The sequence below is a fragment of the Nannobrachium achirus genome (assembly GCF_963921795.1).
Source record: "Nannobrachium achirus genome assembly, chromosome: 15".
NCBI lineage: Eukaryota > Metazoa > Chordata > Actinopteri > Myctophiformes > Myctophidae > Nannobrachium > Nannobrachium achirus.
The window spans coordinates 61,510,698-61,582,786 of NC_137822.1; the positions used below are offsets into that span (position 1 = coordinate 61,510,698).

General features: G+C 42.1%; 1 protein-coding gene across 1 annotated transcript; it reads right to left on the reverse strand.

The window, feature by feature from the left end:
* Positions 1 to 27,652: 27,652 nt before the first annotated feature.
* LOC308300004 (myosin heavy chain, fast skeletal muscle-like) lies at positions 27,653 to 46,119 on the reverse strand (the record flags this gene model as incomplete). The annotated part of the gene is made up of 39 exons (XM_080743773.1): positions 27,653 to 27,673; positions 27,782 to 27,910; positions 28,928 to 29,023; positions 29,122 to 29,226; positions 29,315 to 29,485; positions 29,590 to 29,715; positions 29,886 to 30,089; positions 30,217 to 30,525; positions 30,653 to 30,777; positions 30,959 to 31,124; positions 31,554 to 31,737; positions 31,818 to 32,014; positions 32,117 to 32,235; positions 32,412 to 32,538; positions 32,649 to 33,038; positions 33,126 to 33,216; positions 33,757 to 33,902; positions 33,995 to 34,171; positions 34,297 to 34,539; positions 34,954 to 35,209; positions 36,149 to 36,285; positions 36,523 to 36,646; positions 36,769 to 36,886; positions 37,853 to 37,940; positions 38,308 to 38,372; positions 40,115 to 40,418; positions 40,846 to 41,016; positions 41,105 to 41,254; positions 41,560 to 41,678; positions 42,186 to 42,324; positions 42,440 to 42,543; positions 44,261 to 44,359; positions 44,441 to 44,504; positions 44,594 to 44,686; positions 44,794 to 44,893; positions 44,991 to 45,018; positions 45,114 to 45,270; positions 45,453 to 45,593; positions 45,910 to 46,119. The coding sequence occupies 39 exons, from the start codon at positions 46,117 to 46,119 to the stop codon at positions 27,653 to 27,655; spliced, it is 5,793 nt and encodes a 1,930-aa protein (XP_080599899.1).
* Positions 46,120 to 72,089: the final 25,970 nt, after the last annotated feature.

The window sequence follows — 72,089 nt, forward strand, 5'->3', positions numbered from 1 at the left end:
AAATAGTGTGTGTTTTTAATGAAGTTTGAAGTTACAATGGGTGTGTATGTGGAGAGGCCCTGAGCCTGGGGGGAAAGATAACATTTACATCAAATATATAAATATTAAAAACTGTTCAGGGTGTTCATAAAAGCCTGATTAGATGATAAAGTGACCAAAATGATCTGTAGGCTTGAACTTAATTAGCATTTTTACCCAAGGGTAAAAATGGTGCCTGGGTGCCTGCCTACTCCTGTATGTCGGAGTTAACTTAAACTCATATGTACTGTACATGATGTCATGGTCATGATGTGGTCATGTGATACTGTATATAGGAGCTACGCTGATCAGCATACATGACTGTGCAGAGCTGCTACCAGTGGTGCTTTGGGGTTTTCTTTTCAGGGCGGACGGTCATTTATTGACGTCACATGCACGAGCGCCTTTAGATGTGTGCGTGCTAACTAAAAGTTTGCTTTGAACAAATCTCATCTATCACAGTAATGGAGCCAGGTAGCCTGAGACACGCACAATGCACATACAGTCACCGCTGGAAACCTACAGTAGGTGTTAAAGTAGCCTATCCATATGAATAGAGGGGTATGTGCAAGCCCACCACTCACTGCCTGCCTGGTAAACCTGTTATGCGAATAGCCATTTGATTACCATGGTCATCACTTGTATAGCTACACATTTTTAAAGTGACAGTTTAAGTACTTTCTAATACCTCTAGAGTGACAGTTTAAATTAAACATTGGCCAAATTGACAAATATTATGCAGAAATTGTGAAAATAGCCAATCTACATCCTCGTGAGCATGTAGATCTGCTATTATTATTAATTTAGGGGGTTGTGTCCTGAAAAGGTTGAGAACCACTGCATTAATCCATTTAGGCCTGGGGCCGATTCTAAAAATGCCTTTTAAATCCGGCCAAGATTTTCATTAAGAAAACAAATGCAATTCATTAATAAAAAATAGAAACATGTAAGAACCACAAAATGTACAGTCAATTGGATGAGTGGTTTGTAAAATATGCATAGCCTCCTTGGAGTGAGCTAAAATGTTGGCAAACTTGGAAAATGGACATTAATATAAACGTGATTTTTTGGGACGTTTTGATTAATTATTACACAAAATAACAATACAACAATTGCAATATCTGGTTAAATTTGTATAATTAAGAAACATTGTCTGTATGTTATGCAAATCATGTTGCAGGCCCATGGTGTGGCAAACCACCAACATGGTAGACCCCTGAACAGTGTTTATGCCAAGTTTAGTGTGGATTGGAGCAACGGTGTGCCTGTGGCAGCCAGGGGCCCCTGGGAGCCACATTGGGCCCCTTGTGTTGCTATTATAATGGCCGACCCCTGAACGGTGTTTGTTCAATCAAGTTTAGTGTGGATCGGAGCAATGGTATGCCTGTGGCAGCCAGGGGCCCCTGGGGGCCACATTGGGCCCCTTGTGTTGCTATTATAATGGCCGACCCCTGAACGGTGTTTGTGCAATCAAGTTTAGTGCGGATCGGAGCAACGGTGTGCCTGTGTCAGCCAGGGGCACCCGGGGGCCACATTGGGCCCCTTGTGTTGCTATTATAATGGTAGACCCCTGAACGGTGTTTGTGCCAAGTTTAGTGTGGATCGGAGCAACGGTATGCCTGTGGCAGCCAGGGGCCCCTGGGGGCCACGTGGGGCCTGTGGTGTTGCTATTATAATGGCAGACCCCCAGAACGGTGTTTGTACAATCACGTTTAGTGTGGATCAGAGCAACGGTGTGCCTGTGGCAGCCAGGGGCCCCTGGGGGCCACATGGGGCCCTTGGTGTTGCTATTATAATGGCAGACCCCTGAACGGTGTGTGTGCCAAGTTTAGTGTGGATCGGAGCAACGGTGTGCTTATGGCAGCCAGGGGCCCCTGGGGGCCACATGGGGCCTGTGGTGTTGCTATTATAATGGCAGACCCCTGAAGAGTGTTTATGACTAACGTTATTCACCCAAAATGCTATGTCATTGAAATGTTCATAAAAACATGTATGTGCATTAACAGGACTCTGACACCCAGCCAATCAGGTGCTTCAAAACATACACTGTGTGTGAATATTCATGAGCTTGTGTATGAACATGCAGTAGCATTACACAACCTATGGGGGCGCTGTTCAGACACAAAAAAGTCAGGTGTATGTGTATTAACAGGACATCAAAAAAAAAAGTGGATTTGGGCTCTCTAGACCAATAGAAACACTTCTGCTATTTCAGAATTGTCCATGAATTAGCAGGACACCAGTCCTGTCCTGCTAATCCAAAATGTCCTGTTAGTGTGGTGTGTATTCAGGCCAATTGTCCCGTTAAACCACATTTACCAACACACACACACACACACACACACACACACACACACACACACACACGCGCGCACACGTACTCACACACGCACACGCACACACACACACACACACACACACACACACACACACACACACAGAAATTTCACCAGCCCTTTAGAGAGTTGGATTAGACCATTTTAAGGTATTTGCACTTTACTTCAGTATTTCCAATAGTTTTACTTCTACTACATACTGTATACCTCAACCCCTGCATATAGCCTACCTCAAGGTGCGCAGGCCTCCCCCGCTCAGTTCACACGGTTGTGTTTTTACAAATTAGATAACATCCTTACTGCAGTCTAGACACCTCAAACCACTCTTAAAAATATCCTTTTGACTCGGAGGCCGTCGTCACACCTTGGTTGATGGCACTGGTATGACATGATCCATGATTTATATACTGACCATGATACTGATACTATGAACAGAAGAGGAAGTCCGCACACTGTATGCAAGCTCCAGCGACAACTCCATTTAAGATAACAACGTTTCAACCCTAGTGGGTCTTCTTCAGGTACCTGAAGAAGAGTGTGCAGACTTGTGTGCGGACTTCCTCTTCTGTTCATGGTGCGTATTTTTGGTCCAGCACCTGTAGATATTTTGGAGATGTGCGTGCTTCCTCCTCTGCCATGATACTAATACTGTCTGACATTTTTCTTAAAAAAGAAAAAAAAAAACATTTCACCCAACTATTCCTATCAATTTTACATAGTTCCTCTACATCTCAGAGGAAAATATTCTATTATATATTAATTTAAAGGAGCTATAGTCAACTTTTTCTTGAAAAACGGTTGCTAAAATAAAAATAATGTTTCAAAAATATTTTATAAAAACACAAGCTTCATATATGTGTTTCTATTCAAAAATGACCACAAAAAGCGTAAAGTAATGATAAAATAATAATTTTGGCCATTGTCAGACCGACACTTTGTTTACATTCTATTTTATAGACTAGGATGTAAACAAAGTGTCGGCCCTACAATGAAAAAGTTGACTATTGCTCCTTTAATATTTTACTACAATCATATGAAAACTTTAGTTATTCGGTTAGTTTGTATGTATGTATGTATGTATGAATGTATGTATGTATGTATATATATATATATATATATATATATATATATATATATCGATGGCCAAAACGCAAAACCTCCTATCTGCAAAAAATGATTTTTTTTTTTCATGAAATGAGTACTACAGGCTATGCTTCACATGGTCAGCCTGTCTGCATGATTGTCCTGCCCCTCATTTTGTCAGAAATGTCATGTGAGTAAAACCTCCTATCTACTGCAGTTCCAGTCAGTGAGAAATCTCACAAGCGCAAAACCTCCTAACTGCAGCAGAGTTGAAGCAGAGCTTAAACTTGGAACGTATATGGTATGTAGACCGTCTAAATGTCTTTCAGTCTTGTAGTAATTAATTGTTTTATAAATAAAAAGTGTCTTCCACCACTATAGTGAAGTATTATTATTGGTACTCTGTAAGTTAATAGCATTTCCCTTGTTGATTGCTAATGATTAGCATGATTAGCACCAGGTGGTGACAGCTTTCACAAAACAAGAGAGTGAGTTGATAACTAAGTAACTAAGTGCATTTACCTAAATACTGTAACTTATTGACTGCCTTGACAAGTTATATAAGTGACCATGCTGCCTATGACGAGAATGACAACGTTTTTTGGGCCGAATTTGCGTTTTTTTATTATTATATTATTATTATTATTAAGTCGATTTTTTTCTTTGGGACTTCCTTCTATCTACTAGGCATGATCATGATCGCGAAATTGCATGTTTGACCCCCATACCAACCCCTTTTTCAAACATGGCATCTATGTGTTTACATTGGAAAAACATAATGGCTGCTATCTCATGAATGCCTGAATGGATTTCCAAGCAGTTTTTGTTTGAAAGCTGTGAACAACGTGCACACACGTGGTGCATGATCTGTGCATGGGCGTGCATGATCTGTGCACTATAGATTACATGGAAGTCTATGGAGAATTACAGAAAGTACACTTTTGAAGTATTTGTACTTTACTTTAGTATTTCCAATTTCCAATAACTTCTACTCTACCAAATCTCAGATCCAAATATTGTACTTTTACTCCACTTTAAGTTCATTTTGATGTCAATACTTTCATACTTTTACTCAATTACATATTGAATTCCAGATGGTTTGTGTTTCTAGTACAAACTTGACTACACTGATTCTGAGTTCCTTCCCTTGCCAAATAGGATCAAAGAAAACACTGGTTCGATTAGGAGGAAGTATGCCGAAAAACCCAAAATTAAGAAGTCAAAATATCCTAGCAGGGGTGCAACAGGGAGACACTCTTGCCCCCTTCCTCTTTATCATAGCTCTGGACTACGCGCTAAGGAAAGCCATCAACGGGCGGGAGCAGGAGCTTGGCTTCACAATTACACCAAGGACATCTAGTAGAAACCCTGCTGTAGCTCTGGCAGACCTAGACTACGCAGATGACATCTACCTGGTGTCTGACCGTGTGGAGCAAGCGCAGGAACTCCTGAACAGAGTGGAGGTGGAATGTGCTAAGGTTGGCCTCAGACTGAATGCAAAGAAGACTGAGGTAATCACCTATAACATCCACACGGACCATCCGCCGATTACAACATCAGATGGCAACGCTCTGCGAGAGGTCAATGACTTCAAATACTTGGGTTCCTGGATGAACTCCACAGAACAGGACCTTAAGGTCAGGAAGGCACTAGCGTGGAGGGCCCTGAACGGTATGTCAAGAGTGTGGTGCTCGAATCTCCCCCGACACATAAAGCTGAGCCTATTCCACGCCACTGTGGAGTCTGTCCTCCTGTATGGCTGCGAAAGCTGGACCCTGACACCCACCCTGCAGAAGTCCCTGGATGGGTGCTACACCAGAATGCTACGAGCTGTTCTGAATGTGGACCAGAACATCCACATTACCAACAAGGACCTGTACAGGCAACTGCCGAGGCTCAGCAAGAAGGTAGCAGCTAGGAGGATGAAGTTGGCCGGCCACTGCCACAGACATCGGGAGCTCCCGGCCAGCAGGCTGGTCCTGTGGAAATCAACGCACGGGCATCGATCGAGAGGACGTTCCGCGTTAACGTATGTGGATGTCCTGAAGAAGGATGCGGGAGCTGAAAGCTCTTCGGAGCTGGCCGGGTGTATGGAGAACCAGAACGATCGGAGACTCCGAGGGGAGCTCGTCTGAGGACGACCGAGAGATAACACTGCTGACTTAATAAGAGTCTAACTGGAATACAGCAATGGGTGGGGTTTGGGGGGAATATTTCCGGTGGTGGAGTTGGGGGGGTATGCAACTGTTTGTAGCCCCAAAAAAGTTATGTTTTATGTATTTATAGTATTACTATTATTTAGCAATCAATTTTATTGTGTAAACACTTAATTTAAGTAATGATTTATGTATTTAAGTATTATTTGTACCATTATTTATTGTGTAAACACTTTTATGCAAGTATTTCCCTGCAAACTGTTTTGTTTTGAAATAAAACTAGAAAATAAAATCTCTAAGAAATTGTAAGTGTGCCTGCAGCTCGCTAAAGGGGAGCACACACTGGACGCGAACGGCTGCGCAGCCAAACAGTACATCCATTTCCCCGGTGGGGAGAACCATGGGAGAACATGTTCAACGCGCGGCAACGCTGGAAGAATAGAACAGTGGTGTATCGGCGCGAGCCGCGACTGCGCGCGTCTGACGCCGCCGGTGTGGGTTAGTTCATTGAAAATAACGGGGCTGTATGTTTTGACGCGGCGCCTCCGCGCCGCCTCCGCGTCCAGTGTGTCCTTGGTGTAGCGGTTGGTGTTAGCATTAGCATTATTAGCATTATTAGCATTAACATTAACTCATACCCTGCCAAAAAATATGTTTCTATGATAAAAACGTCTTTAAAACGTCTTTTTCACTATGGACCTCCCTGCCAGACGTCTTCTGAACGTCTTTTTTTTAAAAATAATAAAAAAAAAAATTGAAAAAAAAATTTTTGAAAAAAAATTTTTTGGACCTCCAACAGTGTACTAGGCATGATCGCGATCGCGAAATTGCATGTTTAACCCCCATACCAACCCCATCTTTCAAACATGGCAGCCATGTTTGTTTACATTTGAAGAAAACATAAGGGCTCCTTTCTCCTGAATGCCTGAACGGATTTCCAAGCGGATTTTTTTGTTTGAAAGCTGTGAAAAGCATGCACATGCATAGTGCATGATCTGTGCACGAATGTGTGCACCAGCGTGCACACTATTTTTTTAACCCTTTGTTGGCGAACCGGCAATATAAGAGGTCATCCCACTTTAAATATGGCACCGACTGAGTTAACATCAGCATTAGCATTAGAATTTTTTACATTAGCATTTTTAGCATTAGCTTTTTTTATTAGCATTAGCTTTAACATTCTTAGCATTAGCATTTTTAACATTAGCATTAGCATGTTGGGAAGTGGAGTTATGGATGTTTAAAGCCCAGCCAATAGGAAGGCAGAGGGGACAGGGCTTAAACAATTACAGATCATTCCTATTGGCTATGTAAGTACACCCACCAAATTCCAAGACAGTACAATGCTGCAAACTAGAGTTATGGGTGTTTAAAGCTCAGCCAATCGGAAGACAGGAGCAGGGCTTCAGCAATTACAGCTCATTCATATTGGCTGTCTAAGTACACACAGCGAGTTTCGAGATGGTACCATGCTGCAAACTGGAGATATAGCTGTTTGAAGCTCAGCCAATAGGAAGATAGGGGCGGGGCTTATAAGGGGCGGGGCTTAAGTAATACGTCCCTATTGGCCATTTAAGTTCAGACACCAAGTTTGAAGACAGTACCATGCTGCAAACTGGAGATATCGCTGTTTGAAGCTCAGCCAATAGGAATATAGGGGCGGGGCTTATAAAGGGGCGGGGCTTAAGTAATACGTCCCTATTGGCCATTTAAGTTCAGACACCAAGTTTGAAGACAGTACCATGCTGCAAACTGGAGATATCGCTGTTTGAAGCTCAGCCAATAGGAATTTAGGGGCGGGGCTTATAAAGGGGCGGGGCTTAAGTAATACGTCCCTATTGGCCATTTAAGTTCAGACACCAAGTTTGAAGACAGTACCATGCTGTGTACTGGACAGTACTATGTGTAATTATTTAGTTACCGGTATGCAACAATGAACACTTAAGTGCAAAACCTCCTATCTGCAGAATTATCCAGGAAAAGTGCGTAAAAACCTCCTATCTGCATTTGCAATATGAAATTAGAGTAGTTAATACATAATATTGTAATATAGTCCAGAAATCCAAAAATGGTGTATTATGTGATGGGTATCATTAACAAATAGCATTGTGCAAGAAAAACACACAGCTTTTTAGTTTTCTTTTTCATTTTCCCAACAAAGTGATTTTCGCAGATAGGAGGTTTTGCGCTTTGGCCATCGATATTAGTGCTGTCCGAGTTAACTAAATTAATCGCAATTAACTCACCGTTATGTTAATCGCGATTCATTATTTTAATCGCAATTAATCGCATATTTACAAACATTGGCTACAATATCGGCTATATTGGCTACAAGGTCCATCCCTGTTGATGTAACAAAAAATACAATGTATAATTAAAGCATAAAGGTGGACACAACAGTAATCATTTAGCAGATCCTTATACCCATCAGCTGCAGTCTGTTTAATGCAATACCATTATGATTTATTCAGGTTTTTAATTGATTTCGAATAAAAGCAGACACATTAACATACTTTCGCATAAATCCAGCAAATATTTCCACTCCCAAGTTAATAGGGCCACAAAAGACTTGAAAGATATCCCTCTAAGTTACATTGTGACCTGATAAAAGATGATGACTTATTTGCGATTAATCGCGCGATTAACTACATAAATCATGCGATTAATCGCGATTAAAATATTTAATCGTTGGACACCACTAATATATATATATATATATATATATATATATATATATATATGGGCCATTTGAAAATAGCAGATCTACAAGCTCATAATGCCTCGAGCTTGTAGTCAGTATTGATTGAAGACTTTATTAGGAGTTTGCATAGAAAAAGGTACAGTTTCGTGACAGCACAGTTCACTGGTACAAGGTCAACTAAAAGGAGGTACTAGTAAGCCTTTCTGCTTATTAACACAGGAAACCATTTAAGTATCTCGTATAATATTGAATGACAGACGGATAGAACACAGTACTATGCAGTAGATAATAAAAAAAAACATATAAAAAAGAATATATATATATATATATATATATATATATATATATATATATATATATATATATATATATATATATATATATACACACACAGTAGATTTACAATAGAAGGGTCAGGGGGAGGGTAAGGCTGGGCTAGGTTTGTTTTTACCAGTTACGAGCGGCTGCCGCCTGTAAGTGGTTTTTCACAGCACTCCTTTAAATGGGGCCCACCATGCTTTTCAAAATATATATTTTATATAAATCTTGGTCCATAATATGGTTTTATACAGGTTTTAGCCTAAACAACCACTTGGATATTTAAATGTCATGTTCTGTCTGTCTCTAATTCCAAGCCATTTCAGATGCAATACCAAACTTCCCTTTGTTGGCAACATGGCGCTGTCTTAGGGCTAAAATTGGAACGATACAGAGAAGAGTAGCATGGTACCAAGTTTGACCTTATGCTCTTATGGACCTCAAGGCCTGCAGGCTATTACACACACACACACGCACGCACGCACGCACGCACGCACACACGCGCACACACACACACACACACACACAAACACACACACGCGCGCGCGCACGCGCACGCGCACACACACACACACGATAGATCTCATACAGCCGCCAGTGCTTATCAATCATTATCTCTGACTTATTTTTTCTGACATTATATCTGACTTATCTCTGACCTTGACTTATTTTTGTCGGCTTCCGCTTGTTCAACACACACAGACACACGCGTGCGTGCGCTCACACACACACACACACACGCTCACACACACACACACACACACACACACACACACACACACACACACACACGCTCACACACACACACACACACACACACACACACACACACACACACACACACACACACACACACACACACACACACACACACACACACACACACACACACACTATAATGTGTGGTCGGTCAATAACAGATGTTTAGGAAGGCCAGTTATATTATTTCCATTCAAGCTTCATGCAATACCTCTTGTGAACCACTAGGTGTCCTACCTGACCATGGGGTCAGTAATAATACTCTGTCTACAATACAGATGTACAAGCTATATTGTATTAACATACTCTACTATACCACTTAATCAAGCTAATGTTTTATTAATTAAAATACGTTTCGAAATGCAGCTGTAATTTAAGGTGAGACAGGTGAATAGGGTAAAAAAATAACTAATAGCTACCACAATGAAACTTTTCCAGTTGATTACGTGCATCAAGACTATGAAATTACAATTTTTCTGAAATTATACGTTTAGATATGCAAATTAGGCATTATATGCGCTAATGATGCCCAATTTGCATACTTTTCAGGTACATAAATCTGAAGATTGGATAATGCCAGGTTCAAAACTATTGTTTTCTTTTCTTGAAATATTAGTGCCAAAAGAAATTAAAGAGGGGATTTTAGATATTTCTTTTTATCACTCCATAAATCATAAAATAGTGTCAACACTCAACAGGCATAAAAAAACTATTTTCACCATGTTTTTAGGAATAAAATGTGATGTAAATCAGGCTATGAATGATATATCAACAAATGTTGATATATCGAAGGTTTGGTGTATGTGGGTGCAACTGAAGTGGAGATTTATGTACCTAAGCATGAGGAAAAACACGTTTTGAGAAAACGGCACACCCCCATCCTAAACCAATTGTAACTTCAAACTCTATTTTAATCATGTTAGAGTCATCAAAAACACCTGTCCTCGGTTATGAAAACAAATGCTGTTAACTCGGCACCTTCACGTATGAAATTAACATCTATATGTGTATTTTGAACGTTTATTTTGCATTAGTTTGAAAGAAGACATGTTTAGGAAGCAAAATAGTAAAAAAATCTCAATTTTCTAAATTTAGAGTTTTTACATGTTTTCACCTGCCATGTCTCCCCTTAACCCTGACGGTGAACAAATGTACCCTTGCGGAGTTGAATGTGTACACTGGCAGTTACAAATGGATTAAACAAAGACATATATTTACTGTATAATACAGGAGCAGCTGTGAGCAGGGGGAGGAGAACGTGGGCTCTCCAGAGAAGATGCAGGAGGAGCTGGGGGCGTCGCTGCCCTCCCTGTGCCTGAAGCAGGTCTACCCCAAGTACACCAAGCAGTTCAACGACCTGCGCACCGTGGAGCGCATCGCCGCCATCTTCCTGCGCTTCCTGGGCGTCAAGGGCAACATGCGCCTGGGGCCCACCGCCTTCCGCACCTTCATCAGGTGAGCACAGAGCTGCGAACGTTTGACGTCATTTACACATCCTACCTGGTCTCCCCCCCATTCTGAATTCCCATAGACTTTTTTCATATCGCGTCATAGACTATGTTCCAAACTAGGGATCGACCGATTATCGAAACGGACGATAATCGAAGTCGATATTCATAACATTTATTAATATCGCAAAATATCGATATCGGAAAAAAAAGTTGAAAAAAAAGTTGATATATTTTTTTATTATTTATTTATGTTATGCATCTTGGTTACTGATTTTCACAGATTTCCTGCTGCGGAATACGTTTTTAATGCTATTCTAGTATGTGGTGACTAGATGTGAGCCTCTAGACATTTATGATGGGAAAAATATATGAATTAATTAACCACTATTTCAAATTGGGGGATACATTTTTTTCTTTTTTTTACTTAAAATGCATATCGGTTCATAATATCGGTTATCGGCCTCTTTGATCACGACTTATCGATATCTAAATCGAACATGAAAATCCCATATTGGTCGACCCCTATTCCAAACATACACATGCTCTGACGAAGGCTCTTAGCGTTTCTTTTTGGTGTGTGCCAATATATAAGTGGAAATGTGTGTACTTTGTCCTCCTGATTAAAAAATTGGGGATGTGCTACCTTTTTGGAATTCAATTCCTATTTTTTATGTAAATTTGACTTTAGGTCTAGCACTCCACTGAGAAAACCATTGCTGATGCGCACCTTCTTTTTCTTATATACACAAATGATCTCAGCAATTTGACTTGCTGAATTAGTTACATTTTCACCAGAAACAGACTGTATCAAATATGAGTGACTGACTCATAAACCATACAGAGACACCTCCCCGACAATATCACAGAGACCACTTGTTTAGTTTTGGACGGGACGTAAGCAGAACTTGGTCCCGAAGAAACGCCACAGGTTCTTAAAAGTTCTTGGTTCTGGAAAGTTCTGGTTGTAGTTCTGGGTCAGTCCTACCAGGGACGTGCTGGGCCACTGATTCAGCCTGGCAAAAAGAGTTGGAGAGGCCCTCATTGTGCGCTATAGAGAGAGAGAGATCTCTATAGCGCTGCTGCTACTCAAAGATTTGCCATTTCAGATCATGACAAGTGACAAGCCAGTGGGCCAATTACATGAGTTATATTTTGTCGTTGTCGGGTGGAAACCTTGTATGTCCAAAACCGTTTGTTTTGTATTTATCATTTTAAAAATGATTTAAACTAGTGAAAACAGCCAATCTGCTATTTTCACTACTTTTGTTCAATGGCCTTGTATGATGAAGCAGGGCTTTGCTTTGCGAAAAAATGTATACATTTGAAACTTGGAGATACGAGGTTTCTGCCCGACAGTGACGATTTACTTTGTTGGCCGCCCAGCCCCCAAAATGGAACGAAGGCCGACATTTTGTTTTCTTTTTTTTTCCTAATGGCCGGCCTGGACCGGCCGGGAATGAACCGGCCGTTCGGGAGTTGTCCCGCTTTTCCCAATGGCCAGCACGTCCCTGAGCCCTACAGTGGAAATGGGGCTACAGATTAGTTTTCAATTCGTTTTCGGTTTTAGCCAGTAAAACTAAAACCCTGTTGAGAAGCACTGTTGCTAAAGTGAAATGACTGTGTTGTGTTGTAGGAACTGTAAGCTAAGCAGCAGCCATTTCTCCATGGCGTCAGTGGACATCCTGTACATAGATATCACCCGGCGCTGGTCCAGCTCCCTGCCTGACTCTAGAGAAGCAGGTAACACACACACACACACACACACACACACACACACACACACACACACACACACACACACACACACACTAGGAATGGGACCATATCGTCGTTGTCGGGTGGAAACCTTGTATATCCAAAACTGTTTGTTTTGCATTCATCAGTTTAAAAATGATTTAAACTAGTGAAAACAGCCGATCTACAAGCACACAACGCCTCGCACCGCGAGGCGTTGTGTGCTTGTAGATCAGCTGTTTTCACTACTTTTGTGCGACGGCCTTGTATGGTGAAGCAGGGCTTTGCTTAGAGAAAGAACGTACACATTTGGAACTTGAAGATACGTTTCTGCCTGACAGTGACGATATGAAAATGTCATATCACGATTATTGTGATAATCAAAATATCCCCAACATCTATTATCCTGGAACATTTGCCAAAAAAATAATTGTGGCAAAGAGATTTGGTAGAGAGTGAAAAAAAGACTGTATCACACATTATAAGTAAGTTTTACCAATAGAGGGTTTAAATGGTACCGGATATGCAGCTCGGTAAATAAAAGGTGAATTGATCCCAGTGCATGACGGAGGACGATATCACGATAAATTAAATCTCCACGACACGATTATTGTGAGTGTTTTTTATCACGATAAACGATAATATTGCATATCGCCAAAAAATAGCCGATCTACAGGCTCAGATCACAATGCGACGTGTTGTGAGCTTGTAGATCTGCAATTTCTTGGCAAATGTTCCGCCCCATGATAATGAAATTTGATTATCGCGATAATATCGTAAATCACAATTTATTTTGTCACAATAATCGAGATATGACATTTTCATATCGTCCCATCCCTAGTAGAGACCCAACCTCTCTCCAAAATGGCTGCTGTCCATACAGCCTATTTAAAGGGATATTTCACTTTCAAAAAAGCTTTTGGTAATTTTATCATCTAATCAGGCTTTTATGAATACCCTGAACAGTTTTTAATTAGCTTGATTGAATATGTAGATATTTGATGTAAATGTTACCAGGCCCTCCAGGCCCAGGGCCACTCCCCACACACCATGAGAGATTCATTAAAATCACCCATTATTTTTTCTGGTGACTCATACTACCCTCCTAATATGTGAGCAGGCCGTGTTTTTTCGATAACGTTTTTCATTTAATTTTAATAATAATTTCTTTGTATTTCATTTTTTCAATTTTTCCAAATAATTATTAAAAATAAATGAAAAAAGTTAGAGGAAAAACACAGCCTGCTCACGTATTAGGAGGGTAGTTTGAGTCCCCAGAAAAAATAACGGTTGTTTTTAATGAATCTATCATGGTTAAAATGGAGTTTGAAGTTACAATGGGTGTGTGTGGGGAGAGGCCCTACCACTGCTCCCTGTTGAAAGTGGAATATCCCTTTAACTCTTTTTTTTCTTCTCGACCCCCTCCGTCAACCAAGGCATGGGCCTGCAGGCGTTCGTGGAGGCCTTCTTCCACCTGGCGGGTCGCCGCTTCAAGTCCCAGACGCTGCGGGACCAGGTGGTGTCGCTGCTGGAGGTGTGCGAGGCCCAGCTGACGTCGCAGCTGGCCTTCGGCGGCGGAAGCCTGGGCGCGGAGGAGCGACGCTCGCTGAGCTGCAGCAGAGCGCTGTCGCGCGGCAACAGGACTCAGCAGCAGCAGCAGGGCCTGAGCAACAACCCTAACCCCCAGCTCTACTCCTCCCCCGCCTCCCAGCGCCGCGCCGCCAGCCAGGACTACCGGCTGCACCAGAGGCTCAAGCCCGCCGCGCTCCGCTCCAACGTGGAGAACTGACTTAGAAGAGAGAGAGAGAGAGAGGGTGGTGGGGGCCTGCCTCCCAGTGGCGTCTCAAGGGGGGAGAAAGTGGGACTGAGTTACTAGGGCCCAAGGGTGAGGGGCCTTAATTATTTTATACTTTAGCTATTGAAAAATAGCAGATCTACAAGCTGCGAGCTTGTAGATCTGCTATTTTTGAAAAGTCGTGAACATTTGTGAAAATCTTTGAATATGTCTTTTTTTTTAAGCGAACATTTGTAACCCAAATGTTGCTTCTGGGGGGTCCCTGGAACGAAATATTTTGAGATGGGGGTCCGTGGCCAAATACATATCATTTTGGGTATATGAACGATATGAAATATGAACTAAATAAAAAGAAAACAATTCACAGGTTTGAGCACCACTGACATAGAAACTTTTTTCTTCAAAAAACCATAGAAGGATTTGAAATATTCAGACTCCGCAAAGATGTTCACGGTTTTTCAAAAATAGCAGATCTACAAGCTCGCAGCGCGGCACTCGGTGCCGCGCTGTGAGCTTGTAGATCTGCTATTTTTCAATAGTTAAAGCATAAAATGTGAGTGAATCCTTGTAACCAGGGCCCAGAATTTGGTGCGACACCCCTGCTGCTGCCTCCCACCTGGCGATCTAAACCTCCACCCCCTGCCCTGGTCTTGTCCAGAGGGGGCTCTGGAGATTAAAGCCTACGTCTTGGCTCTATGGGGGCTTGGGCCACACTGGCTGACCTGCTGGAACTATTATCAGCTTGTTACTTTCTCCTCCAGAGGAGGAATATATAGCCTGGCGGGGCCCGACGTTATCTGTGTTCATTCCTTCCACAGTATAACGTCTGGCCTTTAGCCTATTGGCAGCTTGAAAAGTGGGCGGGAGTACTTGCCTTGACAGACAGACTCCTCTAACCAATCACCATCTCTCAGCCAGTCGGAAGAACGGCAAACAAACACGTCTTTTCCGCCGATAAACTCCACTAGCGCATCCTCCGTGTTGCTTTTTAATTGTTGTAATTGATTCCAACTCTGAAATAACTGCACTTATTGGTTGTTTTATGGTTAGAGCGTTAACTGTTACACTTTTTGCATCGCGAGGGCAGCCATTGTTGTTTTGAAAATGCTGCAGCTTGCAGCATGCATCTACGTCACCGTCTACACATGGACCAATCAGGGAAATCTTTTCACTTGTTGTCAGGAAGACTACGTTTGTTGTGCGGAAGCATAGTGCGGAAGCAGTCACTGATTGGCCCAAATCACAGAATAATCGGTATACTCGCTGCCAATCAACGGAAGTCCAGACGTTATACTGTGGAAGGAATGAACACAGATATAGCGTCGGGCCCCGCCAGGCTAAGGAATATACAGTATGTCCACAGGAACTATTTTGGGGAGTGGTGGGGGGGCGGACATTCAGCCAAAATTGCTGATCTACAAGCTCACAAGAGCTGTACAGTAGATCGGCTGTTTTTCAGCAAAAGAAGGAATTTGATGTTGAGGCAAAAAAGAGAAAAAAAAATAAATAAAGGTGCTGACCTAGTATAGAGCCCTGGGCGACCCCGGTCAACAAAGTGTATCCACCTGTTTCCGTGAGACTTTACTGTAGCATTATTTGCGGGACACTTCCGGTTAACAGCAGACATACAAGCTCACGTCGCATCGCAGATGCAACCGTTGTGAGCTTGTAGATCACACTCGGCTGCTGCGCCAGAAGCTGCCTGCACATTCGGCACAATGCATGATGGGATGTTGGAAAGTTGTGGATAGAGTTCAAAGGACAACATTGTTTTTATTTATTTTTTTACAACAAGGGCTCATATTTTAGATTGTAATTAGAGAAAAGAAAAGATGTTTTCATTTACTACATTCTTTCGTTTTAGCGATTTTACTATTTTGATTTCAGTGGGTGGGGGCATCCGTACAAGTGGCAAAATATTTATTTTTAGACACAATATGCCGGCGATTTCTTTATTACTATTTACAGTAACACTTTTAGCCCCTATAAGTCACATCTGCCCATGAAGGATTGCGGTGCATCTTGGGAATGGGCTTATTGTGTCTTAAAGATTTACAATTTAGGCATTTAGCAGACACTCTTAATCCATTAGCGATTTACAATAGCAAGGTAATACATCAATACATCAACATCAATACATCAGATACCTAGAAATGGTAATCTAAGAAAAAAAAAAACGTAGGTAGAACAAGCGCCTATTCAGTAGAAACGTTATAAAAACCCAGTGTATGGTCATTGAGGGTAGGCAACTGCTACAGTAAGTGCTATGGGCTAAGATGTAGACTGAAGAGGTGAGTCTTCAGTCCACGGTGGAAGCTAGGGAGTGAGTCTGCCATTCTTAGTACAACAGGGAGTTTATTCCACAATTTGGGGCCAGGAGGGCAAAGAGTCTAGGAGGAGTGGATTGTTGTCCTGGGGTTTTTAGCGAGGGTACTGTGCTAGATGATGAGTTAACGGGTGGGGTTGTAAGGTTTTGGAGGTATGGAGGAGTTATACCTTTGGCTTCTTTGAAGGCCAGCATCAGTGTTTTTCAGTACTCTGTGCGGGCAGCAACCGGGAGCCAGTGGAGGGCACAGAGAAGGGGGGAAACGTGAGAATTTTGGCTGGTTGAAGACCACTCGTGCCGCAGAATGTTGGATCAGTTGGAGGGGCTTAAGTGCCGGGAGGCCAGTGAGGAGAGAGTTACAGTAGTCGACTTTTGATATGACTGATGTCTGGATGAGGAGCTGGGCAATGTGTGCCTTGAATGAGTGCTGGCTATCCATGACCACACCAAAGTTCTTAGCATTGGAACAGAAGTCACCAAGTATTTGTCTAAAAAAGAATATTTAGCCACTTGTACGCTTGCCCCACCCACCAAAATCAAACTAATTAAAATTGCTGAAACGAAAGAAAGCAGTAAATGAAAACATTTGAACACTCATATTTTTCTTTTCTCTAATTACAATCTAAAATATGAACCCTTGTTTTAAAAAATAACAAAGTTGGTTCTCAACCTTTTCAGCCCGCGACCCCCAAAATAATCATATATTAACTATATTATATTTTGGGGGCTGGGCGGCCATCAAACTAAATCGTCACTGTCGGGCAGAAACCTTGTATCCAAGTTTCAAATATGTAAATCTTTTCGCAAAGCCAAAGCCCTGCTTCATCATACAAGGCCGTCGCACGAAAGTGGTGAAAACAGCCGTGCGAGGCGTTGTGTGCTTGTAGATCTGCTTGTTTATCTGCTAGTTTAAATCATTTTTAAAATGATGAATACAAAACAAACGGTTTTGGACGTACAAGGTTTCCACCCGACAACGACGAAATATAACTCATGTAATTGGCCCACTGGCTTGTCACTTGTCATGATCTGAAATGGCAAATCTTTGAGTAGCAGCAGCGCTATAGAGAGAGATCTCTCTCTATAGCGCACAATGAGGGCCTCTGCAACTCTTTTTCTCGGGCTGAATCAGGGGTCCAGCATGTCTCTGGTCCTTGTTCAGAAAGTCTTATGGATTTTTACCTTCAGGTCAGCGTGCTTCCTTCCATCTTTATCAAGCAATCTCCCACAGGGCTGCCACGATTATTTGACATGACGATTGATTGTCACATGCACATGGCAGATATGACACATAACCGAAATGGGAGGCTCTCTCCATTCCGACATGTCGCCACACCGAAATTGACTTCTTATTGTCGGAGTGGCGACACTCCCATAGGCCTAAGGGTTAGGGTTAGAGATAGGGTTAGTATCGGAATGGAGACATGTCGGAGTGCAGAGATGCACCCAACCGAAATATACGAAGAACAGATATCTGACAACTTCATACTTAAAAAAAGAACATAGTGGAAATAGCCGATCTACAAGTTTCAAAAATAGTGGAAATAGCCAATCCACAAGCTCACAACGCATCGCAATACAGCCTGTTGTGAGCTTGTAGATCTTTCAACATTATGCGATTATGTCAAATTATTGCGATTAGACGATTGTGTAATAATTGTGACAGGGCTAATCTCCCGGGACAATCATGATACACACACTAATATGTATTGTACACACACACACACACACACACACACACACACACACACACACACACACACACACACACACACACACACACACACACACACACACACACACACGCACACACACACGGACACACAACCTTCAGGGATTACTATAGAAGTTAACTTAACTGTAACTGTTTTACTTGCACACACATGCACTTGCACATACACATTATGCACTTAAAATACCTAAATGTGTGTATGTGGGCATCCTGAAACGTGTGTGTTATAATGTTTGGAGGATTTGCGCAATATCTTTACGAACCATTACATTTAAGGGTGCTCCGAATTTCAGGTTTCTGACCGGTCCCCATCGATCTAAATCGGACAATTCTCCCTCCAATTGACTCGATCACCGGTCGCCAAATTACCCGATCTGAGATGCCGATCTTTTAGGAGCGAGCTGCACCGAACCCATTTAGGACGGGTACACATTATTGTGTATCATTATTTTATGCTTTAACTATTGAAAAATAGCAGATATACAAGCTCACAGCTCGGCACTCGGTGCCGCGCTGCGAGCTTGTAGATCTGCTATTTTTGAAAAATCGTGAAAATTAGAATTTTGACCCGATTCTATAAGTGTCTTTTGAATCCTACGATTTTTTTGAAAAAATAATGTTTCTATGTCAGCAATCTGGCTTAGCCATCGTCAAAGAAAAGGTCCTTTTCACTCAACTGGAGCTCAGTTAGTCTGCTCTTGAGAGACTACTGTGTCAGTGGTTCTCAAACCTTTTCATGTGAAGGACCCCCAAAATGATATGTATTTGGCCACGGACCCCCATCTCAAACTATTTAGTTCCAGGGACCCCCCAGAAGCTAAATTTAATTTACAAACGTTCGCTTTGAAAATACATCTATTCAAAGATTTGCACACGTTTTCACGACTTTTTCAAAAATAGCAGATCTACAAGCTCGCAGCGCGGCACTCAGTGCCGCGTTGTGAGCTTGTATATCTGCTATTTTTCACTGGTTAAAGCATTCAATAATTCTAGGCCTAAATGGGTATTAAGTGGTATGAAAGTCAATTGGGTATAACTTCACATTTCATCAAACGCGCTACTTTCGCTGTTCATCATCGCGCAAAACATAGTGTTTTAGTGAAGTGGAATTTCTGTTGGCCAACCCAGGGGTAACCTCCTCCTCCGCCATTATCACGCGCCATGGGTTCCCACCGCAGATTTCACATGGAATTTTTTTGCAATGGGTTCTGGATAAATAAATAAAAAAAGCTCTGTTGCAAACAAAGTTTTTTTTTGTGTATTCTTTATTTTTTTTATAATTTTTATATTTTTTTATGTTTGACACAGTCAAAGCATTGTGGATTCTCAGTTCTGGACTAGCTTTGGGTCCCTTCACTTTTCGGGGTTTGATCCGGTCGGGAGCGGAAACCACTCTACGTCATGTTGTAGTCCTAGACAGACTACACTTTGGCCGGAACTATCAAACCGGATTCAGTTTTAACCCAAAATATTCCCCTGTGCTCAAGGACATACTTTTAGGGCCTACCTAATAAACCCCTTGATGCGGCGTAGTTTTGCTTTTGGAAAATTCGTTCGGTATATGCATCTTTTAGTCCAACTCGTAGCGACTAGCAAGACTACACTAGGCTACTCGAGCATTTTAATAGGGATTGGGGAAACAAACGGAGGGAACCAAAACAAAGCGACGCCGCTTCTTCGGCTTGTGGTTTCCGCCTAGACCGGATCAAACCGCCCGTTGTAAACGACCAGGCTTTCTTGGGGGAAAGCCTGGTGAAGCGAGGTTAGTTCTGGACAACCACCAGTCCAACCGCCGGCAATACACTCTCCTACTTTGAAGTAAATTGGTCTGATCTTGAGTTTGACGGTCCTCGAGTTATGCAGACACACACACACACACACACACACACACACACACACACACACACACACACACACACACACACACACACACACACACACACACACACACACACACACAGGCGTCCTCATTCATTGAGGAAAGGCTGTACATGGGATTTCATTGTTGACAACCTGCACTTCTCTTATCCCCGCCTGAATTGGTCCTGCCCTGCCCTCTAGTGGGAGAAAGTGAGACCGCAAGCATTTCTAAGTAAAAGCAATGTTCTTCAGTTCAAAGCCTGCAAATCTGAGTAGCTAGAAAAGTGCTATATCAATTACATGTATTACTATTATTATTACAGTACAATCCTATCTCTATCATTTGTAACTCTGACATGTAAATTGAAGCTGCAATCTGGAATATTCAGACCAATCTGTATGGCAGGGGTTCCCAAACCTTTTTGTCTCAGGGCACCCCATGAATATTGTTTTAATCCGAGGCACCCCTACATTATAATTTTCACTCCCAGCACCTTATAGACTATTTATAGCATATCGTCATTGTCGGGTGGAAACCTATGTCCAAAACCGTTTTGTATTTATCATCTATAAAATGTACTAAACTAGTGAAAACAGCAGATCTACAAGCACACAACGCCTCGCAAGGCTGTTTTCACTAGTCTTGTGCAACAGTCTTGTATGATGAAGCAGGGCTTTGCTTTACCAAAAGACGTACACATTTGAAACTTGGAGATACGAGGTTTCTGCCCGACAGTGACGATATTTTTGTGATTATGTTGCGAGGAAAACGTTGAGATAACAGCCGTTTTGGTTAGAACTGACTGAAACTAACTTTGTACTTCAAGTTTAAAATGATACTAAATGATACTTAAGTGTCCAAATACATTCCAAATATTATCAAATTATGTCGTGGCACCCCTGGACTGCCGTCACGGCACCCCAGGGTGCCCCATCACCCACTTTGAAAACCCCTGCTGTATGGGACAGTACAGTATATTATGTACCATATAAAGATTACATCTACAGGAGATTGGAGTTGGTCTCCCTACTCTTCCATTGAACAGTGGTTCTCAACCTTTTCAGGCCGCGACCCCCAAAATAAATAATATTTTAACCGGGGACCCCCCACCCTGACAAGCACTAAGAGTTGAGGCATTACAGTTTATATAAAATGGTTCTATTGTGAAAATAACTGATCTACATGCTCTAATGCGTTGTTAGCTAGTAGTCAGTAGTTGAGCTTGTGTCAGCAGTATCTACATTGCAGTATGGATACATTTACTTAAAGTAGGACTGTCATCTAAAGGGGTAGTGTCACTTTAAAAAGTAATCTTAAAATATGAGTTAATATGTTGTCATTGTGAGAATGCGCAATTATAAGCCAATCAAATTAATTGACTGTACTTAGACTACTGTTGTTGGGGGGCAAGGGGCAGATTACACTGTGACATGAGTTTCAGACTATTTCAGAGCGTTTTCAGAGAGACCACGTGACCTACTGTATCATACTATTATAATTTCGGGGCGTGTCAGCGGGCCTTTAAGTAAAACAACTTTTTCCACCACTGCCTATAATAGTTTGTTGTACATGCTGGCATGTTGTAAGATTCAATACCTTGAGTAAATGAACCCAACATAACAGACAGGAAGGGTGTTTTGAGATTGCTTTGCCAGCTCAAATGGCAGCTCTAAGAAAACGGCTCGTCTGCAGAAAGAGTTTGTTTTCAATTGCGAGTGGTTTTTGAGATTGACTTTTGTATTTTTGTTTACATCTAGCTTTTGTTTATTTCACAGAGTAAGCATAAGATATCGTTGTTGTCGGGTGGAAACCTTGTATATGTCCAAAACCGTTAGTTTGGTATTTATCATTTTAAAAATGATTTAAACTAGTGAAAACAGCATATCTGCAAGCACACAATGCCTCGCGGTGCGAGGCGTTGTGTGCTTGTAGATCGGCTGTTTTCACTACTGTTGTGCAACGGCCTTGTATTGCTTAGCGAAAAAAATTACAAATTTGAAACTTGGAGATACGAGGTTTCTGCCCGACAGTGACGATATGCTTCTTCTGTAGTAACAAAATGCTATACATCTTTTTTATATATATATATATATAATTAATGACTGCACGGATACTGACATTGAAGAAAGGAGTTGAATAAACCAAAGAAAGACAAATGTGAGAATATGTTACAGAAAGAATGGAAAGCGAGGGGGAAAAAAAATCAACCCCCAGTATTGATCCTCTCACAGTCATCCCTGCTTCGTCTTCTGCAGTGTAAGTGTGAGGTCTAGAGAAAAGCTCTGTACATTGTCGCAAGGTAAAACTACGATCATACGATCGTCCCCAGTAGGCCTCTGACTAACAGGTGACAGGTCTGTCCCCATTTCTAACTGTCACAAATAGGGATGGAGCTTGTTAATTTTTAGAGCACCTTATCCATCCTGCTTATCGAGCCAGGATTTTATCGAGCCCACTATTGAGCCTAATATTTTGTTTGTAGATATGAGACGATAAATTCAGAACATAACTGGTATCTTTTTTTATTTGACAGTTGTTGTGACTGAGTTTGTTGCTGACCACAATCTATGAAGATGACAATTGACGAGTCTAACAGTGAGGCTGAGTTCTAGTGTCATCACAGGAGCCATTCAGAGTCTGTGAGGTTTCAATCTTGTGGATCTGTTGAAATGTTGATATTTCATAGCTTGCCTCTGTGGTGGTCTCCCCGTCGTGGACTCTGGATCTGGACCGGATCTGCTTTCTTCTTCCATCGTGAGCCCACCCCCCCCCCCCCCCCCCCCCCCCGCCCCCCCTTTGTGCGGCTCAGTGTCCTCGGAGACTGTTCTCCCCAAGTCACCAAACGATGCACATCAAGCTAGCTCGCCATTCTGTTGTGTATTGTGGGGGTTTGGGGGCTCTCTGCGCCCACGGAAACAAAGGTAAAAGTCCAGTCATGTGTCCATCAATAGTTGGTTTTATTGAATAGGCGGGGAGTACGGGTTAGTAGCTTCCATGGTGAACCCTCCGACAGAACACCTCTCTTTGTTCAACCACAGTATTTATAAAGGAGGAGGGAGCACACACACACACACACACAAAATACAGGAAGAAACAGCTGCTTTTTGTGGGCAACATGGCTTGGAGCAGATGTGCGAATGCGAAGCGTGCGAACACTAGGATGAGCCCGCCAGAGGCAGGCGAAATTCTAGTTATATACAAACAGGACGTGAGTACAGAGGAGCCGCCAGCGTGGTTGAGAGGAAAATGTTAATCTCCCTGTGGGGGTTTTCTTAGGGCAGGGGAGAGGTTCCTGCAGTCCCTTTAAAAAAAAAAGAAAAACATTGGAATATGTTAACCTCTGACCCTGAACTGTTCTAGTGTCCCCCTCTGTTCTCCTTTAAAAGGGGAAAGAACCTGAGAGACCAGCAGTTCCTCTCATTACATCCGAGGGACGGGTGATGCGTCCGCGTTTAGTTTGACCCCATGTTGTTGTCTCCGTAACGCCTCAGTTCAGCGATCCACGTAGTGAGTCTGTCCAAGCCATCATATCCAGCCGTCGATCCATCTCCAGAATGTTTTCCCCCGTTACGTTTCACTTCAGTGTTCGCATCAGTCTGGGCACTCAAGGCCTTCTCAAGGATGGTCTCTGTATCCAGTGTTGTTTTTGACAGCAAATTTTGATTTAGTTTTAGTCATAGTCTTTTGAATAAAATGTAATTTAGTTTTAGTCATAATTTAGTCACCTGAAAAGTATTAGTTTTAGTCAAATTTTTAGTCGACTAAATATCATAAGATTTTAGGCGACTAAATATACAGTTGATTTAGTCGACTAAAACATATTTTGGCTGGCCTTGATGGCATCGTAATGACTGATTTTACACTTGTTTGTGTGCTGAAAATAGCCGATCTACAAGCTCACAACGCGTCGCAGCGCGACGCGTTGTGAGCTTGTAGATCGGCTATTTTCAGCACGCAACACCTGAGAGCAACCAAACATAAAATTACTCTCTTCACCACTAGTCCCTCCCTAACGTTTTAGTCTAGTTTTTATTTCGTTGACGAAAATGACAATATATTTAGTCTTAGTTATAGTCACCACAGCTTAGTTTTAGTTTAGTTTTTATTCAGTTTTCGTCAGTGAAAAAAACACAGTCGACAAACATTTTTCGTCATAGTTTTAGTCGACGAATTCAACGTGGTCTGTATCACGTTTCAGTTCCTTGGGCCAATTGATTCCTCCCCACACACATTTCTGTAGACACTGCTGATGTATCCTACTGACCCACCTGCCAGTGAGGAGCCCCCACCGGGAGGACATAGAGCATTTCTTTTTTATTCTAGGGTGTAATATTGTCTTGTCTTAAAAGTGTTTAATTGTAACTTCCCGATCCCTGCAGAAACCCTCCTTGCTGCAGCAGCATTTTGAGGACACAGTGCGTCCCTGCATCCCTCATTGATTTAGTGGGAGAAATATGTGAAAAAGGTGTTCACTTCCGGCAGAAAGCGTGAAAATTTGCACCTAGGGGTATTTTTGTGCGCTGAATTCAAAAATTGACGGTCCCAACCACTTTTCTCAAATTCACTTTTCTCTCATTCACTTACCATAGGGTTAGGGTTAGGAAAAAAAGACCCCTATATGTAGCATGTGAGGGGTCTATCTAGGGCAGGGGTGTCGAACTCATTTTGGGGTGAGGGCCGCATTGGATGAAAGGCGACTTGATGAGGGCCGAACCAGTCGCGGTCGCGGATCGGATGGCATGCACACTCGCGCACATGTTCGCTCTTTTTTTCTTCCTGTCGTCTCAACCACTGCTATAGCTAGCAGTATAGCAGTATATCATTTTTACAAATTGTGTTCATTATTAAGTAAAATAGCTACTTTCATTATTGGTATTACAGTTTCAGTTAGGTACGAGAGATGCTATTTGTTTAAAGGAGTAGTTCATCCCCAAAATGACTTTTTTTTTCTTTGATTACTCACGCCATGGAGACTTGAGTTCAATAATATATTTTTATTTTATTTGTCGCATTACTAAGACAAAAATTTGATAATAGTACACTTCCCACCATTGATTCCGGATGGGGACCCAAATGCATTTGGGTCCCCATCTGGAATCAATAGGCATGCATTTATTGTAATCAAATTTCTGTTTTAGGAATGAGTCTCCATTGGCTCCATGGCATTTTGGGGGTGAACTACTCCTTTAAGAAGTGCCACTAGAATAAACCATTTGATAATAGAATAATTCAATTCCTGATAGTCTCTGCTATAATTTGTAAATGGCTAAACAATATATTATTGATGCAGGACAATAACTATTTTTATTGTATTTTATAATAAAAATGATAAAAGTAATGAACAATAATGGCATATTCAGAAAATATCTGAATAATAAAACTTTTTTTTTTAAACTATTTTTTAAATAAGTTATTTTCTTAACAACATTAATTTCCATGTCTAATATGTGTAATCTTTGAGTACAGTTTGAATATTGTAGGTATGTTCAGGTATTATTCTTAGCCAGATCCCCCACCCCATTCCTAGCAATGCTGTCATCTTCAAAGAGAGAGAGAGAGCTGGTCACTTAACATTCCAATCAATCAACTCAATCACTGCCAGGTGGGAGAAACGGGGCCGGATTGATGGGCCGTATGTTTGACATCCCTGATCTAGGGGGTTTTCATCATTCCAAGCATTTGTTTTGCACAAAAAACATTCCTTGGGCAAGAAATGGACCCCACAAACTATGGTTTAGTGATGAGTCATCACTTTTCAAAATTTTGTTGTGTCCATTTCTCGGAAAGGAATGTTTTTCGTGCAAAACAAATGCTTGCAATGGATTCAGAATCCCGAAAAACACCTAGTTAGACCTCACATGCTACTTGAAGAAGATTTTTTGGGGGGTCTTTTTTCCCTAGCATGGTAAGTGAATGAGAGCCACCAGATCCCATGGGAAAAGTGCTTGGGACCGTCAATTTTTGAATTCAGCGCACAAAAAGGTGCAAATTTTCACGCTTTCTGCCGGAAGTGAACACATTTGCCTTTTTTTGTTACATATTTCTCCCTCACGGCTTAAAAGCCCATAAAAATGAATAATATATCCATTACAGTCCAGTATCCAGTGAGTGTGCAGTACAACGCAGGCCCCTGCTGGTTGGTCTTAGTCTACTGCAGGGCTCAGCAACCTTTTTGAAATGAAGTGCCATGTTTTTTATTTTCTAGATAGTCAATGTGCCATAGGCCTATCAACATACATTTTAATGACCCCCCTTCAAAAAATCAGACATATTTTAATTGTCAGGACATTGTTATAATGATCATAAGACTCATCAAGCAATAACCCACCTATCTCCCTGCATGACTCCCTCCCCAGTCAGAGTTCAGTGTCAGAGTTCAGAGTCTTAATGAATGTAGAATTGTGTGCAGGATGTAATAAATCCTCTCTCTCACACTTCTGCCAGTGTGCCAGTGATCACCCTCCCCTGTGCCACTGTTGGCACTCATGCCTAAGGTTGCCTATCCCTGTCTACTGCATTACACATTTCACACTCCAGCCACATTAAAAATGTTCGTTTCACATCAATTGTTTTAACATGTGTGTCTTTGTATGTTCATTAAACAAACAACAGAAAAGTAATAAGAGTGTGTAGCCTACTCTGTCTGTCTGTCTGTCTTTCTGTCATTGTTTAATTGGGACAGACAATGGCAGTCGATCTCTCATGCACATGTACTTTGATTCAATAAATGCTACTGACAAATAATACATGATGCGCTGCATTTCTAGTTACTGTTAATTAAAGTCCCTGTAAAGCAATAATACTATGTATGTGAGTTGAATTTGTCTCACTACAGAATAATGTGTTGCAACCACCAAGCCAAATTTGAATGGTAGCATGCTGACGACGTCTTGGCACTGGACAACAATCATGTGATTTGCATTGAAAACATCTATGATTAAAGCCTGGCTATTTGTGCCTTTCTTAAATGAATAATGTCATTTTATCCAATCTGTATGGTAGAGTATGTTAATGCAACATAACTTTGTTATTTGTCTCCCTGCTCTTCTATTGAGACATTGTAGATCGTGTCAAGGGTCATGTCATGTGTCACCTAAATATAGGATCTGAGACGAATTTCAGCGTGAAGATTCAATGTAATGTAAGACAGCACTTTTAAGTACATATTTATTTATCTTTGCAATGGCTTTACAAAATAGTAGTGGACATGTGAGTTGGAACCAAGATAAATGACAATAACAAGTGATTGACGAAGTAATGAATATGAGAAACATCATTCTTTTGTTGCCACCTTTATTGAATACAATGGGTCATATTTTATGACTTTTTGAATACAACGGGTCATATTTCATGACTCTTTACGGTGACTTGAATTGCAGAACCTATTCAGCAGCTTCTTTTCCCTGTAAAGATAGGAATATACAATTAGCTAGTGAGTCTTCAGTTAAATGTTATAATTAATAATTAAGATAATCATCTTAATTAACCTTTCATATTGAACAGGTATTTACCTTGGAGTCACGAGTCTTAGCTCTCATCTTGTTGACCTGGGATTCAGCGATGTCGGCACGCTCCTCAGCCTCCTCTAGTTCATGCTGAACCTTTCTGCACTTGGACAGGTGAGTGTTGGCTGCCTCCTCCTACAATGTGATAGAGAGCAGCAAGATTTGTCAACTCAAGTGGATGGCAGTGTTCAAAAAATATATGGTGAACGATATAGTTATCTTTATAGTTATCTTTATAGTTATCTTTATAGTTATCTTTATAGTTATCGTGCCCGGTGAGAATGGCACTTACTCTTGTATAGACCTACTGCACATACTGAATAAACAGAGCTGCTACCTTTAAACACATTTTAAATCTGATGTTTTACTATTTGAAATCATTTTGAAAAAGGTGCTGCCATTTGTCCCAAAGCAACTGCAAAAGATTGTTACCATTTGTTTCAAAAAGCTTTATACCCTGTATAAGTATAAATAACAACAATGTGACATAGCTCATGCCTAAAGCTCCATTCAATTGAATTGATAGAGATGCTTCAAAGCCTCAACATTTGAAAAGACCAATTATGGTCCAAACAAGACAATTGTAAAGTGTGGTTGTGACTAAAGCGGCAGCCCATGCAGCGTGTTCATGAGTGCCTTGGGACCACGTGGAAGTTCTCGTTGGAACTGCACTACCATGGCTGTGTTTCTTGTTATTGTTCGGCAGCCTGAGCCAAACATTGCAGGGGAAATCTCGCTTTTTTCGAACACACATCATTTTGACAACGGAGCGTCGGCAGGTATCGCTACTCGCCCCACGGGGGTTAGGGTTAGGATTAGGTTCGGTTGTCGAAAAGATGACTTGTAGAAATAGCGGCACGCTCCCAAAATTGCAGCTTATAGGAAACAGAATGTATTGGTTTCTGCAGTCAATATTGGAAATATGCTGTTCACATGATTCCTTGGTGTGCATGTCATACTGCAGAAGCATGGCAAGCTAGAGATTCCATGTTCCGCTCGTGGAAAGCAGTGCGATGGACACTGAAAAATGCACTACTGTTGGTGATATTGACTTACATAATTCCTAATACTACTTAGTTATTCCATTGGTTAAACTATGACTACACCGCTATGCCCTTGGCGACCACAACTAAATATGTATATTTGTCTTACCGCTTCCTCCGCCTGCCTCTTGTAGCCCTTCACTTTCATCTGCAGCTTGTCCACCAGATCCTGAAGCTTGGCCATGTTCTTCTTGTCCTCTTCAGTCTGTCAGTCAGAGTGAATTCATAACATCAGTTGTTCATGCAATCTATTCATTTTGTAAGAGGTGTGATGGTCATTTGAGTGAACATGATATACAGTACCTGGAATGTCAGCTCCTTCACCCTCCTCTCATATTTGCGGACACCTTTGATAGCATCTCCTCCGGCTCTCTGTGCTAATTCTACCTCTGCCTCCAGTTCACGCACCTTCACAATTGAATAACACATTATTATCAAACAATTTCATCTTATTTAATTGACTATATGCTGTGTTGAAGTAAACCATACACCTTACCCTGCCCTCCAGTTTCTGGAGCTGCTTCTTGCCTCCCTTCATGGCCAGATTCTCAGCCTCGTCCAGACGGTGCTGCAGGTCCTTGACAGAGACCTCCAGGTTCTTCTTCATCCTCTCCAGGTGAGAGCTGGTGTCCTGTTCCTTCTTCAGCTCCTCGGCCATCATAGCAGCCTGGAAAGTAGTTTTTGTGTAAGATCAAATATACTTTGTTGTCCCGCAAAGAACAAAAATTATGCCGCTGCATCACACACGCCGTGGAGATCATCCTAACTTACATCAGTGATGGCCTTCTTGGCCTTCTCCTCAGCATTCCTTGCTTCTGAAACGCTGTCGTCCACTTCGCCTTGGACCTGGATCAGGTCAGCTTCAAGTTTCTTCTTGGTGTTCACAAGGCTTGTGTTCTAAAACAAAGATTCAGTTTAGGAATGCAAGTATGCATGATACTGTGAAAATAAATAATGCCATTCGACATGACTAATGACATGATTATCTCAGGCATGTGAGAGTTAGAGGTAGACAGAACAATGTTCAGGATAATGGAGTTAAATATGTTGAGAGTTTTTCCATGGACCTGGGAGTGCAACAGGCCAGCGCGCTCACTGGCATCCACCAGTTCCTGCTCGGCTGCTTTGCGGCCTCTCTCTGTCTGTTCCAGAGCCACTCTCAGCTCATCGATCTCAGATACCATGAGGCCGTTCCTACGCTCCACCATGGCAGCCTGTTCCTTCACGTCCTCCTGTCCTCTGACAGCATCATCAAGGTGCAGTTGGGCATCCTAAAATAAATCACATTCGAGGTTTTCGCGTTGAAGAGAAACATCAGAACATGACTGTAATTCAGAGCAGTTCCATTGTTTGAATATGAGTATATTGTCTACTGTCTAACTACTATGTATTTTGTACCTTGAGCTGTCCCTGGACGTTCCTCAGCTGCTTCTGGGCCTCAGCAGCCTGGCGGTTGGCGTGGCTCAGCTGAACCTCCATCTCGTTCAGGTCTCCCTCCATCTTCTTCTTGATCCTCAGGGCATCGTTCCTGCTCCTGACCTCAGAGTCCAGAGTGCTCTGCATGGAGTCAATCACCCTCTGGCTGTTCCTCTTGATCTGCTCCATCTCCTCGTCCTTCTCCGCCAGCTTCCTGTCAACCTCACCCTTGATCTGGTTGAGCTCCAGCTGCACACGAAGAATCTTGGACTCCTCGTGCTCCAGAGTACCCTAAATGTGATACAGGAGCAAATGGTTTTAGGACCTTTTAATGTAACATCAATCATACGTAAACTGCTACACTGTTTGAATATCAAATTTATTGGAAGCAAGCTAAGATATAGACATCTAGTTTTACCTCAGCTTCCTCCAGGGCTGTCTGGATCTCTGACTTCTCTGTCTCCACCTGTTTCTTGGATTTCTCCAGCTCGTGGATGCTCTTTCCAGTCTCACCGATCTGTTCAGTCAGGTCTGAGATCTCCTCTGCAGTTGATTGAAAATAATGAATGAGGATCTTTCCAAAAACAACTGTTTTGTATTTGCATTTGAATAAAGTTGCAGCCTGATCCACGATTGATCTTGAACATTAATGTTTTCTTTTCTTTTCTTTTTTTCTCTCTTTTTTAACGTTATTAAAAGATGATGTGCTGTAGAGAATACTTACGTTGCAGGTTCTTGTTCTCACGCTTCATGGTCTCCAGTTGGTCCAGAGACTCCTCGTAGGAGTTCTTCATCTTGAACACCTCAGTGCTGAGAGAACGAGCCTCTTTCTGAGCTCCCTCCAGTTCGGCCTGGCCCTCTTCAAACTTCTGCTTCCATTCTGCCAGGACCTGCGCAGCATTTGTTATGAAATGTGTCATTTATAAGCATGTCTGTACGATTTATGAAAGATAATCGGTTTAAATCGATTTAATAATGGGCCCCCCAATAATAATAATCACAGTAATCCTTAATCATATCCAATGGCTTTTGGAAAGAATATCTTATGAAAATTTAGTACATATATGAGATTAATAGCTGGGGGGGATTTAAGAGGAAAAAAAAGATTTATGTAATTTCTGTGGAAAAGAATTTTGCGTTTAAAAAATTGTGAATCGTGAATCTTGAATCGTGAGTCACATTGTGAGTCGAGTGAATCGTGGCATACCTAGTTTACCCCACTTTAAGGCTCTGCACAGCATTTGTAATAGAATGCGTAATTTACCCCACTTTAAGGAGGACAGAATTATTTTGTTTTTAAATAATGTATGTCGACGCACCTTATCGAAGTTCCTCTGTTTCTTGTCAAGGTTGGCGGCCAAACCGTTGGCCCTCTCCACATCAATCATGAGGTCTTCCACTTCACCCTGGAGTCTCTGCTTGGTCTTCTCCAGAGAGGCACACTTGGAATTCACAGCCTCGATTTGCTCCTCAGCCTCCTGAAGACGCTGGGCGAGCTTCTTCCTGTTGAATGGAATCAAGTTATCATGAGCAATATTTTTTATAGTGAGCGGTACCTGATGTAAAAAACACTGATGTCTTACTTAGCTTCCTCCAGCTCCTCAGTGCGTTGGACAGCATCAGTCTCATACTTGGCCCTCCACTGAGACACTTCACCGTTGGCCTTGGACATTCCTCTCTGGAGTTCTGCCTTAGCTTCCTGTTCCTCCTCAAACTGCTCCCTCAGGAGGTCACAGTCATGGCGAGCTGATTGCACAGCGTGGGCAAGGGCATTCTTTGCCTGTCAAAGAAAAATGACAAAATAACGTCAGCTGGATACAATTACAGAAAGATGTTATGAGGCCTATTTGTAAGAAAAAGTGAAGAAACGCCTGTTCCTTACCTTGACCTCCTCTTCAACGTGTCTCTTCAACTCCTCAATCTGTTGGACGAAGGCCTGCTTGCCTCTGGTGAGCTGAGAGACCAGAGCTTCTTTCTCCTCAAGTTGACGACCAAACTCACCTAGTTAGAAATTTGAATATTAGTTCCAAACATTTACATAATCTCTGTTGACACATACACATTTCCTTAATTCCTGGGATAACTGCCGATCAAAGCATTTTATCTCTAATTATGGAATTTTCTCAAGTACCATTGAAGACCTATGTTGGCTAGTAGACTTTACTGTGAACATTTACCATTTTCAGTCAACAGTCTCGCTTTCTGAGCACCGACGTCATTTAACTGGCGAACGTTCTCATCACTCTTCGTCTTTATTTCACTGAGTTGGTCCTCAAGAGTGCGGCACATCTTTTCAAGATTTCCCTGTTGAATAACATTGGACATATTCAATCATTGAAGTAACCCCCCCTCCCCCCGATCTGTTCGTTGAACAAGTATTTAGACAAGAATTACACACAAGCATTCTCTTCTACCTTTGCCTTAGCGACAGCCTCCATGTTGCTGGACAGGTCATCGATCTCCATCTTGTACTCGCTTTTCTCCTTCTCAAGTTTCTGCTTGACTCTCTGGAGATTGTCGATCTGCTCGCCCAGTTCAGCCACGCTGTCGGCCTGCTTCTTACGGAGAGCGGAGGCGGTGGCCTCGTGCTGCAGGGTGGACTCCTCAAGGTCACGACGCAGCTTCTGGAACTCGGCCTCACGCTTCTTGTTCATCTCGATCTGAGCGGCGGTGGCTCCACCGGCCTCCTCCAGCCTCTCGCTGATCTCCTCCAGTTCCCTGGAGAGGTCGGCTCTCTGCTTCTCCACCTTGGCACGAGCGGCGCGCTCAGCCTCGATCTCCTCCTCCAGCTCTTCAATGCGAGCCTTTCAAATGAATGATGTTAGATTAACATCTGAAAATAAAAATTCACCCTTACTTATTGTTATTAATTAATTACAGTGGGAAAATACCTGGAGTTCTTTGATCTTCTTCTGCAGCTGGGCGCCCAGAGACTGCTCATCCTCAATCTTACTCAGAAGCTGGGCAATTTCAAAGTCCTTCCTATGGAATACAGTATGTCATAGTTTAGTGGTAGTTTTTCTCCATGGCAATTCATATAGTAGATATTATTGCAACTATAATTCGCAGTTTACTATGAAAACCAGCACATGCTGTCCGTCAGTCAGTCCGTCCGTCCATCCGTCCGTCCGTCCGTCCGTCCGTCTGTCTGTCCGTAACTCCTCAAAGATGTTCTGACATCACATTGTTAACTGTCAAGACTGCTGACTATCATCACCTGGATCTTCATATATGAATCACCACACTGACCTCATCAGAACCCTGGATATCCATACATGGAGATGACTGGATCAGCTGGTCAATACCTCTAAATCTGACCTCAGGGACTCCATATATGGATATAGCTGACCTGTTCTGACATCACAGTGATGACTCTACCAGCTCAGCAGAAGGGTATACATGCTAAAGCGCCCATGTGCACGCGCCCATGTGCACGTGTCCATGTGTGTGACCTCCCCTTCTCTCCATTAGGGCGTCTTGCTGGTTATTATTAATAATTATTCATATCATGGTCCACATTACTTCTTTATCTTCTCGTCAGACTGCTGCTTCTCATTCTCCAGGTCCATTATGGATTCCTGGGCCAGTTTCAGATCACCCTCCAGCTTTCTCTTGGCTCTCTCCAGGTCCATGCGGAGCTTCTTCTCTTGCTCCAGAGAACCCTCCAGCTGCACAACGATGGACGATTTGCACATCATCATTCAGTGTAACAATAAACATAATGTATTTAAAACACGTGCTTGACTTTGGTAAAACTCACATCGTCAACTTGCTGCTCCAGCTTGGTCTTGGCCTTGGTCAGAGTGTTGACTTTGTCTTCCTCTGCCTGCAGGTCATCCAGGGTCTGCTGGTGGGACTCTTGGAGGGCCTTCTTCTCCTTGGTCAGCTTAGCAAGACCTTCATCCTGAGAGGCCATCTCCTCGGTCAGGTTCTTCACCTAATTGAAGGAATGAAGGAATGGATCATTATAGTTCTATAACTTGATAAGACGGCTTGAGTGTATAATCGTGAATGGATCATTGTTGCTCCATAACTTTACAGCTAGAGTGTATAATGTGGAACCTTGTTTTCAGTGGCGTGTTTCTCCTTCTCCACTTTGGCCAAGGTGAGCTCCAGGTCATCGATGTCCTTCTTGAGCTCAGAGCATTCATCCTCCAGCTTCCTCTTCTTGGCAGTCAGCTCAGCATTGATTTCCTCCTCGTCCTCCAGTCTCTCGGTGGTCTCTTTGAGCTTGGCCTCCAACTGGATCTTACTTTTAATAAGACCCTCACATCTCTCCTCAGCATCATTCAGTGCCTCATCACCCTGGTTGTCAATGGAAAGGATGGGGAGGGAACATGTCAGCGTTTGTTCTGGGTAGAGATATATGAGATTTGTTTTGCAGCTGCTTCCTTGGGGAGGTACAATAACACAAGCGACATTAACAGACTGAACAAGTTGGTGAAAAAGGCAGGCTCTATCATTGTTAGAGCTGGGACAGTACGGAGGCAGTGGCGGAGGTGAGGACAAGGAAGAAGAAGGGGGCCATCGACCTCCTCCAGAAGGATATACTAGTGTGTGGGTGAGTAACATGGTCAAACCGCCGTTCGACCATCCAGGCATTCTCTGCCATGGTCTACTGCACATTCTACTGCACACTTAAAATATTTTAAGATACCTGTAGTTTGATTATACAATATGACTCTTAACAACATTTCCTGTTCAAGTGTAACTACTTACTGATGCCGCTACGTTTGCAAGGTTATTTTTCTCTTGCGTTACAGCGACCAGCTTCTCCTCCAGGGACTTCTTGGAGGCCAGGGCAGCGGCCAGGTCAATCTTCATCTTCTCATAGTTCTCCTTCATGTTCTGCAGTTCTTTCTCCGTCTCAGCGCTCTGCAGGAGAGGCTTGATCTTGTAGTAGACCTGCATCCATGGCCAGTGTTTCACATTGCAGAATGAGCGCAGGTTGAACTGGATGGTGTAAATGGCCTCTCTGTGGAAAACAGTTAGTGTCATTAAGTGTCCCGCGAAGCTAGGCCAATGTGACCCTGGGCGTACAACAAACTTTGAGCGCTTTGTGCCAACATGTAGGCCACGCATGAGCTTAGATCCTTCCAGGAGCACCGCCCAAAAACTCTAAACCCACATTCTTTTCCCAGCGGATTCCTCGTATCCCACGCACCAGTGTAACCACACTTCTAATTATTACTGCTATTATCGCGTCATTATAGTTGTTACTGTTGTCGTTGTTGTTATTGCTGTTGGTATTCTTCTCCATTTAACACATGGGAAGCCAAGGTTTCTAACATTTCTAGCTGTTGCTGCTGCCGTCGTTCACTTACGCTTTAATTTTGAAGAGCCTCGGAAGCTTTGTGCGTGTGCACGTGAGTGTCCACTGACTATTGAGGAGGATAATCCATTTGTTTACAAACACTCGCGAAACTAAACTCCAAACCGGGGCCAACCATCGCGGTAAAGTGTCACTGTGAAAACAATCAGATTTCTGCTTCCCTGGCGTTCTTTGCACCTTATTCATAGATAAAGCCCTTTTTATGTTTCAGTAGAGAATAGAAATCAATACAGCCTAGACGCGCCATTTTGTCTCTCTGCCAGCTACGTTATGACGTATGGACCAGGGTCTTTCACTGACAACACAGGATGCATGCAGCTCCATGTAACCAAGTTAACCCTTTGTGTTGTTCCTGAACGAGACAACTCCTTTTGGCACAGCGACCTCAAGTGGCCGTATCTCGTTACTGAACGAGTTTGGCGTACAAATTGTTAAGGGGAGTTTTTTTTACCTTGCCACCATCACCAAAAGCTTGCTTGGCAATGTTTGCTATTTTATTGACGCTTTACATTTGTTTTATTGAGCAATGGCAATGTTTACTTACAAATTGTACTCAATATTGAATTGATGTTTTCAAAGTACCTCCTAGCCATCATCTTGACAAACTCCTTCCTCATGACGTAACCTCTTGCAAGAGCCTGAGTCATGGTGACCAGAACAAACAGCTTCTCATCTCGCATCTCCTCCAGGACACCCAGCAGACCAGCTTTGAAGAACACCTGAATGCAATGTCACAAACACTGTAACTAAACATCCTGAAGAGTACCTGAATGCAATGTCACAAACACTGTAACTAAACATCCTGAAGAGTACCTGAATGCAATGTCACAAACACTGTAACTAAACATCCTGAAGAACACCTGAATGCAATGTCACAAACACTGTAACTAAACAACCGTAAAATCTACTTTTAGTCCTCTCTGGATAATGTTAAACCAGATTGGGAGTGTGTTTACCTTGGTATGTCCAAACTTGTACTCATCTTGAGGTACGTCAATGGAGCCAAGCAGCTTCTCAGAGGCTTTCTTGTTGTCCATAAACGCGCCATCGGGGCATGCGCTGGCATTCAGTACTTTGTACCTGATTTGTAAAAGTTCATGGTCATTTTCCGCTGACGTTCAGTACTCTGTACCCGTTTTGTAAAAGTGGGTCATTTTGCATGAATATGAATGGAACTAAAAAAAGTAAGGAATAATAAATACCTCTGCTTGAAGTCAGCATAAGGGATTCTGCTGGGGAAGCCCTTTCTGCAGATCCTGATGCCCTCCAGCACACCGTTACACCTCAACTGGTGGATGACCAGGAAGTTCTCCATCAGCCCTGTAAACATGTTGCTTCATTATTACCAGTAAGACTCCCTAGTCGCTTATCTCCACAAATAGGCAAAAAAAAGTCTTTCCAAAATCGTCCTGATGGTGGCGCTAGATGGGACAGATGCGTTTTGATTACATGACTGTAGAGATACTGTGCGATTTGCGTGATTTTAGGGCAAAAATTGTAGGAGCATTGTCTAAAAATGTGTTTTAAAAAATCTGCCTGAAGGTGGTGCTAAATGGGACAGATCCATGTTGATGAGATGAGTGTAGACGTACTGTTTACCGATTTGCGTGATTTTAGGGCAAAAATTGTAGGAGCAGTGTCCAAAAATGTGTTTTAAAAAAATCGGCCTGAAGGTGGCGCTAGAAGAGGGCCATGTGAGAAGGGTGGGGTCTCCGCGCCGCCGAAGTGGACGAATAGGTACCGGCCCCGGCTCTCCCGGTCGCTCCTAGCCCGAGTTACGGCATTTTATGTGCGCTGCAGTGGAGGGGGTCCTCCACTGGGGGCGCCACCACTTTTGCATCCGTTCTGGAGCACCAGGTGTCGGTGGTCCCCGGGAATTCCCCGTGTGGAGCCCCGTTGGGGTGGTCATTTGGTCTTTTTTGCACATTTGGTCATTTTTTACACCTGGGGGTCCCCCAGGGACCTGGGGGTCCCTGAAGCTCCGGGGGTCCTTGGAGGTTGTAGTTTGGCAGGCAAGGAGTTTGTGTGGACATTTTGGCATGGATCGGGCCAACGGTGGCGGAGATATGAGTAGGGGGAAAGTGTGACGTGTGACGTGTGACGTGTGACGAGTGACGTGACGGACAGACGGACTGACGGATTGACGGACTGACAGACGGTGGAGGTTTGGATAGTATAGAAGTAACTGCGACCTACGGTCGCAATCAGTACAAAATAGTTACTGTACACACTGGCCAAAGTTGCGTTAAATGACTATCACTGTTTAAATGTTTATTTTCTGTTTACCTGGAGTCTTGGACTCGTTGGGAATCAGGCAACGCACAAAGTGAGGATGAGTGCGATGCAAGTTGGTCATCAGCAACGCCAAGTTTGCCTGTTGAGACATAATGAGACTATTAAGCTTATTATTAGTAGAAACTCATACGACATTGTACTTTTTCCCTAATCTACTACTACTTATTTGAACTCATTAGATACTAGTTACTCTCCAGATTATTTCCCCCCTAAAACATAAATTAACCACTTTAAGCCCCATTTTAAAGCAGAGTTACAAGCTTACAACATGTGATACAGAAATAGTTTAATTTCAACATGAAAATACCTGCATATTTCATACATGGATGGATATAATGTTGATAATAATAATGCTTAATTCTTACAATAATGTAATGTTGGAAAAAAATTATAATAAATATTCGTACAGGAATTTTAAGTTGATAATAATGAATACATATTCTTACCCTGAAAGCACTTGACACAGTCTGCATAGAGCCACCCTTCTTCTTGCCTCCTTTCTTCATAGGATCTGTTTACATGTTACAATCATGAGTTATCATTAGTTAAACACAATAAAAATGCCTCTCTCCTTGTCAGAGTGTTTATAGTATATTAATACCAGTAAGACTCCCTAATCGGGAGATAAGCGACCGTTGGTCGCTTATCTCCATAAATAGGCCAAAAAGTAGTTTGTGCAAAATCGTCCTGATGGTGGCGCTAGATGGGACAGATGCGTTGTGATTACATGACTGTAGAGATACTGTGTACTGGTGTGCATGATTTTAGGGCAAAATCTGTAGGAGCAGGGTGACTGTAGAGATACTGTGTAGTGGTTTGTGTGATTTTAGGGCAAATTCTGTAGGAGCAGTGTCCAAAAATGTGTTTTTTAAAAATCAGCCAGATGGTGGCGCTAGATGGGACAGATGCATTTTGATGACATGACTGTGTAGTTATGAACAATAGCTAATGTATACAATTGAAAGTGAAAGAGATGACCTTTTTAACATTCCAGCATTTCCAAAAGCAGTTTCTGTTAGCTAAAGGGTGGGCATCTGTATTTATGGTTGCTAATATGTGGCTATTGTTCTGAGGTTTCAGCAATTCAAATCTTGTGTGTTGTCTTCATTGAGTTTGGGAGAAATGCCAATACTAGCATGCAAGATGCAAGCTCTCCTGCTAAAAGTAGACACACCCACAGGCAGATCTTGATAGTGGACCCAGGTCTGTTTATTTAAGCATGGAGGCTCATCCTTCCTGGACTCCCTGGTGTGAAGGGGTGTGTGTGTGTGTGTGTGTGTGTGTGTGTGTGTGTGTGTGTGTGTGTGTGTGTGTGTGTGTGTGTGTGTGTGTGTGTGTGTGAGAGAGAGAGGACAGTGGCAACATTCCTTGCCACTTGGCAGGTCACACATTATGTTTGAGAGAGAGAGAGAGAGTGTGTGTGTGTGTGTGTGTGTGTGTGTGTGTGTGTGTGTGTGTGTGTGTGTGTGTGTGTGTGTGTGTGTGTGTGTGTGTGTGTGTGTGTGACACAGAGAGAGCAGCCCCGTTGGGGTGGTCATTTGGTCATTTTTGCACATTTGGTAATTTTTTACACCTGGGGGTCCCCCAGGGACCTGGGGGTCCCCGAAACTCCGGGGGTCCTTGGAGGTTGTAGTTTGGCAGGCAAGGAGTGTGTGTGCAAAATCTGGCATGGATCGGGGCAACGGTTGCAGAGATATGAGCAGGGCAAAAGTGTGACGTGTGACGTGTGACAGAGGGAGTGACGGAGGGAGTGACGGAGGGAGTGACGGAGGGACAGCCGGTGGAGGTTTGGATAGTGTGCAAGTAACTGCGACCTACGGTCGCAATAATAGTAACTTCAGGCCCAGGTGGATGATTTGTTTAAATTGCCTAGAAGTTGTTTGGTCGGGTGGGTGGGCATACAAACGTAACATGCAGCACCGTTGCCCACCAAACTTGGTCAGGGGTCTGCCGTCAGAATAGCCACACCAGAGACCTGCGCACACCATTGCTCTGCCACTGCCCCCCCCCCCTCTCTGTGTTCCTATTGGCCTGGGGTTTAAACAGCCATAACTCTAGTTCCCAGCACGCTAAAGGCCCAACCTTGGTAGGTGCTCTTATACAGCCAAGAGGGAAAGGTTGGAATTGTGCTCTGTGTGTCCCAGTCCCAGAACACACTATATTCTATGAGTAAACATACCTTCAGGCTCAGGTGGGGGATACAGTACACCCAGCATTTTAACTGAACACATTTTATTCTATGAATAAACTTACCTTCAGGCTCAGGTGGGGGATACAGTGTTGCCAGCAGTTTAACTGAAGACTTTTGGAACAGCTGCACGACAGAGTCATTAAGTGGATCCTTGTTCTTCTCCAGCCAGCCTGTGATGCTGTAGTCCACGGTTCCAGCGTAGTGGACCAGGGAGAAGTGGGCTTCACCTTTGCCTTTCCCTGGTTTGGGTTTCTCAAAGGCCTTGTTCTTCCCAAGATGCTGGTCAATCAACTTCTCGGCGAAGGTTTTGTCCGTAGCCTTCGGGAACATGCACTGCTCCTCAAGGATGGAGAAGATGCCCAAGGGCTTTTGTAGAGGAGACAAAAGAGACAAATCAACAAAAAACAAACTCAAAAAAATATTAAAATCATGTCCATTAAAGCACAAAATAATTGTTTACCTTCTCAATGAAGCTATATGTTACTCCGTAAACTCCAGCTGATAACACTAGTATACAACACTAACTAGAAAGATGCGATGTTGGGAAATTGCAAGTGTGGTTCTCCGTTTTTGTATTTTCCCATTCAAGTCAATGGGGTTATTTGTCAGAGGGACAAACCCATAGCACCACAGTGTCAGGCGTGACAGACAGACAGAGATACATACGGACAGGATGTGACCGTTCACATACTAAACTGCAACCTATGGTCGCAATAATGATACCTTCTCAATGAGCTCAATGCAGATAGCCAAGTCCAAGATAATACATGCAAATATAATAATAATTGTATACCTTCTCAATGAGCTCAATGCAGACAGCCAAGTCCATGCCGAAGTCAACGAGATCCCAGGGAATTCCCTCCTTCATGTACTCCTCTTGCTCCAGAACAAACATTGTGTGGTTGAAAAACTGTTGCAGTTTCTCATTGACGAAGTTGATGCACAGTTGCTCCAGGGTGTTGAACTGTAAGTTGAAATATCATTAGCCTGTTAGTCCCTAACTTTGTGACAAAAAATAATGAGTATCCCACTTAAAACAAGTCAATTCTTACATCAAAGATTTCAAAACCAGCGATGTCCAGCACACCAATGTAGAAGTTTCTCTGAGCTGGTGTGCTCAGCTGCTCGTTGATCCTAATGACCATCCACAAGAACAGCTTCTCATAGATGGACTTGGCCAAGGCACCAACTGAGTTCATGACCTAAGGAAATAGGAACGTTATTTAGTAGCGGTATTGAAATACACAATTCAGAGTGTAGAATTAAAGATGTACAATTAAAGATGTAGCCACTCTTAATCCAGACCAATTTACAGTAAGCAAGGAAAACACAAGGTACTATATCATATCAAATCTAGTCTTAAGTAAATAATAACTAGTTTAATGACTATAGAGATACTACTACTGATTAATCCTGCAAAAATACATTAGAGTTCTTGTGCTGCGTTGAGAATGTAAGGTGCGTATGAAATCAGATATCATACATACAGAAATGTCAAGTTACTCACCTGTGGCACAGTTTGTCCCTTAGTGACGTACTCATTTCCCACTTTGACTCTGGGGTAGCAGTATGCCTTAAGCATATCTGCTGAGTTCAGGCCCAAAAGGTAGCAAATCTTGTCTGCCACTGAAATGTTCACACAATTTGCAATTTAGGTATTTATCAGACGCTTAAACAGTAAGCAAGGTAAACACAAGGTAATACGTCAATTGCAAAGAGATAGTAATCTAGAATAGTAGGTAAACCCAATAACCATCCTTCTAACAGAGTGTCTGCAGCAGTGCTGTTGCAACTTCAATAGACTCAGCGGCTTGTGCAATTTGCATGGGAAGTTCACAGAGTATAGTAGCTAAATATGGACCCGGTCATCAAATTATTAGCTTAGGAATGCAACAAACTAAACTAAACAATCTCCATGAATTCAAGGAATATATTGGCCTCCTGTGTTAACTGTGCATAGCTGAATAGGATGGGGTAGGTCTACACAACTGTATTTATATCAGTTTTTATAGTGGTATAGAGACAGATCTTCTAGTGTAAAAGAGTTGAGAACCACTGGCTTAGTTCATTTAGAATATAACTAAATACAATCTTTGTGACAAAGCATTACAGCATTATTTTCATTCCTCTCACCCTCAGTGCCGTCTGGTTCTGCCTGTTCCTCGCGCTGCTTCTGTTTGAAGGTCAAGACACCATGGTGCATCACAGCGCCGGTGAACTTGTAGATGCTCTGTTTCTCATCGAGGCTGAAGCCCAGGATGTCAATAGCGTCCTGATGTCAACGAGCAGAGATGTATTCAAGAGATTGAAATTAAGCATTAGATCAACAAACATCCAATTAGAATTGTGTAGGCTACAACTCAACGGTAAACTAAATGTTCACTGACATCAGTAGCTTCGAGTTCCAGTTTGTCATCGATGCTGGGCACAGCGATCACACCCATGCTGATCAGGGGGAAGTCGTAGGGGTTGGCGGTGATCAGACACTGCTCTGAAAAGGGATTAAAAAAGGTGTGAACATGTGTTTTTTATTCATTCATTGATGTTCTCACTGCTAATCTTATAGGAAGAGGGGAAGTCCGCACACTGTTGTGCGACAATTTTATTGAGAAGATACAACATTTCGACCCTGGTGGGTCGTCTCCTGATGAAGACGCACCGGGGTCAAAACGTTGTTTCTCCTCAATAAAATTGTAGCTGGAGCTACAGAACAGTGTGCGGACTTCCCTTCTTCCTATGGTGTGTATTTTTGGTTCAGCACCTGAAACATCTTTTGGAGATGTGCGTGCTTCCCTCTCTGCTCTCACTGCTATACTATATGAGATACTTTAATGGTTTCCTGTGGAAATAAGCTTAGTCTTTTCATGGATCTCCTTTTAGTAGACCTTGTACCAGTGAACTGTACCGTCGTGAAACTGTACCTTTTCCTATGCAAACTTCTAATAAAGTCTTCAATCAATCAATCAATGCTAATCTCACTCAGTGGTATTGAGTTCACAAGTTCACAATACTTTGTGAACTTAACTTGTGAACTCAATTCCACCGCCATCTGGTCGGAGTCGGGTTGTCTCACTGCATCAGCATCAGTAATTCCATTTTACAACTAGAAACAGCGCTCTCCGCCAAGTCAGGTAGGTTATTGTGGCCTCCTGGTGGCGCTACAATAGGCCAATGTGAAAAGGGTGCCATGTGTTCTTGGGCCTTTCATGGCATTCAGACGCTGCATGCATGATTTGAGGCATTTTGTTCCAAAAATGTGTTTAGCAAAAGTTGACCTGCCGGTGACGCTATAATAAGGCAATGTGAAAAGGGTGGTATTTGTTCCTTGGCCTAGTGGGAATGTGTGCGCAACATTCCACGCAAATCACAGGCTGCGTTCATGATTTGAGGCATTTTGTTCAAAACGGACCAATCCTGAAACCCAATGTTAGCCAATCAGGATAGAATATGAAATATCAGAAAAATCTGTCTTGATCACATCACTATAGATATACTGTGTACCACACAGTATATCTATAGTGATCACTACACAGTGTGTAGTGATATGCATAATCTTTGGATAAAATCTGAAGGACTAATATCAAAGAATATGTTTTACATAAGTCGGCCTCCTGGTGGTGCTATAATGTGAAAAATGCAGGGCAAATGTTTTTTCCTTGGCGCTAGGGAGTGTGCATAGATAGTTTTAAACTGATCGGTGGAGTTATAGGAAACAATCGTCCTTTTGGGATGTGGGGATGTGTGTGCCAATTTCATGAAAACTGCATGCTGTGTTCATGATTTGAGGCATTTTGTTCATAACAGAGCAATCCTGCAAACTTTGGAAGCCAATCTTAGCCAAACGGGATGGAATATGGTAAATTGGACAGATTCACGTTGATCACATGACTGTAGAGATACTGTCTACCGATTTGCGTGATCTTTGGACAAAATCTGTAGGAGTTGATAAAAGTTTTGTAAAAATCTGACTCATGGTGGCGCTAGAACAGGCCCATGTGAAAAATGTGGGGCAGAGGTTCTGAATTGGCATCCAGGAAGTGTATGTGTGCACAGTTTGGCACCGGGCCAACGGCGTCAGAGATTAGCTGCACAGACAGACTGACAGACAGACAGACAGACAGGGTGCAACAGTCTCTCGACCATGCCTTTCGGCCTGGCGGAGACAATAATCTATAATAATAATACATTATAATAGTAATTCCACTTACCAATGATCTCAGGTTTGTGGTTGGTCATCATCTGGAAGAAGATGTGGTAGCCTCTCTCAGCAGGAAGCTGGAAGGTCACTCTGGACTTCTCCAGCAGATCTATATGGGTTGTACATAAGTCAAAATGTAATCCTCACATAAAGGGATATATCATTTACCATCTGTGAACTTCATACTTACATGTCTCAATATCAGCACTGGCCAGTTTACCGGTTCCGCCAAAATGGATTCTGATGAATTTACCCTGTTTGATAGAGCACACTTTGTTTCATCTCTCTACATTGTGGAATTGTTGCGGGCATTCTCATAAAATGACATTATTTTTAAACTTACAAAGCGAGAGGAGTTGTCATTCCTAATAGTCTTGGCATTACCATAGGCCTCCAGCAAGGGGTTGGCTGCAATAATCTGATCCTCCAGTGACCCCTATGGAATGTTTCAGACATGCCCAGTTTAACATTTGGTCAGTTTTTTTTTCAAATTTTCAAAATGTTCAAAAACATTTATTTGTTAAAGTTAAAACCTGTATATACCTTGATTTTAGTGGCACCGCCTTCTCCACCAGAACTAGCTGTTGCAAAGTACTGGATGACACGCTTGGTGTTCACAGTCTTTCCAGCACCGGATTCTCCACTGGTTATGAATGCATACATTCAGAGAAATGAAGTTAGTCAATTTGTGTACAATGTTCTTGTTTTTAATGCCTAGTTAGTAGATGACAGAAACTTACGTGATCAGGACAGACTGGCACTCTTTGTCTGTAAAATGTGAATCAAACCTTTAGTCACAAATACGGCACAAGACCGTTATAGTTATGTATGTTTTACATTATCCTCACTAGGACAGTACGTACCCATCAGCATGAACTGATAGGCGTTGTCAGAGACGGAGAAGATGTGAGGTGGCGCCTCAATACGCTTCTTGCCTCTGTAGGCATTCACAACCTGCTGGTCGTACACTGGGAGCCACTTGTAGGGGTTCACAGTCGCACAAAACAAGCCAGAGTAGGTCTGAAGGAAGGGGAGAAGAGAGAGAACATTAGTTAACACAAGTTCACTTTTGTTAACTAAAGTTGTTTACATAGTTTTCTCTATGGGTTTCACTTGATGATATAACTTGTACTGTGTATTTTTTTCTCCTCCCTATCGACAGGTGCAACCCTGTACTGTTCTCAGCATGTAGAAAACCTTACATAGATCATCCATGCTGCATAACGCTCTTTGAGGTTATACAGGACAGTGGCTTCAGTGAGGTGTGTCATCATGGCCATGTCCTCAATCTTGTCATACTTGGGAGGGTTCATGGGGGTGACATCAGCCTCAGGCACAGTTACCTAAAAAAATAAAAAAGCACAACTTCAGAATTTATTGTGATTAATGTCAAACTGCCGATGCATACACAGTATTCCACTTTTAGGGTCAAGTTTAATTTGGTTCTGGGAGTCACAACATCTCGGCAGCACAGTATCACAAGGTGCTGACTTACTGTAGGCAAAAATATAATTTTCCTCAAAAAGTTACTTATAGGCCATTAGTTTAATAAGGTGACGATATTGTAGTTTGAGCTGAACAAATTTAAACTGGGCTCTAAAAGTGGAGTATGCATGGGCCCTTACAGTGGTCCTTGATTTTAGATAAACCTCTACCTACCTCCCTCTTGTCCAATAGCAGTTCACAGGTGACTTTGTTACCATCCTTCTTTAGGATTTTACCCTTGAGGTACAGCTCTTTCTTGTCGGCCACATATACTGCCGTTTTGGCATCAAAGGGCGTAGCTTGAGACTCCATTCTCTCCTTCTCTGGCTTACGGAGATAAATGGCAGCCCCGCCATATTGCTTCATCTCTTCGTCCGTACTCATGGTGGCGGCTTTCTGTAGACGGACAAATAGATGGTGTTAATTATATTAATGTTGCTTCTGGGTGGTCCCTGGAACTAAATATTTTGAGATGGGGGTCCGTGGCCAAATACATATCATTTTGGGGGTCCTTCACATTAAAAGGTTTGAGAACCACTGACATAGTAGTCTGTCAAGAACAGAATAACGGAGCTCCAGTTAAGTGAAAAGGACCTTTTCTTTGACGATGGCTGGTCAGATTGCTGACATAGAAACATTTTTTTATTTTTTTTCAAAAAACCTTAGAAGGATTCAAAAGACACTTATAGAATCGGGTCAAAATTCAAATGTTCACGATTTTTCAAAAATAGCAGATCTACAAGCTCGCAGCGCGGCACTCGGTGCCGCGCTGTGAGCTTGTATATCTGCTATTGTTCAATAGTTAAAGCATAAAATAATGATACACAATAAGGTGTACCCGTTCGTGTTAATTAATACTTTATTATGAAGGCGGACAAATAGATGGTGTTTATGCAATTGCTGACTTGAGATCTGAGTAGATAAATGTAGGACTATTCTTATGGTTATAGCTAATTGTAGATTTATTAGGAAAATTATGAACACTCACTTTTCTCCTCTACCAGTAGCGGTGGAATCTTGTGTGCAGCCTTTAGTGTGGAGAAAACGCATCATTTTGAGGACATTAACAGGAGTTGAATGATTCAATACAATTTATAATCATGAATCAAACTGGATTATATTAATTATATGAATCCTAATGTTCATTCTTGCCACACAACACTTTGCACCAGAGACATTTTAACATTTCTCATCAGTTCCAGATTTGAAAAGAGTTATTTCAATATTAGTTACAGTACATGCAATGAAATTAAATGTAACTTGCCCATTATGTTTTATTCCTTTGTTTGTTTGTTTGTTGGTGTTTCGCTTATGCTTAATTCCACCAAATTATCTTAAGTCATCACAGCCATGCTTCTAGATTATTATTTTTTTTATTTGTACTGAAGCAATGCTAGATTTCTTTCTCACACTTTTATTCCATTGTATGAATTAAGGTTACAGGTCTGGGCAGACTAGCCAAACTGTAAAATAAAATAAATAAACTAATGTTGTTACTTTAAACTAATAATAACTCCATAGATGTAAAGGTACTCTTCCAAATAATTACTTGATTAAGAGTACAAAAGTATCTGGTGAAACAACAAATTATTATTTAAATAATCATAACATAATTGAAACGTCCAAATAAAAATGAAATATCAAAATCTAATTCCAATCTGGCCGAAATCATATCATTATAAACTAAATAACTATAAACCTGTTCATCAATATAACATATTATTCTGTGCACTTAACATTCAGTGTCTGTAATAATGTAATAGGCCTAATGTAATAATTAGGGCTGGGACTTTAACTGATTAATTGCGATTAATTAATTACAGAAAATTAACGCGATTAAAAAAATTAACTCATTTTAATCGCACTTAGTTTTTGCACCACAGAACCTTCAGTTTCGGGCATACCGATCATAGCGATGCACCAACCAAGAAGAGACAACAAACGCAAAGGGAGAAGTAGCCGATCAGAGCGCTTTGCTTGGCCCAGTGGATGAGAAATTTAGATTTAAAAAACTCACTTGATTCCCTCATACAACAAAATGTGTTTTACTTGAACAAAAATGCTTCTCAGGTCAAATATCGGTGTGCGATTAAAATGCGATTAATTGCGATTAATTAATCACAGAGCCTGTAATTAATTAGATTAAAATGTTTAATCGCATCCCAGCCCTAGTAATAATGTAATAATGTCCGCAGCTGTGGCACTATGTACGGAGTCATGTTAGAAATGAATAACAGGACTAATAGATTTATTCGACTATTAAAAGCTGACACCAGGATATGACTATGATTAGCAGACATCTCTAAAACATTTATACGTCTATGAAGCCATGAAAACATCACTGATGGAAAGTCTCACTCACCGACCAAATGGAACTCTGATGATCTCGCTGAGGGTCCCTGACGACCATCTCAGCATGCCTTATATTAGGTGCTCATTGCATGCTACGCAGAAAGTAAAAGTAGGGACTGCCTTTCAAGGTCCTCTCATTCCTGGTGACATTGCAATCGTACACATTTATTCACTCACATGATACTTGGTACTATGCTCCTTGGCTATGCGTTTAATGACCATGCCAGTGCCATGGTATAAAAATAGTAGTCTATTAGCAGGGTGTGCTTGTTATTTACTTGATATGCTACTTCATACTCCGCTCCTTTTGAGGAGGAATCACTTCACTAAATTTGACAGCTTCCCAGCAAAGCACGTCAGGACCCGGACCATTCAGTGACGTCTCGATTGGGGTCAGATCAAATCAAATCAAATCAAATCAAATCAAATGAAACTTTATTTATAAAGCACATTTAAAACAACCTGAATTGACCAAAGTGCTGTACAGAGAAAGAGCAAACAATAAAAGCATGAGCATATACTGTATACGGTACATATAACAAGTGTCAACAAGAAAACACAACACACATATATGCGGTATAAAAGCAAAACATTTAAAAGACCTCAGGTGAGATTAAAAGCTAGAGAAAATAGGTGAGTTTTAACCTGAGATTTAAAAACAGTTATAGATGGAGCAGACCTAATCGAAAGGGGCAGGTTGTTCCATAGCCTGGGGGCTGCAGGCTGCAGCCGCGAAAGCGCGGGCCCCTCTGTTTTTTTTTTTAGGAATCAGATCAAGTCAAACCATAATCAGATCTGGCCTAGAATATCACCTGATTTCAACCAACATGCAGTTGTGTGTTGACAAATTTGTTCATTAGTGTAACCACCGTTCCTTTGACTTAGAACGTCAACTATGCTCAAAACTGTACTTTTTGGAACATTCAGTGTCTTTGCAATTGTTTTATATCCTTTTCCCTTTTTTTTTTACAAAAGATCTGGTAACTTGGTGGGTTTAGCACCCCACTGGGGGTTCCGGACGGCGTCAGGGTCTGTCCTAAGAGGTGAGGGGCATTCAGTAACTCGGAGCTCATTACAATTACAAACAATAACAATAATACATAAGTCCATATGACGTCCTGTTAATGACGTCAGGTTCATCCCCATGTGACCTGGTCAAGTTCTGAACGTCACCGGAGTCACCGGAGGACGTTATCATGACGTCATCATGACATCATTTGGCTTGCAGGGAATTTAGTGACTTTTTGGGCAGAGTTTGGCGAAAATACAATAAAAAACAAATTTGAAATACACATTAGTCTTGTCCAGTGTTGTTTTTGACAGCAAATTTTGAGTTTGGTTTTCTTTTAGTCATAGTTTTTTGAATAAAATGTAATTTAGTTTTAGTCATAATTTAGTCACATGAAAAGTTTTAGTTTTAGTCAAATTTTAGTCGACTAAATATAAGATTTTAGTTGACTAAATCTGCAGTTGATTTAGTCAACTGAAATCTTGGCAAGCCTTGATGGCATCATAATCACTGATTTTACACTTGGTTGCATGCTGAAAATAGCAGATCTGCGATGCGTTGTGAGCTTGTAGATCTGCTATTTTCAACACGCAACACCTGAGAGCAACCAAACATAAAATGACTCTTCTCCACTAGTCCCTCCCTAAAGTTTTTGTCTAGTTTTTATTTTGTTGACGAAATTGCCAATATATTTAGTCTTAGTTTTAGTCATCACAGCTTAGTTTTTATTTAGTTTTTATTTAGTTTTCGTCAGTGAAAAAAAAAACAGTCGACAAACATTTTTGTCATAGTTTTAGTCGACAAAATCAACACTGGTTATTTGAACACAGTTCAGATGTTTATGAATAGTCTGGCACTGGCTTAAAATGGAATGACTTTAGTGTGAGGACACTACTGTCACTTAATATCCTTGACTGGCCAATAAAAAGTGCCCCCCCCCCCCCCCCCCAAATGTTGTTTCTATTCCTTGTACTCATCACATTTCATCTCAGCATTACATTTCACCATGAATACATATGTTTTAATTGCACACACAAGCTGATACAGTCCAAGGGTTGCTGTCACAGCACATGCAGCTGCTTGATTGCATCACATCAAGCAGCCAAGCCGAGCCCTGCTGCCAACAAGGGGTAGTTGACCCCCAAAACAACTCTGATCCAATATTCCAGGGCGGCAGTGGCAGTGGCAGTGGCCGCTTAGGATCAAAAGGTTCCATTTTTTAATCTGCTTTTCCAATGCAAACTTCTAATAAAGTATTCAATCAATACATCAATCAATTAGGCAGGCAGGCAGGCAGGCAGGCAGGCAGGCAGACAGACAGACAGACAGACAGACAGACAGACAGACAATTCTTTGCCTCACTGATTCCCTCATATCTTTTAAAGGACAACTTTAGTTTTTTACAACAAGGGTTCATATTTTAGATTGTAATTAAAGAATATAAAAGATGAGTGTAAATTGATTTCATTTACTTATTTCTATTGTTTTAGAGATTCTTATTTCAGTGGTTGGGGGCATGCGTACACGTGGCTAAATATGTCATTTTACACAGAATAAGCCCATTCCCAAGATACAACGCAACCTTTCATGGTTGGATCATTTGGAAGTGACTTATGGGGGCTATAAGAGTTATGAAAAATGGATGGAGCCCGCACACCAGATAAGGTACAAAAAGACTTTCTTTATTCATTTTTCATAGTATTTTTTTAGCCCAGCACCCACCAGTCGATGTGCGTTGTCTATTTTCTTTTTCAGGCTATAAGAGTTACTAATTACTTCTGTAATTATCAATAAAGAAACTGCTGGCTTATTGTGTCTAAAAATAGTTTTTTAGCCACTTGTACGCATGCCCCCATGCCTACGCATGCCACACATTTTAGCACGGTAAACACGCTAAAACAATAGAACGAAGCAGATTAAAACATTTTAACACTCACTTTTTCTTTTCTTTAATTACAATCTAAAATATGAACCCTTGTTGTAAAAAAAACGTTGTCCTTTAATTAAAGACATGCATGTTCCAGAAAGCATTCCTGCAAATAACCTTTTATCTGTTTCTTTACCTTTTAATTACTGTATTTGTGTAAGGTCACTTTATTTTCACTTCTTTTTGCTAAATTCATGATTGTGCAGCACTTTGTCTAGACATGTCTAGAAAGGAGCTGTATAAATAAAGTTGTAATTATTATTATCCCGCATTGTACTGTACGGTACCAATGTTGTTTTTGAAGCACATTTTGGTTTAGTTTTAGTCATAGTCTTTTGAATAAAATGTAATTTAGTTTTAGTCTAATTTTAGTCGACTAAATATTATACGTTTTTAGGCGACTAAATCTACAGTTGATTTAGTCAGTTGAAATAGCCAATCTACAAGCTCTAGCTTTTTCAGCACGCAACACCTGAGAGCAACCAAACATAATCTATCTATAAATGCGAGAAGTCTCTGCGTGTGTGTCTGTAATCCGCGTATCTCGAGAACCGTTCGTCCCACGGGCTTCAGATTCGGCACGCAAGTTCCCCGCCACCGCGCGGAGTGCAGTGCCGGGCCTCGACCCGACCAGACTCGCGGTTTTCCGAAACCGGCACAAAACGTTCTGAATCTCCTTTTGCGGAGCTGATTGTTGATATCAGGCTGTTCCGGAGGAAATCGGCGCAAGCGCTGACTCATTGTGACATCACTTCATAAAAGGCTCTGAGATCACGTACGCCACATGAGTCAACAAAAAATGCCATGGTTACGTATTCTGATGTTCCCATATGGGCATAAAAGGACACAGGCAAACATATGGTCAAAACGGCTCTCATGACAGCACGAAAGGTTCGGATTCTGATGTCTGACATCAGGATTTCCGTTCATCAGAACCGTTCGTCCCACCGGCACGCGCGTTCTCCATATATGGGCATAAAATGAATACTGTGTACCGGTACTGTGTGTGCAGAGATCTTCATATATGGGCATAAGTGGACAAAGACAAACAGTTGGTCAAAACGGGTCCTATGACAACAGGTATAATGGGGTTTGCATTAAAGGGGGAACCGGCACTGTGTCTGCAACACAGTCGGAGGCACAGACAGATACTCCATATATGGGCATAAATGGACACAGGCAAACAGATGGTCAACACGGGTCCTATGACAACAGGTATAATGGGGTTTGCAGTAAAGGGGGAACCGGCACTGTGTCTGCAACACAGTCGGAGGCACAGACAGATAGTATACAGAGATCTCCATAATGGGCATAAAGGGACACAGACAAACAGATGGAGGAGGAGACAAACATAAGACAAGCAACAAAAAGTGTGACTGGGAGGATATCGATGATGCAGATTTAAATTACTTTACAGCTTTTGCTGAAGAGAACAAGGATCAGTAGTCGAGATCTGGGTTGGCTGAGGTGCAGACGGAGGAGACAAACATAAGACAAGCTAAATCAACAGCACAAGACTGACAAAAAACAAGTTCTCCAAAAAAAATCAAGCTGAATTCACTCTCCCACTCCAAAAAAGAAAAAGAAAATAAAAGAGACAAAGACAAACATAAGACAAGCAACAAAGCGTGGGACTGGGAGGATGACTTGAATTATGCAGATTTAAGCAGGCTGCGTATTCTGCTTAAAGAAGAAACAGATAAAAAGCGACAGAGATCTCATATATGGGCATAAAATGGACGAAGATAAACAGATATCTCCATATATGGCATATATGGGCATACAATGGACGCAGAATCACAACGATCTCCATATACGGCATAAAAGGGACACAGACAGACAGATACAGAGTTCTCCATATGGGCATAAAATGGACGCAGATAGACAGATATCTCCATATATGGTCATATATGTGCATAAAATGGACCCAGAACTATATCTGCAGTGATCTCCATATATGGACATAAAATGTACGCCGACAGACAGACAGATACAGATATCTCCATATATGGGCATAAATGGACACAGGTCAAAACGGGTCCTATGACAACAGGTATAATCAGGGGTGCACATAAGTGGTACGCAGGTGCGCATGCGTCATCGAAATGCATGCTGCGCTGCCGATCAGAGGCAGGGAGGCGCGCTTGCGTACCAACAGCTGGGACCGGTGGGAGAGCGGTGAGAGGAATTCACTTCCTGAAAATTCTGACACATTCTCTGCTGACTGCTGCATTACAGCCACTCGTCAAAAATGTCAAAGAAGCAAGCCCCGTTAAGCAACTATTTTGGTGTTCCACCACCTCCTCCTAAGAGACACCAGACTGAACCGCCAGCTGAGCCACACAAAAAACGTGTGTTTGCGGAGAAGTGGCTGGAGGATGTTGGCTGGCTCCAAACTAATGATGAACGCTCCGAGATGTGGTGCAAAATATGCCGTGAACATCCCAATCTGGCCGACAAAAGCAGCGCCTTTTATATAGGAACAAAGAATTTCAGTCATCCTCATTTTGACAAGCATGAGAAAAGCAAAGAGCACGTCAACATCGTGCAAACCATTGATAACCAGAGCGCACACGCCGCCCAGGATCGGAGTCGCCCGCTTGACAGATGGCAGGACAGAATTAATGATGACCAGCGTGAAGCACTCTGTAATATTTTTCTGTTAGCCTTCCATAAAGCCAAACATGCACGCCCAATGACTTCTTTTGAAGAGGACATTCCTCTATTTATGAGGCTTGGCGTTAATGTCGGGAGTGCATATCATTCAAGAGAAGGGGGGGCCCGCATCATGCAGACTATTGCACAGACCGTCATCTCAGAACTGCGTGAAAAACTAAAAGCAGCCGAATTTTGGGGTCTGCTCTTTGACGGGTCAGAGGACATCAACAAATCAGAGCAGTAAATCGTGTACATTGTGTCGGTGTCCAGCTACGGAGAGTTTAGCTCAGATTTCCTTGGATTAATTAATCTGGGGGCGGCGCGATCAGCACAGGACATTGTGGATGGACTTGTGCAACTATTCCAAGAATGTGGATTAACAGACGAGTGGAAGACGAAATTGGTCTCCGTGTGCACCGATGGAGCAGCTGTCAACGTGGGTGTATACAACGGCGTCATTCCTAAACTACGTGAGAAGGTCGTCATCGGGGATTCCCTTGTGCACATTCTGTGTACGGCCCACACACTGGAGAACTGCGCAAAATCAGCTGATCGCATGGTACCGTACTGTGAGTCTTTTAATCGTTCCATTGTCAGGTTGCTGAGCTATTATTTGTAGAAGGGGGGCTCCAAAAATGTGCACAACTAAAGAAACTGTGTGTTGAGAATGGCATTGCCTATGTTAAGCTAGGAAAGTTTCACAACATTAGATGGTCTGCATGGAGACATGAGACTCTATTGAAAATATGGAGACTGTTACCAGCCATTAAAATTCAAGTGGCTACAAGTGATGACAGTGACCTGAAACATGTCTGCACACAGCGTTTTCAATGTTTCCTAGCCAACATGCTTGACACTGGAAAAATCCTTCAGTTTCTCTCCCTCAAGTTCCAGCAAGATAAGCTGACTATTGGTGAATGCAAAGATGAGCTCATGGTAGCTATTGGACAGTTGACACTTCTGCTTGACTGTGATGGCACGTACAGGAAAGAGACTGTTGCACATGTGGATGCTGACAGGGACAAAATTGATGTGCTCAGAGGTCTAATTCAGGAGTTTGAAACCAGATATGAATCCCTCAAGTCATGTGATCAGTTTCTCATTTTTGATCCTTCAACTTGGCCTCGTGAAATTAAAGACCTCCACAGTTTTGGCAACACCACACTTGGTGACATCCTCCAGAATTATGAGGGCAGCATGTCTGTTGACAGAGACCCCACTCTAAGAGAATGGATGCGTTTAAAGCAATCAGCAAAGCGCTTAGCAGCCTCCTCTGTGTCTGACTTGGTCAACATAGTGAGGACAAGCAACCCAGATACTTACTCCAACATTTGGAAAGTCATTCTGTTGTCCCTTACACTGCCTTTGAGCAGTGCTGCATGTGAGAGAGGATTTTCACACCTAAATATAATAATAAAAAATCACACTCGTGTGAACTGAGCGGTGGTGTGTGTGTGTGTGTGTGTGTGTGTGTGTGTGTGTGTGTGTGTGTGTGTGTGTGTGTGTGTGTGTGTGTGTGTGTGTGCGTGCGTGCGCAACAGCCCCTCCCTAACGTGTGGTCAGAAAAGGTTACTGGAGGAGTGCAGGCTACGGACACGGAGACAAACAGACAGACAAACAGACAGACCCACACACACGGCCACGTATAGGAGCGTTGTGACCACCGCTCAACAAGTACAGATCCCGCCTGTCAGACACTCGCCTCTCAGCCCTGATGCACATCCACCTGTGTAAAATGACAACAGAGACCTTTAACCCAAAGCCAGCTGTTGATCTTTGGATGAAAACAGCTGATCGCAGGCTCAACCAGGGGGGGAGGAGTAGGCCTACATCCGCTGCCATGGTTGAAAGACAGGATGAGGACAGCAGTGACAGCAGTCAGGAGAGCAGTGATGAGGAGGATATCCAGCTTGTAGAATAATTATGCTACAGTATCAATATCACTGCTGCATGAATGCTTCAGTGTTTACAGACAGTGCTTTAAGAGATGCATAAATGGTTCAATGTTTACAGACAGTGCTTTAAGAGATTGTCTTTGTAGTTAACAGAACAGACATACAGTCAGTGTTTTAAGAGATGTCAGTTCATATTTTGGTTGTTTACAGAACAGACATTTTTGTTGTTTACAGAACAGATACAGTTTTGTTGTTTACAGAACAGACATACATTTTGTTGTTTACAAAACAGATACAGTTTTGTTGTTTACAGAACAGACATACAGTTTTGTTGTTTAAAGAACAGACATACAGTGTTTAAGATCCCTACTGTACTTTCATGCTTAGAGAGCAGTCATTTGATTTTGCATTTGTTTCTTTTCTTTTGCATCCAACACCCCCACACCATACTTGCACACACCCACTCACCTACACTACTGATTCCACAGACTAACACACACAATAATTTGTTAATTAATCTAGAGAGCAGTCATTTGATTTTGCATTTGTTTCTTTTGTTTTGCATCCAACACCCCCACACCATACTTGCACACAACCACTCACCTACACTACTGATTCTACAGACTAACACACACCATAATGTGTTAATTCATCTTTATTTATGAATAAATGACGTTTTGCTGTAAGTTATCCATGATGTATCCCTCTTTTATCCATCCTGTGGGACGGTTCGCGACTCGCGAGCTTGATGAGGACCAAGTAACAGCTCCAGGGTCTCCCCTGAGTACTAGGCCAAAAAAGTTATGTGCACCCCTGGGTATAATGGGGTTTGCATTAAAGGGCGGGGCATTCATTCCCTATTTACATTGTTCCGAGTTGGCCAGGTCGGGCGGCCCAGCTTCTAGTAATAATAATAATAATAATAGCTTGGATTTATATAGCGCTTTTCTAAGTACCCAAAGCGCTTAACAACAAAGGAAAAAACAACTTTATTAGAATAAAAACATCAAATTCAACTATCAAAAGATAAAAGCCGACTTTGAACAGGTGTAGCTCATGCCCTGTTTTAGGTACAGCAATGAAACCTGTATACACTTATGTGTCTCCTCATGCCGAACAACTTTTACGCTCTGACTTTTGACCTCTGACCTTTACTTCTCCCACAATTTTGAATTATATGAAAAACAGTCAAAATCTATCTCCTCCTGGGATTTTCGCGTCACGTGCGCAAAACTTTGGACCAATACGGTCAGATCTGTCTCGGCGGATTTCTTTTAAAGCGAAACATTATTTTTTAATAATTCACTCTATATTGCAGTTTTATGCAAATTATTCTTCTGCCTCTAAATCATACTTGCAAAGTGACACGTTCATGGCATTTGGCAAATATGTAGAGGGTTAGTCCAAATATCACTGAAAGCAATCTTACTCCAATTGGCCAAAGGGGGGCGCTATACGAAGCGTTTGAAAACTCAAACTTTAAAAGGGCATAAGTCATGCCTTGTTTCGTTTAAAGACATGCAACTTGCTTACACACGTGCCTTGACTCAAGCGGAAGCCATCCGTGTCTTTGTTAAGTAAGCTCCGTCCTTAGATTTTCTGCCATTTTGAGCAGTTTGTAAAACACTTAAACCCGCTTTTATTCCGGAACTTTCGCGTCACGTGCACAGAACTTTTTTTACATGAACTTTGGACCAATATCTAAAGATCTGTCAGATCGGATTTTTAAAAAATTGAAACATGCTTTTTTAATAATTCAATGAATATTGCAAGTATTATGCAAATTATTCTTCTGCCTCTAAAACAAACATTCAAAGTAATATTTTCTCACTGTGCAGAGCTGTGCATAGTTCACCTGGTAAGGCCTTTGTCTATCATTCCAGAAGTCCCCGGTTCAAGCCTTACCTCATGCATTTAAAATACATTTTACCAAATTTTGCTGTGAAAACCCTGGTATTGCAACCAAACATGGCAACCCAACCAAACATGGCAACCTTCTTAAGCAAGGGTATAAATAGTGGTTGAGTTGTTGCCACTCCGCCCCCTCTCAGTTTGTTTGGAAGCCACATGCTGCTGACTAAAATTCTACATTCTGTGCCCATCTACTCAGTGGTGAGTTAACACTGCGATGTTTAATTGTCAATGGCTTGAATGGTTGGTTTGGCTAGTTTGATTTAGCAAAAAGTCTTGGGATATCCTCATTGTGCTAAAATGCTAGCAGTGCAAACAAATGCAGATCCACTGCTTGAGTTTTGATTATTCACTTAAGTGAATGTATTGAGTTTGTTTTGAATTATCTGATTTGATTTTGAAGTAATGACTTTGAGTTTCTTTATAAAATAATGATGTTTTAGTGCATTCATTTATTGTTTCAAACCATGCAGGGGAAGCTCAGCCTCACACCTGAAGCCCATCTGACAATCAGCTGACAATCAGTACCAGCTCCCAGATTGCTTCTTTGGTTCTAAAGAAAGGCAGTGTAAGTGGGTTCATTATTCTGAACTGTGTGGAACGGGCAGATTGAACACCTCTTCTCTATCTTGTGGCTCAACTGTAATTATTCTGAAGCTCACCTCATTTCTCTCTCCCTCCCCCACCTAGGCTGGCTGGAAGATACATTGGTAAGTGAACATGTGGCTCAGAAATGTTTGTTTCTGGTTTTGGGATTGGAATTTAAAAAGATTAATTTCGGGAATGTAATTATTGCTTGTAGATAAGCTGCTAAGTTGATTATTGATGTGTTTTGAGTTCAATGGCAAGCTTGTAGATCAGCAGATTTGTCGACTTTATTTTGTTTTAAGCTTGTAGATCGGCTGATTAGTTTTTTTTAGTTTTTTTTTGCCTGTGAACTGAATCTAATTGTTTGGTTTTCAGAAAAACTAAATTTCCCAGAATGCAGCAGCTAAGATGGTTGCTTGTTGGGCGTCGGCCGATTGAATCCATCTGAACAGTTTGAGCAAAACACTGCTGAGTTGAGGCTGTGTGCTGCTCTGTTAACCGGTAAGACTGTTTGCTTGTGTTTTGTATGGTCTCTTTTACCGTTTTACTGTGTTATTTTGGTTCTATGGTTTACAGTGAGAATGTGTTTTATATTGTCAGGAGTGTTTAGTTGTGAATGATTGCCTGTGTCCACTATTGTTTGGGGTGTGGCCTCATCTCTTTCTTTAATGTAAGCATTTAACTAAAGAGATGTGAGTATTATTGCGACTGTTAGGTCGCAGTTACTATCGAAACCTCCACCGGCTGTCACTCTGTCCGTGTGACATCATACTTTTGCCTTCTTCATATCTCCGCTACCATTGCCCCTATCCGTGCCAAACTTTGCACACACTCCTTGGCTGCCTGATTTCTCATATGGCCCTCCAGCACCACCATGAGGCCAAATCTTGCAAAACATTTTTCAACACTGCTCCTACAGATTTTGGCCTAAAATCACGCAAATTGGATGGCAAATCACAACCTCCAAATCAGCAGATCTGTTGACTTTATTTTGTTTTAACCTTGTAGATCGGCTGATTAGTTGATTTTTTTTTTTTTTTATCCAGGCCCTGTTTTTTGCATGTGAACTGAATGGCTAACTGATGGCTTTGTTTGGTTTTCAGAAAAACTACATTTCCCAGAATGTTGCAATCAGTTTGATTTGTCAGCACCTGGCCGCAACACAGCTTCTCCGAGTCAGGCAATCCAAATGTTTTTGCTCTTAACCACCGAGCTCTGCTTCACTGTCAGGCAATCCAAATGTTTTTGCTCTTAACCACCGAGCTCTGCTTCACTGTGTAGCTGGCTCTCGAAGGGACTCTTCCATCGAGCAGTAAGCAAAACTCCACTATGTTCTCCTCTGTCGCACATTTGCTCTGTATTTTGTCACATTGCTAATGGTGGTTCTATCTGTTCCCATTGTAGGCAAATTAGGAGCTGCATCTGAATCTTGGAAGAGAAATGGCATGTGTTAATGGAAGCAACGGCATACTGTGAAACATGTGTTTCGAATGTAACCCCTGTTTGTTAAGTTCTGGAAAGAAGCATATTTTGAGTTAAAAGCCCCAGTTTTGGGAAGAACTGTATTTCATGTTTTAGGGGAACGCCCCATTGAATAAAACAACGCTTATCGCGTTTTCACCTTGAGAACTGTTTCCGTGTGCTGGTTTGGGTTCAGACTGCACACTGGCTCGAACACCAATGGCCATAATAACATAATAATGGGACAAAGTCAGTCTCAAAATGCAATACATTTTATTTTTAATTCAGACAAAAGTTATGTTCTTTATTAACAAGACTTCTCAGAGTCATGAGGGTCGGAGAAACAAAACTGAACCAAACTGAGACTAACTAAATCCTAACAAAACAAAAGAAAAGGATGGGCTGGCCTGAAACTAAAGAGGGGAGTCTGGTGGGCCAATCACTATGTGACCGTCGTCCCACCAGACTCCCATATTCTACCAAACCAAGGAAAACAAGTCTAAACTAACCACAAAAGAAAACGCCAAACAATACTTACAACCAAGCCCATCATAACTCAACTTAAACCAGAAATAGGCAAAATGAACTACAGAACAACATGGCTGGTGTTCTCTGCTGGGTGCTGGGGAGATTCTGACTGAGCTGGCAACAGCTCCTCTTATAGCCTACGCCCTAATCAAGCAATGGGACACAGCTGAGACAGGAAGGGGCAGCCAGCAACCTCAGGTGATTGACAGGTGAGCGTCTAGCCATGGAACAGATCAGAGCCAGGATAGACACTAAAGAGGACAAAGGAGCATTAGTGAACAGATAACTGATACATTACTGTGGACTGAGGTGCGAATATGTGCAGGCACATAACAATACTTAATGTTTAAAAACTTTATTTGAAGACGTTTACTACTTGAATTATTTGAAAACATTGTGATTTAAAAGACATGCCTGAAGATGGCTAGGTTGTTAACCCTCTGTTTTGAAGGTTTACAACCTGATGACCAACTCTTCAACAAAGACAACTAATGAAAAAGTTGGAAAATAAAGATATTGAGTTAAAACCTTGAGGAATTCTTTGGAACTATTTTATGTCTGTTGCATATAGTCTTTTGCATACATGTTGTGTAGAGGTCAATTTGTGCTTTTACCAATAACTATGCCGATTAGTGTAAAATCGGCAGAGTCTCTGTCATTTATAGCGCCACCAGAAGGCCGAAAACGCATTCTTCGATATTACTCCTTCAGATTTTATCCGATAATCACACAAATGGGCACACAGTATCTCTACAGTGATGTAATGATGACGGATTTGTCCAATATCATATTCTATCTAATTGGCTAACATTGAATTCCAAGGTTTGCAGGATTGCTCCTTTTTGAACAAAATGTCTCAAACGCAGCCTGCTATTTGTGTGAGATTTTGCACGCACATTCCCACTAGGCCAAGGAACAGATGCCACCCTTCTCACATTGGCCTGTTATAGCGCCACCAGCGGGTCTATTTTTGCAAAACCCATTTTTGGAACAAAATGCCTCAAATCCCGCATGCAGCGTCCGATTGCCGTGAAAGGCCCAAGAACACGTGGTACCCTTTTGACTTTGGCCTATTATAGTCACCACTAGGCCAAAAAAAAAAACACCTGACCTGCCGGAGACCTGTTCGGAAGAACACTGCTTCTAGTTTTTCTTTGATTTCTTATTTGCTTTCCCTTGATGCTTTTTTGCTTTCCTGCTTTTTCTGCCTTGGCCACTTTATCGCTGCTTGCAGCTATATTTATGATTAGTTTTTTCATTTGAACACCTTTTAGCCTTAATGTCTGACTGTACCTCTGTTTATATTTATGACTAATAAAGTATTGTGTTATCATTTTAGTCTTAATGTCTGACTGTACCACTGTTTACATTTATGACTAATAAAGTATTGTATAATCCTTTTTTGCCTTGATGTCTGACTGTACCTGTCAAGGTAACCCTAACCCTAACCCTCAAATTGACATGCTGCCAGGGAAGATGTTTCAAGATTTAACAAAATGTTTCAAAAATATCCGATCTGCAAGTTCAAAATTGGCTGTATTGGTATAATGTGTTGTGATCTTGTAGATCGGCTATTTTCAAACAAAGTATAAAATATTGTTAAAGTCGTAAAACTTTTCCTTGTTTTGCTGTGGACCCCCTGGAACTTCCTAAAGGACCACATGCGGGACCCCAGACCACCCTTTGGGTACCACTGCTCTAAATTGAAATTTAAATCCTATATTATACAACTGTAAAATTTAAGAAATGTAAAGAACAAATTATTTTTGCACACACTGTTGTCACTGTTGTATTGTGTGTGGAAAAGACTGGACACCCAGTCACCCACACGTTTCAATGTCAGAACTTACACTGCTTTACTTCAGTCACAGATCAAAACTTCCTAGTCAGAGCGCGCGCTCTGTGCCCAACGTCAGCATTCCATAATCCCACAGTCTCTTAAAGGCACCTAAACCACTGCATAACTAGAAGCAGTGCTCTTCCGAGCACAGGTCTCCACCAGGCCACACAAATCGGCCTGTTATAGCGCCACCATGAGGCTGATTTAAAAAATGTGGGGCAGAGGTTCTGAATTAGCATCCAGGGAGTGTGTGTGCTCAGTTTGGCAGGGATCGGGCCAACGGCGCCGGAGATTAGCTGGTAACAACCAGGCCACACAAATCGGCCTGTTATAGCGCCACCATGAGGCTGATTTGAAAAATGTGGGGCAGAGGTTCTAGATTGGCATCCAGGGAGTGTGTGTGCTCAGTTTGGCAGCGATCGGGCCAACGGTGACTGAGATTAGCTGCACACAAACTGCGAGGACACACGGACACACGGACGGACGGACGCACGGACGGACGGAGGGGAAAACATACTCTCCCTCAGCCTTCGGCTGGTGGAGACAATAAAAAGTAAAGGTGCTGACCTAGTATAGAGCCCTGGGCGACCCCGGTCAACAAAGTGTATCCACCTGTTTCCGCGATAATTTACTGTAGCATTATTTGCGGGACACTTCCGGTTAACAGCAGACATACAAGCTCACGTCGCGTCGCAGATGCAACCGTTGTGAGCTTGTAGATCACTCTCGGCTGCAGCGCCGTTAGCTGCCTGCACATTCGGCGCAATGCATGATGGGATGTTGGAAAGTTGTGGATAGAGTTCAAAGGACAACATTGTTTTTATTTAATGTTTTTTACAAGGGCTCATATTTTATTAGATTGTAATCAGGGAAAAGAAAATATGTTTTCATTTACTACATTCTATCGTTTTAGCGATTTTACTATTTTGATTTCAGTGGGTGGGGGCGTGGCTAAATATTTCATTTTAGACAACATATGCAGGTGATTTCTTTATTACTATTTACAGCAACACTTTTAGCCCCCATAAGTCACATCTGCCCATGAAGGATTGCGGTGAATGGGCTTGTTGTGTCTTAACGATTTACAATTTAGGCATTTAGCAGACACTCTTAATCCAGAGCGATTTACAATAGCAAGGTAATAATACATCAAATACATAGAAATAGTAATCTAAGAGGTAGGCCAAGCTCCTATTCAGTAAAACGTTATAAAAACCCAGTGTAAGGTCATTGAGGGTAGGCAATTGCTACGGTAAGTGCTATGGGCTAAGGTGTAGTCTGAAGAGGTGAGTCTTAAGACCGGGTGCATCCCTCCATTCAGACATGCTGCCATTCAGACATCCCCCCATTCCAACACTAACCCTATACACTAACCTTTATGGAGGTGTCGCCATTCAGACAATTAAAAGTCAATGTCTGAATGGCAGCATGTCTGAATGGAGAGTGGCCCCCCTTAAGACCACAGCGGAAGCTAGGGAGTGAGTCCACAATTTGGGGCCAGGAGGGCAAAGAGTTTAGGACGAGTGGATTGTTTTCCTGGGGTTCTTAGCGAGGGTGGGGTTGTAAGGTTTTGAAAGTATGGAGGAGCCGTACCTTTGGCTGCTTTGAAGGCCAGCTTCAGTGTTTTTCAGTACTCTGTGCGGGCAGCAACCGGGAGCCAGTGGAGGGCACAGAGAACGGGGGAAACAAGAGAATTTTGGCTGGTTGAAGACCACTCGTGCCGCAGAATGTTGGATCAGTTGGATGGGCTTAAGTGCCGGGAGGCCAGCCAGGACAGAGTTACAGTAGTCGACTGTTGATATGACTGATGTCTGGATGAGGAGCTGAGCATGTGTGCCTTGAATGAGAGCTGGCTGTCCAGGACCACGCCAAGGTTATTAGCAGTTGGAACCAGGCCTAGAATTTCGTCAGTTTAGGGGCAAGGCCAATTGGCCTTTGGTGTTGTCAAATTTTTGAGGGCACAAAGGCCAAGCGCCAGGGCAGGAAGGCCATCATTAAAACAATGATTTTAAGTCCACGCCAGTGTCATAATTAATTCAGCTTAAACGTTAAGGTTTAATGTAATACCTTTCAATTAAATAAATATCAAGAACCTGTTTATTTCTGTTTTGCCATGTGCAGTGGTGTAAAGTAACTAAGTACATTTACTTAAGTATTGTACTTAATTGTTTATTGTAATTTTGAGTATTTCTAACACTTACTTCTACTCCACTACATCTCTTATCCAAATATTGTACTTTTACTCCACTACAATTATTTGAAATCTTTAGTTACCAGTTACTTTGCATTATATAAATTATAATATTATACATGAACCACTTTAGCCCTATTTAGGCTATTTGAAAATAATCAAGCTTGTAGAAAAAATAGCAGATCTACAAGCTCAAGATGTGTCGCATCGCATTACTATGCATTGTGAGCTTGTAGATCTGCTATTTTCAAAAATGTTGTATTTTTACATTTGGTACTTTAAGTACATTTTGATACCAATACTTTTGTACTTTTACTCAAGTATATTTTGAATTTGAGGACTTTGCTTGCAACGGAAGTATTTCTACATTGCAGTAGGCTATTGATACTTTTACTTGAGTAAAACATTTGAGTACTTTTTCCACCACTGGCCATGTGCACGCACGCACGCACGCACACACACACACACAAACTCCTCCCTCCCGTTCGCGGAGTGATCCCTTTCTCAACAATAATGTACTTTCTGACAGCTCAGCCTCTTGGGGAAAGAATAGCTTTTGGTTCCCTTGTGCTGCATTTTGGTTGTTGTCCTGAGCTCAGCAGAGCTCCGTTTGAAGGCATTCGTTCACACATTCGGATTTATTCAACAGGCTGCGTTAGATAAAACTCCCGTTTAGCCCGGTGATGTTTTTGTGTTGTAACTTGTATAAACACTTTGTCGCGGGACTCCGGCGGCTCCACTATGCGGCGGCTGCTATGCTGCTACAACGAGCGTAAATGGAATCTACTACTGGTCATGTGCCCAGCTCAACCAACCACGCACTGCTGTTAACGTAATGACTGGAAAATCGAGGAAAAAACGGTAAAAAGCAGTTAATGGACCTGCTGTGGGCGCCAGGGCACCACGGCCACTGTGGCCGTTTGGGCATGTCATTTTTCGAGGGGCACACGGCCAAAGAGAGGGGCAACGACGGCCATGGCTGTCGTGGCCGCCGTGAATTTCCTGCCCTGGTTGGAACCAAATTCACCAAATATTTGTCTAAAAATTACATATTTAGCCACTTGTACGCATGCCCCCACCCACCGAGATCAAACTAATTAAAATTGCTAAAACGATAGAAAGCAGTAAATGAAAACATTTGAACACTCATCTTTTTCTTTTCTCTAATTACAATCTAAAATATGAACCCTTGTTTTAAAAAAGAACAAAGTTGTCCTTCAAGTCACTGGTTCTCAACCTTTTCAGGCCGCGACCCCCAAAATAATCATATATTAACTCTTGTGAGCATGTAGATCGGCTATTTTCACAATTTCTGCCTCTAATATTTGACAATTTGGCCAAGGTTTAATTTACCATTTTAGAGGTAATAAACAAGTCCTTAAATTTTCACTTGTGAAATGTGCAGATACCCTCTATTACACTTAATCTTTAGGTTGGTTTGTTTACTGTTGAGTGGGAAAACAATGTTGCACATTAGGTTAATCATCTGGGCACCCCCCAATCTAATTTGGGGGAGGGTCCCAACCCACAGGTTGAGAACCACTGCTTTAAGTGACAAGGGATGAGTGGGACTGTCTCCTGGTGTGATCCAGTGGGAGAAATGTACTGTATGTGGCTGGAAGGTCCTTATCAGGGACGTGCTGGCCATTGGGAAAAGCGAGACAACTCCCGAACGGCCGGTTCATTCCCGGCCGGTCCAGGCCGGCTATTAGGGAAAAAATAAAAATAAAATGTCAGCCTTCCTTCCATTTTGGGGGCTGGGCGGCCATCAAACTAAATCGTCACTGTCGGGCAGAAACCTTGTATCTCCGAGTTTCAAATTTGTATATTTTTTCGCAAAGCAACGCCCTGTTTCATCATGCAAGGCCGTCGCACAAAAGTAGTGAAAACAGCAGATCTACAAGCACACAACGCCTTGCGGTGCGAGGCGTTGTGTGCTTGTAGATCGTCTGTTTTCACTAGTTTAAATAATTTTTAAAATGATAAATACAAAACAAGCGGTTTTGGACGTACAAGGTTTCCACCCGACAACGACGAAATATAACTCATGTAATTGGCCCACTGGCTTGTCACTTGTCATGATCTGAAATGACAAATCTTTGAGTAGCAGCAGCGCTATAGAGAGAGATCTCTCTCTATAGCACGCAATGAGGGCCTCTCCAACTATTTTTCCCAGGCTGAATCAGGGGCCCAGCACGTCCCTGGTCCTTGTTCAGAAAGGCTTATGGATTTTTGGAGCGGTGAAAGCGCTCCCACTAGACTGGTATGTCCGTGGGTATGTCCGTGGGTGGGTGGGTGGCTGGCTGGCCGTGTCCGTAGCCTGACAATACCTTGAGTGGCCACACACAACACACTAGTTAAAGGAGGGGCGCTGTTTTGTGCAGGCCAGGCACACTCACCACTCACTCACAGGCACAGTTTACAGTTTACAGTTTAAGCATTTAGCAAGCTGCTCAGATTCACCGCTCCACTTCGAACCGAGGTTTGATTTTTACCTTCAGGTCAGCGTGCTTCCTTCCATCTTTATCAAGCAATCTCCCGCAGCACTGCCACGATTATTTGACATGACGATTGATTGTCACATGCACATGGCAGATATGACACATAACCGAAATATACGAAGAACAGATATCTGACAACTTCATACTTAAAAAAAAGAACATAGTGGAAATAGCCGATCTACAAGTTTCAAAAATAGTGGAAATAGCCAATCCACAAGTTCACAATGCATCGCAATACGGCCTGTTGTGAGCTTGTAGATCTTTCAACATTATGCGATTATGTCAAATTATTGCGATTAGACGATTATGTAATAATTGTGACAGGGCTAATCTCCCGGGACAATCATGATACACACACTAATATGTATTGTGTACACACACACACACACACACACACACACACACACACACACACACACACACACACACACACACACACGGACACACACACGGACACACAAACAACCTTCAGGGATTACTATAGAAGTTAACTTAACTGAAACTGTTTTACTTGCACACACATGCACTTGCACATACTGTACACATTATGCACTTACTATACCTAAATGTGTGTATGTGGGCATCCTGAAACGTGTGTGTTATAATGTTTGGAGGATTTGCGCAATATCTTTACGAACCATTACATTTAAGGGTGCTCCGAATTTCAGGTTTCTGACCGGTCCCCATCGATCTAAATCGGACAATTCTCCCTCCAATTGACTCGGTCGCCAAATTACCCGATCTGAGATGCCTATCTTTTAGGAGCGAGCTGCAACGAACCCATTTAGAACGGGTACACATTATTGTGTATCATTATTTTATGCTTTAACTATTGAAAAATAGCAGATATACAAGCTCACAGCTCGGCACTCGGTGCCGCGCTGCGAGCTTGTAGATCTGCTATTTTTGAAAAATCGTGAAAATTAGAATTTTGACCCGATTCTATAAGTGTCTTTTGAATCCTACGATTTTTTTGAAAAAACAATGTTTCTATGTCAGCAATCTGGCTTAGCCATCGTCAAAGAAAAGGTCCTTTTCACTCAACTGGAGCTCAGTTAGTCTGCTCTTGAGAGACTACTGTGTCAGTGGTTCTCAAACCTTTTCATGTGAAGGACCCCCAAAATGATATGTATTTGGCCACGGACCCCCATCTCAAAATATCTAGTTCCAGGGACCACCCAGAAGCAAAATTTTATTTACAAACGTTCGCTTTGAAAATACATATATTCAAAGATTTGCACACATTTTCACGACTTTTTTTTTTTTTTTTTTTTAAGATTTGTTTTTGGGCTTTTTATGCCTTTATTGATAGGACAGTAGACTGACAGGAAATGGGGAGAGAGATGGGGAATGACATGTGGCAAAGGTCGTCCGGATCGGGAATCGAACCGGCGACGCCAGCAGGCATCATAGCCTAGTATGTGGTATGCGCCTTGACCACCAGGCCAGCGGGCGCCCCCTTCACGACTTTTTCAAAAATAGCAGATTTACCTGTGAGCTTGTATATCTACTATTTTTCACTGGTTAAAGCATTCAATAATTCTAGGCCTAAATGGGTATTAAGTGGTATGAAAGTCAATTGGGTATAACTTCACATTTCATCAAACGCGCTACTTTCGCTGTTCATCGCGCAAAACATAGTATTGTAGGGCAGTGCATTTCTGTTGGCCAACCCAGGGGTAACCTCCTCCTCCGCCATTATCGCACGCCATGGGTTCCCACCGCAGATTTCACATGGATTTTTTTTTTGCAATGGGTTCTGGATAAATAAATAAAAAAAAGCTCTGTTGCAAACAAAGGTTTTTTTTGTGTATTCTTTATTTTTTTTATTTTTTATATTTTTTATGTTTGACACTGTCAAAGCATTGTGGATTCTCAGTTCTGGACTAGCCTTGGGTCCCTTCACCTTTTGGGGTTTGATCCGGTCGGGAGCGGAAACCACTCTACGTCATGTTGTAGTCCTAGACGGACTACACTTTGGCCGGAACTATCAAACCGGATTCAGTTTTACTCCAAAATATTCCCCTGTGCTCAAGGACATACTTTTAGGGCCTACCTAATAAACCCCTAGTTTTGCTTTTGGAAAATTCGTTTGGTATATGCATCTTTTAGTCCAACTCGTAGCGACTAGCAAGACTACACTAGGATACTCAAGCATTTTAATAGGGATTGGGGAAACAAACGGAGGGAACCAAAACAAAGCGACGCCGCTCTTTCGGCTTGTGGTTTCCGCCTAGACCGGATCAAACCACCGGATCCAACCGCCAGTCCAACTGAAGTAAATTGCAGGACACACACACACACACACACACACACACACACACACACACACACACACACACACACACACACACACACACACACACACAGGCGTCCTCATTCATTGAGGAAAGGCTGTACATGGGATTTCATTGTTGACAACCTGCACTTCTCTTATCCCCGCCTGAATTGGTCCTGCCCTGCCCTCTAGTGGGAGAAAGTGAGACCGCAAGCATTTCTAAGTAAAAGCAATGTTCTTCAGTTCAAAGCCTGCAAATCTGAGTAGCTAGAAAAGTGCTATATCAATTACATGTATTACTATTATTATTACAGTACAATCCTATCTCTATCATTTGTAACTCTGACATGTAAATTGAAGCTGCAATCTGGAATATTCTGACCAATCTGTATGGCAGGGGTTCCCAAACCTTTTTGTTTCAGGGCACCCCATTAATATTGTTTTAATCCGAGGCACCCCTACATTATAATTTTCACTCCCAGCACCTTATAGACTATTTATAGCATATCGTCATTGTCGGGTGGAAACCTATGTCCAAAACCGTTCGTTTTGTATTCATCATCTATAAAATGTACTAAACTAGTGAAAACAGCAGATCTACAAGCACACAGCGCCTCGCAAGGCTGTTTTCACTAGTCTTGTGCAACAGTCTTGTATGATGAAGCAGGGCTTTGCTTTACCAAAAGACGTACACATTTGAAACTTGGAGATACGAGGTTTCTGCCCGACAGTGACGATATTTTTGTGATTATGTTGCGAGGAAAACGTTGAGATAACAGCCGTTTTGGTTAGAACTGACTGAAACTAACTTTGTACTTCAAGTTTAAAATGATACTAAATGATACTAAAGTGTCCAAATACATTCCAAATATTATCAAATTATGTCGCGGCACCCCTGGACTGCCGTCACAGCACCCCAGGGTGCCCCGTCACCCACTTTGAAAACCACTGCTGTATGGGACAGTACAGTATATTATGTACCATAAAGAGTACATCTACAGGAGATTGGAGTTGGTCTCTACTCTTCCATTGAGACTTTAGACCCTGGTGTGTGGTAGAACAGTGGTTCTCAACCTTTTCAGGCTGCGACCCCCAAAATAAATAATATTTGAACTGGGGACCCCTCCACCCTGACAAGCACTAAGAGTTGAGGCATTACAGTTTATATAAAATGGTTCTATTGTGAAAATAACTGATCTACATGCTCACAATGCGTTGTGAGTTTGTAATCAGTAGTTGTAGTCAGTAGTAGAGCTTGGATCAGCAGTATCTACATTGCAGTATGGATACTTTTACTTAAAGGCCCAGTTCACCTCTGGGACAACCAGATCTTATTTTATTGTTGTTTGGGACACGATCAACACAAGTCCTGAGTTATTTTTTGTGTTCAATCTGTGTTTTTAGATATTTTAGTATTTCAGCATGCTACAAAGCATCATCATGATGCATTTTGCGTCATATCCCAGCAAGCACAGTCAGGACCTGGACCAATCAGTGAAATCTCAATTGGGGCCAGATCAAGTCAAACCATGACTAGTCAGATCTGGCCTAGAATATCACCTGATTTCAACCAACATAAATCCTGCCCACGAAAACGGACGTCCTGTATTAATCAGAGAGGGTCCGATCAAGGCCAGATAAATATCACTAGTCAGATATGTCCCAGAATATAACCTTACATGCTCATATTTCAACTAACATTACAAACAATAACAACTAGTAAGACACCTGAGGGTGACTTGCGACCTCAGGGTGACATGCGACCGCGCCAATTCACCCTTTGTTAGCCTCCTGGTTGGTCCCTGACTGACCAACCAGCAGGCTCTATCTGCCTTGTCCCGCCCTGGTTCTGCCTTTTTTATGTTGAATTAGCTAAAACATAGTTTTTGGAGAAATAAAAACATTTAAAAACATGCTGATTCACTATGCTGCCACTGAGCAGCTCCAATTGACTGAAACAAACTTTGAAATTAGAATTGAGCCCACAGAATAACAATATGAAGCAACTGAATTAACATGGCAGTGGATGGAATGTCCCACTGAATGTCCCACCAAGACACAGCAACCAATGGGTGTGGAGAGGGGCAGGACAATGGGCGGGACTTGACAAAGGGTGAATTCTTGGCCATCTGGCCCTTCATGATAGTTATGTTTCATGATAGTTATATGTCCTTAATATTAATAACATAATATCCATAATAATGTCCTTAATATTGACAATATAGGAATCTCCATATATGGGCATAAAATGTACGTAAGTAATGCCAAGCAGGGCCTTGGTGAGTTAGGGCCTTGGTTTGATGCCTGTGGATCTCCATATATGGGCATAAGGGGTTACCCTAACATTCTCATTTTCGGCCTGAGATTTATGACATCAGAAATCTCCATCTATGGGCATAAAAGGTTGTTTCTTTTTCTGGGAATGACCATATATGGACTTTTTATTTTTATTTTATCCTTTATTAATAATAATGTATCCATATTCATACACTATATGTTATGCCCATACATGGAGATCCCTATCTGAACCAGCCACACAGATATGGGCCATGACTTTGTCATTTGGACAGTATTTTGGGGCTTTTTATGCTTTTTATTGACAGTAGGCTGATAGGAAATGAGGAGAGAGATGGGGACTTGAGGTCGCAAGTCAGGACGTGAACCTGTGACGCTGCAAAAGCTGGATTATCAGCCTAGATGTCTGGAACACTACCCCTGTGTTCCAGAGCAGCAGTTGATTTTCAGTACGTGGTTCATTTGTTTCTCATTTTGGTATGTTGTCACCTTGACTTTGTTTATGAAGACATGACTTGTTAAGATTACTTTATCCAATATGTCTTCAAATGCAGTGTTGTCATTCTCTTTGAAAATTTTCAGTGATTCCTGGGTCATGTTGTGACCCAGCAGTACCTCAGCTGTTTCGTGGAAGCATGTCACCCATTGAACATGGGTTCAGATTCTTACATTTTTACCTTCAGCCGATGTCTGTATTTAACGTTTGGAGAGGTCTTGTCGCATTTGGCACAATAGTAGGATCCCTTTACCAGGTCTCGAAGTTTCCTGTTGCATCTGTCAGTGGTACACGCTTCATATATGTCCTGTTCAATGTCAACAACCTTTGCTGTTACTTCGTAGTATTTCTCCCATTCTCCCCTCTTCCTCTGGAGCATTTTTCATCTCGCTCAGGGATTTCCAGTTGATCACGACATTCTGTG